Source organism: Oncorhynchus masou, chromosome 21, assembly GCF_036934945.1.
Source record: "Oncorhynchus masou masou isolate Uvic2021 chromosome 21, UVic_Omas_1.1, whole genome shotgun sequence".
NCBI classification, from domain to species: domain Eukaryota; kingdom Metazoa; phylum Chordata; class Actinopteri; order Salmoniformes; family Salmonidae; genus Oncorhynchus; species Oncorhynchus masou.
In genome coordinates, this window is record NC_088232.1 from 679,255 (window position 1) to 751,343 (window position 72,089).

A 72,089-nucleotide genomic window follows, 5' to 3' on the forward strand; every position below is an offset into this window, starting at 1 on the left:
GCTCCCCTCTAATTCTCTCTCTTTTTCTATCTTTCTCCTTCTCTCTCTCTTTCTCACTGAGGACCTAAGCCCAAGGAACATGCCTCAACATGCCTGCGGCTATGGAACCCTGACCTGTTCACCAGATGTGCTACCTTGTCCCGGACTTGCTGTTTTGGACTCTCTCTCTACCGCACCTGCTGTCTCTAACTCTGAATGATCGGCTATGAAAAGCTAACTGACATTTACTCCTGAGGTGCTGACCTGTTGCACCCTCTACAACCACTGTGATTATTATTATCTGACTCTGCTGGTCATCTATGAACATTTGAACATCTTGGCCGTGTTCTGTTATAATTTCCAACCGGCATAGCCAGAAAAGGACTGGCCACCCCTTAGAGCCTGGTTCCTCTCTAGGTTTCTTCCTTGGTTCAGACCTTTCTAGGGACTTTTTCCTAGCCACCGTGCTTCTACATCTGCATTGCTTGCTGTTCTGGGTTTTAGGCTGGGTTTCTGTACAGCACTTTGTGACATCGGCTGATGTAAAAAGGGCTTTATAAATACATTTGATTGATTGATAATCCCAAGCACTCACATAATTTTGTCTTTATCTTCCATGAATTGGATTTACAGAAGTCCCTAACAGATTACTGGTCATGCATATACATTGTCAAACATTTATCATGTACACTGAGTAGACCAAACATTAGGAACACCTCCCTAATATTGAGTTGGGACCCCCCTTTGCCCTCAGAACAGCCTCAATTCATCAGGGCATAGATTCTACAAGGTGTCGAAAGCGTTCCACAGGGATGCTGGCCCATGTTGACTCTAATGTATCCCACAGTTGTGTCAAGTTTGCTGGATGTCCTTTGGGTGGTGGACCATTCTTAATACACACAGGAAACTGTTGAGTGTGAAAACCCCAGCAGCGTTGCAGTTCTTGACACAAACCGTTGCGCCTGCCAGCTACTACCATACTCCGATTAAAGGCACTTACGTTTTTGGTCTTGCCCATTCAACCTCTGAATGGCACACATACACAATCCATGTCTCAAGGCTTAAAAATCCTTTTTTAACCTGTCTCCTCCCCTTCTTCTGGATTTAACAAGTGACATCAATAAAGGACATAGCTTTCACCTGGTCATGGAAAGAGCAGGTGCTCTTAATGTTTTGTATACTCAGTGTATGATTACTCACCTGTGTGCCCAGGGCAGAAAGTAACCACAAATCTGAATGACCCAAGTATGACTTTCTCCACTTTGTAATCAAATTAATGCACCGACAAAGTTATTATTAGGGAAAATTGACATTCAGAGTAATCTGGCAAAATAATATAAAGAAAAATCATTTAATTATATAATCTACATTCTTGTGGAAAAAAAGGTGCTATCTGGAACCTAAAAGGGTTCTCCGGCTGTCCCCATAGGATAACCCTTTAAAGAACCATTTTAGGTTCCATGTAGACCCTTTCCACAGAGGGTTCTAGATGACACCCAAAAGGTTTCTACCTGGATCCAAAAAGGCTTCTCCTATGGGGACAGCCGACTAACCCTTTGGAACCCTTTTTTGTGTGTAGGCTACCATATAGCTACCATATAGTGTAGACTATAGTGTAGGCTACCATATAGTGTAGGCTAACATAGTGTAGGTGTAGGCTACCATATAGTGTAGACTAACATATAGTGTAGGCTACCATATAGTGTAGGCTAACATATAACATATAGTGTAGGCTACCATATAGTGTAGGCTACCATATAGTGTAGGCTACCATATAGTGTAGGCTAACATATAGTGTAGGCTAACATATAGTGTAGGCTACCATATAGTGTAGGCTACCATATAGTGTATAACATATAGTGTAGGCTACCATATAGTGTAACATATAGTGTAGGCTACCATATAGTGTAGGCTAACATATAGTGTAGGCTACCATATAGTGTAGGCTAACATATAGTGTAGGCTACCATATAGTGTAGGCTAACATATAGTGTAGGCTAACATATAGTGTAGGCTACCATATAGTGTAGGCTAACATATAGTGTAGGCTAACATATAGTGTAGACTAACATATTGTGTAGGCTAACATATAGTGTAGGTGTAGGCTAACATATAGTGTAGGCTACTATAGTGTTGTCATATAGTGTAGGCTAACATATAGTGTAGGCTACCATATAGTGTAGGCTACATATAGTGTAGGCTATATAGTGTAGACTAAAATATAGTGTAGGTGTAGGCTAACATATAGTGTAGGCTATATAGTGTAGACTAACATATAGTGTAGGCTAACATATTGTGTAGGCTACCATATAGTGTAGGCTAACATATAGTGTAGGCTAACATATAGTGTAGGCTATATAGTGTAGGCTACATATAGTGTAGGCTACATATAGTGTAGGCTAACATATAGTGTAGGCTAACATATAGTGTAGGCTAACATATAGTGTAGGCTAACATATAGTATAAGCTACCATATAGTGTAGGCTAACATATAGTGTAGGCTACCATATAGTGTAGGCTAACATATAGTGTTGTCCAACATATAGTGTAGGCTAACATATAGTGTAGTACCATATAGTGTAGGCTAACATATAGTATAACATATAGTGTAGGCTAACTTATAGTGTTGTCTAACATATAGTGTAGGCTAACATATAGTGTAGGCTAACATATAGTATAAGCTACCATATAGTGTAGACTACATATAGTGTAGGCTAACATATAGTGTTGTCTAACATATAGTGTAGGCTAACATATAGTGTAGGCTAACATATAGTGTAGTGTAGACTATATAGTGTAGGCTAACATATAGTGTAGGCTAACATATAGACTAACATATAGTGTAGTATAGTGTAGGCTAACATATAGTGTATAGTATAAGCTACCATATAGTGTAGGCTAACATATAGTGTAGGCTAACATATAGTGTAGGCTACCATATAGTGTAGGCTAACATATAGTGTAGGCTAACTTATAGTGTAGACTAATATAGTGTAGGCATATAGTGTAGGCTAACATATAGTATAGGCTAACATATGTAGTAACATATAGTGTTGTCCAACATATAGTGTAGGCTAACATATAGTGTAGGCTAACATATAGTATAAGTGTAGGCTACCATATAGTGTAGACTAACATATAGTGTAGGCTAACATATAGTGGCTAACATATTGTGTAGGCTAACCAACATATAGTGTAGGCTAACATATAGTGTAGGCTAACATATAGTAGTACCATATAGTGTAGACTAACATATAGTGTAGGCATATAGTGTAGGCTAACATATAGTGTAGGCTAACATATAGTATATAGTGCTAACATATAGTGTAGGCTAACATATAGTGTTGTCATATAGTGTAGGCAACATATAGTGTAGTGCTAACATATATGTAGGCTAACATATAGTGTAGGCTACCATATAGTGTAGGCTAACATATAGTGTAGGCTAACATATAGTGTAGTAACATATAGTGTAGCTAACATATAGTGTAGGCTAACATATAGTGTAGGCTAACTATAGTGTTGTCCATATAGTGTAGGCTAACTTATACATATAGTGTAGGCTAACATATAGACTACCATATAGTGTAGGCTATAGGCTAACATATAGTGTAGGCTAACATAGTGTAGACTACCATATAGTGTAGGCTAACATATAGTATAGGCTACCATATAGTGTAGGCTAACATATAGTGTAGGCTAACATATAGTATAGGCTACCATATAGTGTAGGCTAACATATAGTGTAGGCTAACATATAGTATAGGCTACCCTATAAGGACATAAACGTTTGTTTTACTTTAGCGTTATATATGTCTGTAAATTCCTAACCATGTCCATGACACCACTTATTTCTGCGTACTGCTGTGTACTGTAGCACCACCACCTCATCGTGTAGGTTGTCTGGTCATATCTGTCACACTGTGTTCACGCCATGTTTAAAAACATTCTTTGCATTCTCAACAAGTCCGTAAAGTTTATAGCTCTTGAACATCTCAAAACCTCTACATCATGGTGTTGATGAATGGCCAGTTACAGCTGCACGGGACAGTTGTGGACAATGCATTCTGGCTGTTCGTGACAGAGCCTGCCTTAACATAGGCAGCCCAATTCTAATTTTTGTTTCACTGATTGGTCTTTTGACCAATCAGATTAGTTCTGAAAAAGATCTGTTGTGAAAAGATCTGATGTGATTTGTCAATGACCAATTAGTGGAAAATGATCAGAATTTGTCTGCCTGTGTAAACGCAGCCCTAATCACCCACAGTTTTGTACTCAAGTGAGCAAGCTTTGTCAGGACTGTTAATAAGTGTGAAATAGATGCTGAGGTGGAGGATCGGACAGTGAGGAGACAGACAGGATGTTCTGGTGCTCACCACTCAGAGGCTTTTATTTACAATATTAACAGGTGCAGGACAAATTGCCCAATATACGGTGTACAGAAAATAACAAACATGACGTTGACAAAGACTTGAAAGCAAATCAAAGATATTCTCAGTAAAAACTATTCAGGCAACAACTATTTGCCGATAACAAAACTCAGGTATGGCTCTACTCTAGCCAACCTGATACCTGCCCAGCCTGCTCTCTCCCAGGTATAACTCTACTCTAGCCAACCTGATACCTGCCCAGCCTGCTCTCTCCCAGGTATAACTCTCCTCTAGCCAACCTGATACCTGCCCAGCCTGCTCTCTCCCAGGTATAACTCTACTCTAGCCAACCTGATACCTGCCCAGCCTGCTCTCTCCCAGGTATAACTCTACTCTAGCCAACCTGATACCTGCCCAGCCTGCTCTCTCCCAGGTATAACTCTACTCTAGCCAACCTGATACCTGCCCAGCCTGCTCTCTCCCAGGTATAACTCTACTCTAGCCAACCTGATACCTGCCCAGCCTGCTCTCTCCCAGGTATAACTCTACTCTAGCCAACCTGATACCTGCCCAGCCTGCTCTCTCCCAGGTATAACTCTACTCTAGCCAACCTGATACCTGCCCAGCCTGCTCTCTCCCAGGTATAACTCTACTCTAGCCAACCTGATACCTGCCCAGCCTGCTCTCTCCCAGGTATAACTCTACTCTAGCCAACCTGATACCTGCCCAGCCTGCTCTCTCCCAGGTATAACTCTACTCTAGCCAACCTGATACCTGCCCAGCCTGCTCTCTCCCAGGTATAACTCTACTCTAGCCAACCTGATACCTGCCCAGCCTGCTCTCTCCCAGGTATAACTCTACTCTAGCCAACCTGATACCTGTCCAGCCTGCTCTCTCCCAAGCAAAGGCAAATTGAGCACCTAAGTACTCTTTCCAGGAACTCCTTTCCGCTAAGAATGTTACAACATGATAGCCCACAATACCTTTCTATCACAAATGCATCATTTCACATGGACATCCCAACATATCATAAACAATGGTTTTCCATAATTTCACACGGACACATTGGGGGTTCTACTAAGCTAACAAATGGAATTGTTTTAAGATGGTCATACCAAGGATCGTTTAGATATTTGATTTAGAACTTTAGGTCCCTTGTTGCTATAAAAAAACATTATTTGATAAAAATATTGAATTTAAGCTTTACTACTTCTTGGCGATACATTGCAGTGACAATTAATGAAGAGTCTTTCTCAGACCAATAATTTGTTTCAGTGTCATTGTCTAAAAGTCACAGACAATAAGGCAAATGGCAAATACTCAGCATCTTCATACTTCTGTCAGGATTTGGCCAGGGTTGTTCCGGGTTTTGGTCACTAGATGCCCCCATTGTGCTTTTTGACCTTATGTTTTTTCCCTTGTTCCCCATTATTATTTGCACCTGTGCCTCGTTTCCCCTGATTGTATTTAAACCCTTAGTTTCAGTTCTGTGCTCTGTGTTTGTATGTTAGCACCCAGCCTAGTGTTCTGTGTATTCTTGTCGATTCCGGTGGATGCTCTTGTGGAATTCTGTTTTTGTTTTTGAGTATCTCTTGAGGCTTTTTTGTGCTATTCCTACCACCTTTTGGATTTGCCATTTTTGTATTGAAGGACTTCTCCTTTTTACTTTATTAAATACACCGTCTTAAGTACTGCTGTGTCTGCCTCATCTTCTGGGTTCTGCTGACTATTCGTGGCTCAGTTGGTTAAGTGACTGTTTCTCACTCCGGAGACCCAGGTTCAAACCGGGTCCTGACAACTTCACACTACTTTCAGTCACCTCATACTTGGATCTTGTCATAGAAAATCCTACTTCAGTGAACCTATGGGCCCTGGCACTTCTAGTGGAAAACCTGGAACTGTAGGCTACACGAGGGTCAAACCCTGCATCTTGGGGGAAGAGGGAAGGGGACAGTACAGTTGCAGTGGGGTGGAATGTTTTCTTAGTTGTGGATGGAGTGTCCTATATAGCAGAGCTGGGGCTTCAGCTGCTGTCCAGGCAAAAGCCATGCACCCTGCCGGACGCTGTCTGCCACAGTTACAGTATATTACATAGGAATGTTACATTGCACTGTACTGTGTCGTTGAAGGACCAGACTAGCCCACTTGTCCATGCTGTCCCCATTCTGTCAGGTATAAAGTTACTGTAATGGCTTACACTCGTGGGAATTGGCCTATATGGATCGGGCGAAATGAAAATGTTTCTTACAGAAGAAATATGGAAAGTGTACGAATAACCACAGTAGCAAATCAAAATGAACAGTTTGGAGATTGAGAACATTATCAGACTAAAAGGCGAGGACAAAACCGTCAATCTGACACAAGACTGAATTCAAACATTACAGTGTTGATGTTATGTGCATTTTACATTTACTGCACCTTTCCCCGCATTTGTTGATAAGGAAATCTGAAAAAACTGTGGATACATTCAGTAACATGATAAGAATATTCCTGGGACATTTAGGGTAGGTACAACATAAGACAAAAAAAAGGAGGGAAAAAAGTGTTTGAGTGAGAGGACGAACTGGTTTCTTTCCCCAGGTGGCCACACCTCTCTCTCCAAAGTAATGTCGATGCCCTTTTAGGACTTTACCTATAAGGTGCTTTATTCAGCTCTCCTAGCTGCTGTTGAGGAACTAGAGCAAGCAGACTTGTTGAACATTGCCCTGTATTCCCAGCATCACACAATTACTGTTGTTTACACGTTTCAAAAAAGGTCCATTATGAATCAACATGTGGTCAGACAAGCATCATTTGAAAGTGTCCACTACTGCCAACATGGCTAGCTAAGTTACAAAATGCAGTGTCTGTCTTTTCTGTTGCTGAGTGCTCCAACTCCTTTTCTATCTTGGATGAGTCCTCTCGGAAGTTTTTCTTGGTAAGCCATGCGTACGATCTTACAGTGGAAACCAGGAAATTCAGAGAAGCAGATTGTCATTTTGGTGTGCATAGAATAGTCACGAGTGCATTCGGATGCTTGTTCCAAGCCAAATTTCTTCACAATATGACAAACAGGCTCATATATATTTTTTGATTATTATACAAAATGATCAACATCTTACAACTACATCAAACATGTCTAACAAAAACAAAACACAGGTATAAACAAGAAAATACTAAATACATACAAAAAATATATTCAAAAATAAAATATTAAAGTACAATCGTATTCACTGAAAAAAATGGCATTATAATGATTCAGTAAGATGTTATTCTTTCTTATTCACTATGAATAATGTCTGAACAAGATGATTAAATTCAATCAAAAATATTTGTCATTTTTGTTTGTGTATAAAGTATTTGGCAACAAGAATATCATTGCAATAGTAACATATTATATCCTTCTTGTTAAAAACATGGGTGTTCAAAACAGTAAATAAGTATTCAGCAAGGTTTTCCCAAAAATATCACAGATTGAGTAAGTGAGTAAGATTTTCACCTTTTTCGCAGAAAACGCAGATAGCATCAATAGATGTAGAAACGAGCTCATTCTGTTCAGAACAACCCAGGGTATGACACCATGTCATCTTGTAACTGTACATCAAGCTTAGTGATCATAAACGTTGACACTGTATAAGACATGAGTTTTATGACATTGAAGTGTGAAGTACACATTTGGACTAACTGGTGTTTGGCTTGTATGACATCAAGGCGGTATATTTATTATAATCCTAATCACCTCGTCTTTCAAAATACACAGAGTCCTCTTTATTTACAGCATTTCCCTCACTCAGACAACAAAAAGATGTTGCACAATTTTGTTGTTGTTGCGTGCGGTGTTCAAATTCAGAACCGCTGTTAGTCAAAACCAATACTGAACTGTGAAGTGGAGACCTTGATCTCTGACGTCATGTACATCATGTTACTGTACAGCGACTGCGTCCAATTTAAATGCTTATCAGTGTCCAAATCTGCTATTTTGAACCAGTAACTTGGACACTCCTTCAAATTAGTGGATATGGCTATTTCAGACATCCGTTGCTGACAGGTGTATAAAATCGAGCACACAGTCATGCTATATGCATAAACAAACACTGGCAGTAAAACGGTCTTACTGAAGAGCTCAATGACTTTCAATGTGACACCATCATAGGATGCCACCTTTCCAGTCAGTTCGTCAAATTTCAGCCCTGCTAGAGATGCCCCTGTCAACGGTAAGTGCTGTTATTGTGAAGTGGAAACCTCTAGGAGCAACAACGACTCAACCGCGAAGTGGTAGGCCACACAACCTCACAGAACGGGACTGCCGAGTGCAGAAGTGTGTAAAAATCATCTGTCCTCGGTTGCAACACTCACTACCGAGTTCCAAACTCACTCTGGAAGCATCGTCAGCACAAAAACTGTTTGTCTGGAGCTTCATGAAATGGATTTCCATAGGAGAGCATCCGCACACAACCCTAAGATCACCATGTGCAATGCCAAACATTGGCTGGAGTGATGTAAAGCTTGTTGCCATTAGACTCTGGAGCAGTGGAAACGCTTTCTCTAGTGATGAATCACGCTTCACCATCTGGCAGTCCGACGGATGAATCGGGGTTTGGCGGATGCCAGGAGAATGCTATCTGCCCCAATGCATAGTGCCAACTGTAAAGTTTGGTGGATGAGGAATAATGGTACTGGGCTGTTTTTCATGGTTTGGGCTAGACCCCTTAGTTCCAGTGAAGGGAAATCTTAACGCTACAGAATACAATGACATTCTAGACCATTTTGTGCTTCCAACTTTGTGGCAACAGTTTGGAGAAACTCCTTTCCTGTTTCAGCATGACAATGCCCACTTTCGCAAACAGAGGTCCATACAGAAATGGTTAGTCGAGATTGGTGTGAAAGAACTTGACTGGCCTGTACAGAGCCCTGACCTCAATCCCATCAACCACCTTTGGAACGCCGACTGTGAGCCAGGCCTAATCGCCCAACATCAACGGCCGACCTCACTAATGCTTGTGGCTGAATGGAAGCAAGTCCCCGCAGTAATGTTCCAACATCTAGTGGAAAGCCTTCCAAGAAGAGTGGAGGCTGTTATAGCAGCAAAGGAGGGACCAACTCCATATTAATGCCCATGATTTTGGAATGAGATGTTTGAACGAGCAGGTGTCCACATACTCTTGGTCATGTAGTGTATGTTTAGAAGGTCCAATATACCAGATCCTGAACAGGGAGAAGTTCTAGTGGCCACCTTCTTGCCCTGATCACCTCTGATAAGCCCCCCTCCACATCCTCAGAATAGCACCCAGAATGAGGGTCCACCATAACCCCTTTCTCTTTGCTTTCACCCTTTGAGGCAAGCATCCGAATCATCTGGCCCTCCTGTAAAAATAAACAGCGTATAAATAGGGGATACCAAGAAGGATCCGAATACATTTGGATCCAGTTCAGTTCAGGGAGAGGATGGGAGGAGGAGGGTAGTATTCTGCCTCCTTTAGCTGGTTGGCGCGAGGCCCCAATGACTGTGGTCAGGTTTGAAGGGTATGAGCCTGCATTCCAGTGCCTCTCCTGCCGTCACAAACTCACCACAAGGCCCGATGCAGCATTTCAGCTCTTAATGGTGGATTAAGATGTAAAAAAACACCCGATTGGTCCGCTGGCTGTAGGGATTGGTGTTATCACCTGGCGTTGTCACTAGGCAGAACAGGACAGAAGCCCTGGAGACAAGCTTCATATAGCACCTGGAACAGGCCCAAACACTAGGCACTAGATGGGTGGTACAATAACTACATTTACATAAGACTTTAAAAAGTATGTATGATCACGATAGTCATAAGTAAGTGTAAATGCACAAGACTGTGCATTGTCAGGGAATAACTACACCTCCAGCAGTGTGAGATGGCACATGGCCCGAAGGAGTTCACCCTGGAGGAGTTTAGATGGAGTGCTAGATAGTCTACGAACACAATGTCCTGGTCGATCCATGTTCCACGGCTATATTCAAGGTCTAATTAGCGGTGATGATGAGCTAGCTATTGAACGCCAGTCCAGCTAAAAGAGCCCTGCTAGAGACTTGAGGGAGTGCTGCACTGCGGTCCCAGGAATGTGTGGCACAGTGTCAGGGAATTCCTGTCTTTTAACGCTGTCACTTTGAAGCGAACGCATTCGCACCTGTAGCCAATGTTTACGCTTACCATAACATGACCGGCTGGACCGGAGGCGGGATGCTGGACAGTTGGCCGGTCAGCAAGAAGAATGACATGTTTGAGACTAGGGACACCTTGTTACAATGACAGCTATTTTAAAAAGGTTCCTTGAAATGTTTTTTTCCCTCTTGAAAAATCTGAGAGAAGGGAGTGCTGTCTCCACACTTTTAGAAAAACCACAACTAGATGCTGCAGATGTGTTTTGATAGATTTATTAAAATGTACAAACAAGAGAAACAGGTGTTCTAGATAGAGCATTATTTATGGAAACGTCTTCTGGACTACTTCTGCTTTTTACATTTTATTTGTGTCAAGATTTCAGACTTGATGCATGAAAAAAGGAAGTATAAATTCACACACTACATTGGGATGTTTGTGAATGAGTGTGTAGAAAGAGGATATGCTGTCCTGTAAAGGAAACAGTTTGGAGGTCTGTCCTGTATCCCATCTCTCCCAGCTGTTTCTTTCCTATCCGTCATAGCTAGGCTATATCACAGTATCACTTTCATTTCCCCTGGATCACGAACCAACACTGCTATCTTCTTGGCTTGGACTGTATCTAGCCCTGGCCTCCCTTTCCTCTCCTTTTAGTTGTTGTGTTTTACTACGTGTAAATTATAGCATATCTGCTGCTATTAGCATCATCCAGAGCAATCCACCCATAAGCCTTTTCGGATGTCGTCTTGGATGGAGATGCAGTGGATTGGCTTGATAGCCTGGTTTCTAATTCATGAGGGTATTAACAGGTGGCCTCGCAATAGCAGGGTCCAGTTCACTGTATGTTGTGGACCAGGGCTGCATTTAGCAGGGCTCAACATTGTGAAACATTCAGAAATGTATTTTGCAGAATAGACATGCCTCTGTGAGATGCGGAATCAGGAATCACGTCAGCTCTAATCAGGACATTTCTATCTGACGGGTTTCCACAACGTTTGGCTCCTGAACGAGGCCCAGATGACACGAGGGGAATTTGAAGAACATGAATAAAACACAAGCTTCACACTGAGTAGGATTTAGATCGCCCAATAACAGACATATTGTGACACATTCACTACATTTATCTAGCTACTTACATCAAAAACAGCCAAAAAGGATGTAATCAAATCCATGCCAATAAAATGTACAGAACATGACGATGGAAGTATTGCCGTTTTTTTCAAAAAGACAAATTAATTGACAATATAGCTTGAGGGGGAATGTGAAAAATCTGCATAAAGATTTGAAACTGATCTCCCCAAAAATGTATCTTGGAAACAGAGATGTTAACAATTTTAAGTTCATACATGACCTCATATTTCATATGACTTCATAAGAGTTTATGTAAATAAATAAGTCAGCTTTCTAGAATGCCCTTCAAGCCAATCAGAAATCAGTATTCAACAATGCCATGGTATAAATCCTAAGTAAATCAGAATAACAACATGAACACATTCTGACACTGCTACTCTTCCCTAAAGACATAATTCCTATCTATACTATATACACACACACAAGAGACATGGACCCTGTGACGCAGGGCATATGTTTAGAATTTAAATGAATGAATCAAAATTAGGCGTATTAACTTCAAAGGCTACGATAACAGAAATACAGTATAATAAAAGTAACAGAATATAAACATAGCATTTGTAAAATTTAACTTAGCATTTCCATTCCTGAGATATAAAAGACAACAATAGTTAAATTGTTTATAGACAGAGAAAACATCAACTTAATCAACTAGCCTATATAATATGAATTGAAAGAAATACTTTGTTTTCAGGCGTTTCCGATGAATTGACCTTTTACTTCACGTTTTTTCTTCAGTCTAAAGAACACAAAGAAAACAATGTGGAATTCAGCATGAAGTCAGTGGGTCACATACGATTCAAATGATTCATTTTGTTGTGCAGAACAGTTATTCATCTGAAAAGCACTAAGCTTCAACCTTTGCTAATCCTGCTTTGTAATCGATGGAGCGTCACGATGGGGAGATCCAACTGAGCCACCTTTCAGGGCTTTTTAACTTTCTCCTCAGTTTTCTCCATCTATATTTCTACCTGGCTGAATTTTCCTGGATAGTTGTGGCCTTAGTCATTCTGTGACACCACTATCCTGGCTCTCGTCAACTGTAACCCCCTGCCGTGCCTTCTGCTTTGACCATGTTTACGTGGCCTTTGACCTTTGACACCTGTGCTGAAACATCTGTTTGCGGGACAGGATTCCGGACATGGGAAGAAAAAAATAACCTCTATTGAATTGATTTATGATGACCCTTTTATGGAGTCTTCAACCGGTGTATGCCCCCTAGGTGTGAAGACCGTGGAGTTGAGGTGGTACAACTCCTTAAAAAGCCATTGATGACTTAGACTAGATTAACTTTTAGATTGACAAATAGCTGAGTGTACAGATTTCATACATAAAACTCCTACATACCCAAATAAGATTTGAAGGTAGCTCACAGGTGTTCATTGGATATGGATGGTGTGCAGTCTATAGCACATGACCAAATCAATGAAAACCGACCATGCTGTAGGAGTGTCTCATCCTCACAGCTCTTATATCCTGCCGTTGCACTTTCAAATGTGATCCCCCGGTAATCTCAAATGCATGCAATAAAAAGGAGACCAGGTAACAGAGAACAGCTTTATGTGATTAATAAGAGGCTGATTGCATATTGCAGAGCTTATGTGATTACTAAGGGTCTGATTGCATATTGCAGGACAGGTGAGCTCTCGCACAGCTCTGTAAAGTGGCTGGGCTAAACTGAGCTAAAGTTGAGCCATATAGGAACAGATAGGGATCTGTGTGGAGAGAACCCCCAGTTAGGCAGTTACTATAGTGAAGGAGAAACCTAGTCACTGAAAGGCTTGACATTCCACTGGGGATTTAGTGACTCTGGGGGAAATGCTACTAAGGCTGACCTGAGTCCAGCGAGAGACTACCACCTCCTCAATCTGGTCTCTGAACTAGAGCTCAAATGCTGGCTTACAAAAGTAGTGATTACAATTGATTAGATTGCTCACATTGTCGTAAGGCCTATGAGTCATGTCTTTGAACTGCAGCGGAGGTAAGATTCCACCTATCATTTTGTTAAGGGATAGTAATAGACCAAAACCTCAACCGGTTTTCAGTCTCATTACCTACAACCTGCATAAACCTGTTTACTACCTTAAACTTTACCCCCCTCTAAAAACAACAGGTGGAAACTAAGTGAAATCCGAAATCCTTTCTGTCCTAAACTGACCTGTTTTATCATTGCTTTATGACATCACAGAGGGAAAGTTTCAAACATTACAATTTATCACTGCTCTTTCCCTCTCCCCTGGGCTTTTACAGCGTGCAGTAAAGCAGATCTGGCCTTTTGGAAACGTCCACTCGTCATCACAACGGTCTCCTCTAAACTACCTGTTCCACGCAGTCAATATTCCTACACTGCATGGTAGAATACAATAGAACTGTAATTGTCCATTTCGTCAGAAGACGTTTCCATAAAGATGTTTTTGGAAACACTTTGAATGAAAGAGCAATGCATGTGTCTAAGCTAATTACCTACCTATTAGTATGGGCATGTAAAAACAGCAAAACCTGTTTGATCTGACAGATTAACAACTGAAAGGTTAAGTGCTGAAAGGTTTAATAGCTAATTTGTAAGTCGCTCTGGATAAGAGCGTCTGCTAAATGACTTAAATGTAATGTAATGTATGTAATCGTAATATCTTTTAGGTCAAAGCAATGCAGCGATTCACTACATATTTAGTATGCAGTTGTTAATATCAATGGGAAAGCTTGCTGAGGAAGAACACGACCGCAAGTTCATTTAAAGGTACAGTGTTTCTTCTAATAGGTTTATGTGCAATATAAACATAGTGCATTACATTAACAACAACAAAAGCCAAATTCATCATAGTCATGAATATGCACAGCCCTGCGTCAACTTTCATTACTATTTCTCAACTAGTAACATTTCACTATCAAACATTCTCCAATTTTAAAACCATAAACACACATCAAAATGTAGCAATAATGGCCGCAGTGTAACATACCTAAAGCGTTCATTTAAAGTAAACTGTTCTTACACCTGGAGAGTGGGGAGAAAGGTCCCCCAACTGCGATGACAAACACACTGAAAGACACAGGCATATTAAGCCGTGGTGTGACTCGTCAGTTTGGGCCTGAGGAAGGAATGTTGGAGGTTGGAGCTGATGCTTGAGGCGATACCAGCAGGTGAATGTCCATCTTTCACCAAGTCTCTGATCACAGTAGGCCCAGAGGCCTGGAGAGTAGGTTCGACCCAGGAGGAGTGGACAGGAATGCTAAAACAACCAATTTTGTTGGATGGGGACACCGGCAGAAAATACAACAAGCAGAGGATGGTGACAGGTCTATCCCTTACATACTATTGAAGTCACAGATAGTATTGCATTATGGGGATGGACATTAAGCTGTGATGGCTGCTGCTCCTTCCAAACAGTGTGCCTCCAGGACAAAATCTGACCACATGGGGACTGTCAATGAGATCAGAACGATGACTGGTTTGGTACTATGACGTCAGTCCATCCAGAGATAGTAAGATAGTTGGAAATACCATATTCTCTCTTGACTGATGTAGAGATTTGGTTATGGCTCATGAGAATAGAAATACCATGTCAGGAACTAAGACTAAATCCATCCACAGTACTTATTGCTTTGTACATAGAAAGGTGACAGTATTTGTGAATGAGTGTGGAGAAGACATCACCAGAGCCCAGTTATCTATCTGGATTTCGCCTATCGGATAGGATTAACTGCATAGAAATAGAATGAATAGAACAGAGTAATTATTGACTTGAATTGGGAACACCCGTTCTATTAATTTAAATCGTATCCGATTGCCAAAATCCGGGTAGATAACTTTTCAAAAACTGAGCCCAGGGGCTCTAGAGGAGCTGAAAGGATCGGCCACTTCCCTAATCCGGCATTTGGCAGGCGGACTCAATTCCCCGGAGATTATCTGGATAATCCTGCCCCAGGGGAATTCTGTTCAGTAAACAAAGCCTAACATTAGTTCTGCAGACTACTAGAGACGTTCGACTAACTGCACCTCCCAACTCAACCACAAATGATTTTCTGAACTCTTAGTAGGTACTCAAAGCACTGACTGTTTGTAAAACAACTGGAAGTGACAGATGGTGTTGGTCAGAGGAACTGTAAGGGTTTTGTTCAATGACTGGATTATTGTCCTTCATTGTTCGTCTAGGATACCGGATTTCAACTACAGAGTATAGGTACAGATGTAGGATCTTAATTTGATCACCCTGTTGCAGGAGAACTTTCCTGCAATGCAGGACATTTAAAACTTGTGGACTATTTGAGGTTCAAAAAGGCTAAGTAATTCCACAATGAAATTTCAGACTTGATTTTCCCTTACGAAATATGTAATTACCCCTACAAAAATGTAGATGAATTATAATCCACATTTCCTGTTGCAAACTGTCTCAAATTAATTTCCTACCTTTGCAATAGACTGCCCTTTGGCCTGGTCTCCTTTGTAAAGCTCAATGGAACATCCAGATGCAATAATAGAATAGAATAGAGTAGTAGCCTCTATCTCTAGGAATAGTGTCTGGGCAAGGTGGGCATCACATCATAGCATGCTACCAGATCACACACACAATGCGATGAAGATAGGTGCTATTCGGGAAAAACCTGTGTCGAACAATGGGACACTATTTAGAGAGCTATGGAACCTGGGTGACCTCGGACAAGCTATGCTACCAAGGTGTAAATACCATTTCCATGTAGCATATCAAACTTATAGCCATATCATTTTATTGCCATTGCCATTCTATCGTCTGCTTTCCTTTGTTGACAGACCGGTATTATTATTATTATTATTATTTAGCTCCTAAAGCGAAGTCAATAATGGTGTGTGTCTCACAGCACTTGGCAACCAGCGGTCTGCTAGCATGGTGGGAATACAAGAGAGAGAAGGGAAAATGTGACAGCTCCGGTGGAACTCTTGGGAAGAGTCTAAAATATAAACACTCAAAAAAGGTCAGAGATCACCGTTCTCTGACATCCATCAATAATGGGTTAGGTAGAGGGTATGGGGAACAGTGAAATTGTAAAAGTGAGCGTGTGTGTGTGTGTGTGTGTGTGTGTGTGTGTGTGTGTGTGTGTGTGTGTGTGTGTGTGTGTGTGTGTGTGTGTGTGTGTGTGTGTGTGTGTGTGTGTGTGTGTGTGTGTGTGTGTGTGTGTGTGTGTGTGTGTGTGTGTGTGGCATCTGTATGTTTATAGGTGCAATATGCAGAAATCGCTCTGCCATTTCCTGGTTGCTAAAATTCTAATAGTTTGCCTAATTTTAGTTTATGTGACCAAACAGGAAATGTATAGTGTAGAGAAACAATGTACCATCTAAACCACTGTGAAATATCTTATGAAAATACCCAAAAAGATGTTGCTGTTTGAAGCTGGTGTATGAAACAGAAAGTAAAATTCGCAACTACGAAAGGTAAGAACGGGAGTATAGAAATAATGCACCTAGAACATATCTACCACTTTTTAGAGTTGAGAATGACACATTTCTATGTGAATTTTGTTGGGTCCCCCAAACAGTTACATATTGCAGCTTTAAGTGTGTGCAGGTCTAGATGTTCCTTGAGGACAATTCCCTCTAGCTCAACCTCTGCATGGGCATGTCTCAGTGACCACTAAAGAATGTGGGTGTGTCTCCTAGGACACAGGGAGGACATCACTCTCCTCCTTGTGGTCAGCGTATACCCTTTAATTAGGTTCTGCAGACCTCTGACCTTTTCACTTAGCTCCCACCGCAAAGGGTCACTGAAGGTTAAGGAACCCAAGCAGGAAGTTGGACCGACCCCACCTAGCGGTTTTGTGATGTGGAGACAAGTTCAGGAAGTGAACACGTGAGATGTGTGTGGTATTATACAAACTAGATCTGACTGATCTCTGGACCAGATAGCAGTGGTAAACGCACTGCCGATATGACTAATGGGTTGGGGCATGGTTTCAGGTCACATAAAGGAGAGACACTTCCTTTCATAAAGAGAGGCACAGTATAGTGTGTAAAAATATCACGGACCAGGGCTAGCAATAGATACTCAAATCAATGTCTCAATTATACTCCCTTGTATTCTATAGAAAGCTAATGAACAAGGCTAATCAGCTTACTACGCAACAAGAGTTTGATAGCAACGGAAGGCTATATTTTAGGCGACTATATGAGTGTGGTGTAAGTACATGATAAAACAGCTAAGCTATAATTCAAACACAGCGAGAGAGAGAGAGAGAGAGAGAGAGAGAGAGAGAGAGAGAGAGAGAGAGAGAGACAGTGGTTGGAGAAGGAGGTTGGAGTTATAGGTTATAGATAGCTCTCAAGCATCTGTTTGACTTAACCCCATTTGTCAAGGTTAACATTGGTGGAGATCCATAATAGTCAATGAGCCAAACGGTATCTAAACTAGCTAAGGGTTTATCTGAATTTTGTCTTTGATTGACTTGTATACTTAGGGTTGTTACAGCAAACAACTGCCACTAAATCAACTGGCTGAACTAGCAAATGTCTTTTTCACTCAGTTATTGTATTTTTCACAAGATGAATTTGACACCCAGGATGCTCTGACCTCTGCCACAGAAAAGGATAGTGTTTCAATAGCGAGCAGCTAGCTAGCTACATTAGCTACATTCCACCCACACCAGAAGCTGTGTACGGTACTGTGAGGCAGGGCTGCATCCTAACGTTTAAATATAGTAATGGTTAAATATACTAATGGTTTCACTGAGTGTTGGTAAAAAAAAACATTTAAAAAAGATTTAAAATAAATTTAAAAAACAGGAAAAGGGCAAAGGGCTACGACCAGGTCATGACAGATGCAAAGCTAACAGGAAGCCTTGGGTTAGCCAAATGTTTATAATAGATTAATTAGCACCTGTAAGTGGCCCCCTGGTAAATTTACCCTCTTGCATTCTAAACACATTTAGATCGTCCGAAACATGCCTGACCACTAAAGCCAAAGGAAACGACAGCTGGGTTGCAGTTGTAGGAAGTGTTTCTGTTTTTCAGCCGACCAACCAAAAGTGAATATACTCCCACGTGGAATATTTATTTATTTATTTAACCTTTATTAAACTAGGCAAGTCAGTTAAGAACAAAATCTTATTTACAATGATGGCCCACCAGAAGGCAAAAGTCCTCCTGTGGGGACAAGGGCTGGGATAAAAAATATTTTAAAAATATAGGACAAAACACACATCACGACAAGAGAGAAAACACAGCCCTACATAAAGAGAAACCTAAGACAACAACACAGCATGGTAGCAACTCAACATGGAAGCAGCACAAAACATGGTACAAACATTAGTGGCACAGACAACAGCACAAAGGCTAAGAAGGTAGAGACAACAATACATCACACAAAGCAGCCACAACTGTCAGTAAGAGTGTCAAAGATTGAATAAACAGTGCATTCGAAAAGCATTCAGACCCCTTAACTTGTTCCACATTTGTTACGTTACAGCCTTATCCTAAAATGGATTGCATTTTTTCCCCTCATCAATCTACACACAATACCCCATAAAGCGAAAACAGGTTTTAGAAATGTATTAGGAAAATAATTTATTTACATAAGTATTCAGACCCTTTTCTATGAGACTCAAAACTTTGCTCAGGTGCATCCTGTTTCCATTGATTATCCTTGAGATATTTCTACAACTTCATTTGAGTCTACCTATAGTAAACTCAATTGATAGGACATGATTTGGACACCTGTCTATATAAGGTCCCACTAGCTGACAGTGCACGTCAGAGCAAAAGCCATGAGGTAGAAGGAATTGTCCGTAGAGCTCTGAGACAGGATTGTGTCGAGGCAGAGATCTGGGGAAAGGTACCACCAAGACTCTTCCTAGAGCTGGCCACCTGGCCAAACAGAGCAACCGGGGGAGAAGGGCCTTGTTTAGGGAGGTGGCCAATAACCCTATGGTAACTCTGAACTCCAGAGTTCCTCTATGGAGATGGGAGTAACTTCCAGATGGGCAACCATCTCTGCAGCACTTCCCCAATCAGGCCTTTATGGTAGAGTGGCCAGAAGGAAGCTACTCCTCTGTAAAAGGCACATACATGACAGCCCACTTGGAGTTTGCCAAAAGGCACCTAAAGGACTCTCAGACCATGAGAAACAAGATTCGATGAAGATTTGATGAAACCAAGATTGACCTCTTTGGCCTGAATGCCAAGCGTCACGTCTAGAAGAAACCTGGCACCATCCCTACGGTGAAGCATGGTGGTGGCAGCATCATGCTGTAGAGATGTTTATCAGCAGCATGACTGTGAGACTAGTCAGGATCGAGGGAAAGATGAACGAAGCAAATAACAGAGAGATCCTTCATGAAAACCTGCACCAGAGCACTCCGGACCGCAGACTGGGGCGAAGGTTCACCGTCCAACAAGACAACAACCCTTGGCACACTGCCAAGACAACGCAAGAATGGCTTCAGGACATGTCTCTGAAGATCGTTGAGTGGCCCAGCCAAAGCCCAAACTTCAAACGGATCAAACATCTCTGGAGAGACTGAAAATAGCTGTGCAGCAATGCTCCCCATTCAACCTGACAGAGCTTGAGAGGATCTGCAGAGAAGAATGGGAGAAACTCCCCAAATACAGATGTGCGACGCTTGTTGCGTCATACCCAAGAAGACATGAGGCTGTAATCGCTGCCAAAGATGCTTCAACAAAGTACAGAGTAAAGGGTCTGCATACTTATGTAAAATATGATATTTCAGTTATTTGAATTTTTTTGCAAACATTTCTTAAAACCTATTTTAGCTTTGTCATTATGGGATATTGTGTGTAGATTGATGGTGAGACATTGCTCGTGTTTCTTGGCCCAAGCAAATCTCTTCTTCTTCTTGGTGTCCTTTAGAAGTGGTTTCTTTGCAAAAATTCGACCACGAAGGCCTGACTCAAGGAGCCTCCTCTCAACAGTTGATGTTGAGATGTGTCTTTTACTTGAACTCTGTGGAGCATTTATTTGGGCTGCAATTTCTGAGGCTGGTAACTAATGAACTTATCCTCTGCAGCAGAGGTTCTCTGGATCTTCTTTTCCTGTGGCGGTCCTCATGAGAGCCAGTTTCATCATAGCGCTTGATGGTTTTTGTGACTGAAATGTTCTGGGTTGACTGACCTTCATGTCTTAAAGTAATGGACTGTCGTTTCTCTTTGCTTATTTGAGCGGTTCTTGCCATAATATGGACTTGTGTTTTTTAACCAAATAGGTCTACATCTGTATACCACCCCATACCTTGTCACAACACAACTGATTGGCTCAAACGCATTAAGAAGAAATTCCACAAATTAACAAGGCACACCTGTTAATTGAAATGCATTCCAGGTGACTACCTCATGAAGCTGGTTGAGAGAATGCCAAGAGTGTGCAAAGCTGTCATCAAGGCAAAGGGTGGCTACTTTGAAGAATCTCAAATGTAAAATACATTTGGATTTGTTTAACACTTTTTTGATTACTACATGATTCCATATGTATTATTTAATAGTTTTGATGTCTTCACTATTATTCTACAATGTATAAAATAGTAAAAATAAAGAAAAATCCTTGAATGAGTAGGTGTGTCTGGTCCTGTATATGTCAATAGATCCACTGCTAGACCTATCCCGCTACAATCCGTCCTGGATCAGCACTACAAATAGAGGCAAACAAACAAGGTGTGAGGATTTACAGAGAAATCAACCATCTGTGATGGTTGCAGCACAGCAACATCAAACAGTGGAGGCTGCTGAGGGGAGGACGGCTCAAAAATAATGGCTGTAATGGAGACAATGGTATGGTATCAAACACGTGGTTTCCATGTGGTTTATACCATTCCAATGACTCCATTCCAGCCATTACTATGAGCCTCCAGTGACTTCAATGTAGGAGGGGACCCAGGCCAGTTTGTGTGTGTGTGTGTGTGTGTGTGTGTGTGTGTGTGTGTGTGTGTGTGTGTGTGTGTGTGTGTGTGTGTGTGTGTGTGTGTGTGTGTGTGTGTACGTGTGTGTACGTGTGTGTACGTGTGTGTATGTGTATGTGTATGTGTGTGTGTGAGAGAGAGAGAGAGAGAGAGAGAGAGAGAGAGAGAGAGTGTTTGCGGAACCCAGCCAGAATAGGGCGTGTCTGAAGGCCTTTAACTCTTTATCTGAGCATCAAAAGGAACCTTTACTCTGCATCTCTCAACACACTGGCTGAGTAGAAACCCGGAGACAGGGAGGCAATTCAAGACCTTCTGTGTAGCGCTGGTTTAAATAAGTAGGGCACAAGGGATTAAAGAAGGGGTTTACGAAATGTTGAGGGTAATGGCTTTACAAAATGAGATGTGGGGTGTCATTTGACAGTGTTGTGTGATAAACAATGACTATGAAGATGCTCATTACGTGGTCTTTCAGTCAGTAATGGAATTTAGGGATTACAAGTTGACATCAGGTCAGGAACTCATGTCAAACCAGATGCATGCTTTTCATGATCTAAGAAATGTGTTTTGAACAACAGTGGCTAACAGTAACATCCAGAGGCTGTATATAACAGTATCACATTAAAAAAACTAGACGCCAGAGACGCCATTAAGTACCATCAACACGTTAAGTACCATCAACACTGAAACCTGACTCCCTGCTCTCCACCTTCAAACATCGGTCTTAGGCAGCAGTCAGCCACCAACACAAACGTGTGTTTTAATCTGATTCAAACCCAATAAGTGTTTCATCTCATGGCTATATACTGTATTAACTAGGTAATTGTCAGAGTAGAGGACTACTTGTGCTATGTGAGCCACACAATACGACCTAATATTAATCTAATATAACATTATAGATATCAGTCTGTAGATACATGCAGCTGTTGTCATATTACACAACCTGAGCTGGTCTATTGTTGAATGATTCTCAGTGTGGAGCCCTGCACAATGTCTAACTCAGTTGGTGAGCCAGGGCAGAGAGTACACTGCTTATGTAATGGTTTGGGGAATCAAGCTTGTCTGATGAGTAACTGCCTGAGGCCTGAAGACTTGTGTTAGCTCCCCAAACGAATGCTTAGGCTTTTAGCTTAGTGGGCTAACATTGTTGTGTTGCGCAGGACACAAGAGGCAGATTTGGGATCAGCTGACACCAGCTGTTTCTGTCCTGTGTGTGTGTGTGTGTGTGTGTGTGTGTGTGTGTGTGTGTGTGTGTGTGTGTGTGTGTGTGTGTGTGTGTGTGTGTGTGTGTGTGTGTGTGTGTGTAAGGGGCCTTTCCAGCCTGCCTTGCCACTAGTCCCTCCCTGTGATAAAACATCAAGCCAGTCAGGTGACATGACAGAGCCCTGTCATCTCCATCACCACATCAAAACCCACACATGCAGGAAACACCACCCAGCAGCACCCAGCCACTGTTATTACTGAGCCCATGCCCCCTCTCACACTGCCATAGAGCCATTGGGACGTCCAAAACGGTGGTCTCAAACCCCAAAATGGAGGTCTGGTTTCTTTTTTATTTCTGGGGACAGCATTGCCACTACATAAACTAGAAAAATATTTATTTTGGAGACGATGAATGACAAATATATCTAAGCAAAGTTAGTAGATCTGTTCATAAACACATGAGATATAATCTGACCCTTGACCTCTGAGTCTCTACACAGCCTTGCCCTGTCTTTGAACCTGTGTGTCCAATCACATCGAACGAAATCCCCTCTCGAACAATAAAATAGCCCACACTAATTACTAGCTAGGCTTGTCTACATTTTCTCGTCTCTCTCTCTGGACCGACGGTCTATTCCAGTCAAATTTATGATAACCCCTGTGAGCTGACGGCATGAAAGCAAACCCGATTGGAAAATAACACAGCCGGCCTAACCAGCTAATTATGCTGTTTCATGAGCTGTCAGGTCATGTCTATTATCTCCCCTGGATGGGGGAGACAAGAGACCTTTCAAGTGCAGGCTTTCCAGCTTACTCATCACTACCTAAAACAAGTGGAAGGAAGAAAGGACTGGTTGTTTCTTGCTTTTCTCTTTCTTTCCTTTTTATGTCTCCTTTAAGGTCGATTCAGTCTGTTTTCTTTGCATGTAAAGCACAAAATAGACAACTTTTGTTATTGTTTATGAGCAAGGCCCAGCTTGCCTTCCAAGAAGGGCATTTTCTCCTCATGCTAAATGTGAAATCCACAACTGAAGCAGCTGTATCATCCATTGTCTTTTCCACTGTATTGAGAATATAGAGTTAATAATAACTACAATTCAACAGTGAGAATAATAGGCTGCACTCTTAGAAAAAAAGGTGCTATCTAGAACCTAAAAGGGTTCTTCGGCTGTCCCCATATAGGACAGGGGTGTCAAACTCATTCCATGGAGGGCCTAGTGTCTGCTGGTTTTTCCTTTCAATTAAGACCTAGACAACCAGGTTGACATTAATTCATCAATTCAGTACAAAGGAGGAGCGAAAATCCTCGGCCCTCCGTGGAATGAGTTTGACACGTGCCATAGGAGAACCCTTTGAAGAACCCTTTCGTGTTCCATGTAGAATGTTTCCACAAAGGGTTTTTACATAGAACTCAAAAGGGTTCTCCTATGGGGACAGCCAAATAACACATTTGGAACCCTTTATCCTATGAGTGTAACTACCAAGCCTATCAGTGGGCATACTTGCTTTCCATTGCCGTAATATAAATAATGCCACTGTAGTTGCCGTGATCCAATACCAGTCCCCCAGTGTGAAACTCTAAACCATATCAATAACCTGCTGCTAGAAGGTATCCCTGGTAGACTCAGCTCTCACTGTTTGTGTAAGTCAAACGAAAGTTCTGGAAGGCAATGGTATAGGAGCAATTATGAACCAGAATCTCCAGGAACTAAAATGTTAAACGGTGTGTATATGTGATAATATACGACTGTGACATAGGAAACTAGCATAAAACATGTTATTTTAACAGCTGTATTTTGCTACATTACACACGTAGGATTATTAACGTCGTCATATATTATCTATGGTTAGTTATTCTCCATCTACATGGTCAACTCTGTCTCCAACGATTCTGTTAAATACATATGTAAATAAATCACATGAAATGGATCCTAGGACAGTGAGGTGCATGGGGCCTTGTGTACTGTAAAATACTCTGAACCAAGGTAGTAATTTCTTCAGAGAGTGGCTCTGTCTGGACCAATTATCCAATCCTCTAATGAACTAATTATGGCAGTCTGAAGGCAATGATTGTAATTATATACACAGCCACAGCATAGCCACCTTACTTGAAGCGAGCAAGACTTTCTCTCACGTTTTCCCCTACCTTAAAGACGGAGATTGGAGACATGTCAGTCATCTTTAAGAATGACTATGGTTACACTGTGCATATTAGTGTTCATGCATAGTGTACACATGCATACCTGCATACCTCATTCTAAATCTCCTGCTCAAACCATCCTGGAGGGGGGAGAGCGAGAGAAAGAAAAAAGAAAGAAAGAGGGAGGGAGGGAGAAAAAGGGGGAACCCTGACTATTCTTCCCACCGGGATGGAGCAACGGGGGGGGGGCTGCCTTACAAATCTCCATACTTCTTATCCAGCCTTTCCTAAATACCCAAAAAGGACAGGTTTGTCAGTGGTGCTCGGCAGTAGCCTTCTCTTCTAATTGCACTCTCCTACATGACCTAATTCATTCTGCTGTAAATGTAGTTTTATGAGACCAAATTCATTCTGCTGTAAATGTAGTTTTATGAGACCTAATTCATTCTGCTGTAAATGTAGTTATGAGACCTAATTTATTCTGCTGTAAATGTAGTTATGAGACCTAATTCATTCTGCTGTAAATGTAGTTTTATGAGACCTAATTCATTCTGCTGTAAATGTAGTTTTATGAGACCTAATTCATTCTGCTGTAAATGTAGTTTTATGAGACCTAATTCATTCTGCTGTAAATGTAGTTATGAGACCTAATTCATTCTGCTGTAAATGTAGTTATGAGACCTAATTCATTCTGCTGTAAATGTAGTTTTATGAGACCTAATTCATCCGGCTGTAAATGTAGTTTTATGAGACCTAATTCATTCTGCTGTAAATGTAGTTATGAGACCTAATTCATTCTGCTGTAAATGTAGTTTTATGAGACCTCTAGACATCTTTCTAAATTATGTGATTCTACTATATTATATGAGGAAATGTCAATACTACACGTCATCTTAAGGGTCACCCAAAAAAGCAGGCCAAGCAAAACGACTGACTGAGCGATAGAGAAAGAGGGGAGGAAGAGAGAGGTGAGAAAAAGTGAAGGACTGACAACCCCTGATGGACGTGAGATAACAGGGATTTCTGGGGGTCTGCGTTTTTGTGAAATGGGACGCAACCTGTGACTGTTAACACGTTGCGTCTCGGCGGCGGGTTTAAGATCTGGGCCTGTCATCGGTCGTTAAGAGTGGGATGGATTCCTCAGGTCTTCAGGGTCCAGGCCCTGGGCTGCAGCACTGAAGTGGCGGCAGGCTTCAGAGAGATGAGAGACACAGGTGCAGGGGGCTGTAGTTATAACTTCCTGTCTGACTGACTGACTGACTGACTGGCTAACTGACTGTCTGAGACGACCCAAGCTGCTGGAGTCTGTCTGACAAATCTAGCTGGAGTGCCTGATCGAAATGAGATAAGAGGCAGAGTTATGAGCAGAACAACTGTATGAGAGAGTATGAGTGGAAATCGGAAATGCATTGTTTAGCGGCAAGTGGGCAAGGAGATCTTGAAGAGGGTTGGGAGCTGTTTGGTAGATTGTGAAAGATATTTGATGTGCAAGTTGTGGTCATTTCCTTCTAACTGTATGACTTGGTCTTGTAGAGGCTAAGTTAAATAAGTTATAAAATACGCCTTCATGTGTCCCTCTCACTCAACCTGGAGCCTATATAAATCCTCCCTACACAAGAAATTCAACTTTGATATATGCTGCAATATCTTATGACCGTCAATGGAGAGTTCAGTCCAGATGCATCAACAACCACAAACATCCCTTCAAGGAATATATATATATATATCAATGTGGATTAGCCTCGTCAAGAAGACTTAGGAAGATGGGAACCCATAATCTAATGCAGACTGATAGATAACCAGTGGTACCGGTAGATTGGTGGTTATGACGTCCTATTTATACTGCAATGTTAATTCAGGGAGACCGGTTCAGTAACATATCTGGCACTTCCAGCAGAAGTCGTTTGCGGCCTGCTGACCTGGCTGGTGGGGGGGGGGCTGATCCGTTTACTAACACCTGAGCTGGGGAAGTAGTTCAGCAGCTGCAGGGGGGAGGTTGGGGGTCCGATGGGGGCTTACCGTGGTTGTGAAGGGGCTGCAGATAAAGGAGGATCTCTTTTAGGCCGGGTTGTCCAGAGGAACCTCAGAGAAGCTGCTGGTCATGGTCCGTCCTGAGAAAGTGCGTGAGAGAGAGAGAGAAAGTGTGAGAGAGAGAAAAAGTGTGTGTGAGACTAACAAAATAATGAGGAGACAGGGCATAGATGAAGTGATGCCCGTGGGGAGTTTTAACCCTCGATCTATGGCTACATTTCACCTGCTAATGGTTACTGAAGGATTGAGTAATGGCAGCAGACCTACAGTCAGGATCCCTGCCAAAGTAGAACATTCAATACTGATGCGATGGTAGAACATGTGTTCTGAATCATATACTGTAGAACCATCTGACAGTAGTGGGACTAAACAATTGAATCCTACAGCCATCCTTACGAGTGACCCTACAGCCACGGTTTACAAATGTTCCGTGCATTTTTGGACCGCTGAATGGCTGAAAGGACAACTGGCGTTCTCTCTCTTGGTTTGAGCTCTGCGACATGTCTTAGTAAAGGGGAAGGGTCAAACACACACATCTGCTGCTGTTAACCACTGCCTTTCACTTGCCGTGGCTTGACCATATAGTGATGCTTTCCATCGGTTTTGACCAGACATTCAAAACGGACTCAGGCACCACCGCTATTAGAGCCAAACTGAATGTTGCTTTAGAAAACGACAGCTTGAACTAACTGTCGTGTTGAGTTGTTGGTTCAGTCTTCACCACCCAATTATAGAAGAATCCTTCACACTGAGATATGGACATAGTCTGGGAGTTGTGGTGCTATCACCATGCTGTGTTAATTACATTCTCCCCAGGAGAGGAATGTTCAAGGCATAGTAGAACACTTCTGTTCAACATTGTATCCCTGAGTCAATTACAGAGAAAGAGGAAGTGGATAAACCAATCTGTCTCGTTGTGTTTTCAAATGACGCAAAGAAGCGAAAAGAGAGATGTGATTTGTTTTTGGACACTTTTTTTCAACGGCGAGGAACAATATTCAATTAACGGCATCAATAGACATAGATACCACGTCGTTAGAAGAAGATGTATACAAATGTTCAACGGAAATGTGTCTTCTTTACCCCAAGCCGTCAGAAAGACACACATACACACAGTGGTTGTAGCAGATATTGAACTATACCAACCTCTTGGAGTTGTTGAAGCGATCCTGGCGGTGATGCTGGTGTTGTTGTTGTTGCTCTCGTTGGCCTCCACTGACTCCACTGAGGTCTTATTGGAGACAGTGTTCTCGTCATCAGTCTCCCCCACTGGGGCCTCAGGGGCCACATCTCCAGGGGCCCCATCATCAGGTTTGTCCACAGGGCTGGCAGGCGGTGGGTAGTCAGAGATTTTCTCACTATCTGCTGCAAAGTGAGTACCAAGTTTAATCATGTCAGTGTCTTAACATATTATAGTCAAATTATACACACAATATCTCTGAAGAGCTTGCCACAGCACATTTCAACACACCCATTAATGCATATACCTGTATTTAACACATGTTCACCCAAATTCCGGCTAAGAAAGGCATATTTACCTTGCACTGCAAGACGGTGCTTTGTCATTACCCCTAAGCATTACTATAATGATAGCATTTCCTATCTGAGTCTCCTGGCCGGCAGTGTTTCTCTTTCTGTTCCTACAAGAATGTTTCTGCTCACTTTGACTGTTGGGGGATTTTTCCTCTACTGAACCAGCTGATCCAGGCCCAGGCCTCTGGTTGGTCGCCTAATGAGGTCCTGATCACTGACTAGGCCTTGCTGGGAGAGCAGCAAGACAGTTGGTTAAGAGCTGTGGGAAAGTATGGCCGCCTCGTCATTATCTTACCCAAGGTGATGGGGGGGGACTGAGGGGGATGGTGGAGACAAGGTTGCTACGAGGCTGGGGGGGGGGGGTAACACCACTGCTGTTCTGGACATATCTGCAGCATTATTCAGATCTGTAAACCGCTATTTGTTAAGCACCATTGCTACCTCTTGTGAGGACAGACGCTTGGAGACCAGAAGCAAGTACAGGAAGTGAATATTTAATAGATAACAGACATTAAACAAAACACGGACAGCGTCTGGACAAGGGAAACAAAACACTATTGCTGACACAGGGATCAAACGGCGGCTATGGAACCCTGACCTGTTCACCGGACGTTCTACCTGTCCCAGACCTGTTGTTTTCAACTCTTTAGCGACAGCAAGATACTCTGAATGATCGGCTATGAAAAGCCAACTGACATTTACTCCTGAGGTGCTGACCTGTTGCACCCTCTACAACCACTGTGATTATTATTATTTGACCCTGCTGGTCATCGATGAACATTTGAACATTTTGGCCATGTTCTGTTATAATCTCCACCCGGCACAGCCAGAAGAGGACTGGTCACCCCTCATGGTCTGGTTCCTCTCTAGGTTTCTTCCTAGGTTCTGGCCTTTCTAGGGAGTTTTTCCTAACCACCGTGCTTCTACACCTGCATTGCTTGCTGTTTGGGGTTTTAGGCTGGGTTTCTGTACAGCACTTTGTGACATCAGCTGATGTAAGAAGGGCTTTATAAATACATTTGATTGAAATTTGATTGAATAGATAGATATAGAGGAGGCAATCAATAAATTGATGGAGTCCAGGTGAGTCCAATGAAGCGCTGATGTCCGTAACTATGGTGACAGGTGTGCGTAATGATGGGTAGCTTGGCACCCTCGAGCGCCAGAGAGGGGGAGGGGGAGCGGGCGTGACACCTCTGGCTACTGTGTGTGTACATGTTTTCCTACTTTATCAGGACCACAATGTCCTTTTCATGTCCTGAATTTGTTAAAATCCTATTTTTGGCTTAAGGGTTAGGTTTCGGGATTGGGGTTAAGGTTAGGTTTAGGAAAATAGGATTTTGAACGGGAATACATTTTTAACCCCCAAAATGTCCTGAAAAGGAACTCAGTGGCTGGTTGCTAAAATGAATCCCCGTCAATAGGTTAGTTTCTTCCAGGCCCCCGACTCACTCAAAACCAACACGCTAATTTACTGTCCAAGGGAATGTGGGAATGGAGAGTGAGATCTAGCCTTGATGAGAGCTAAATCAGTCTCTGGGTCCAGACTCCATAATTGAGAAAATAAAGTGTCAAGGTCGGTCGCCGGAGCAGTTGGTAGAGATTAAGGTCGTTTCAAGTCATCCCTCACAGCTGGAGCCAAAGCTAGGAATGAGAGAGTGACAGGCAAAGATACAAGTTGAGAGTGGCGGACTAATTAGAGGCCAAGGCATTGCTTTGCATGCTCGCAAGGATTAATGATAATGTTAGGGGTTTTCATAGTTTGTAAAATATGGTTACAAATATATACAGTACCAGTCAAAGGTTTGGACACACCTACTCAATCAAGTATTTTTCTTTATTTTTTTACTATTTTCTACATTGTAGAATAATAGTGGAGACATTGAAACTATGAAATAACACATATGGAATCATGTAGTATCCCCAAAAAATTGTTATATGTATTTTGATTTGTTTATTATTTATATATTTGAGATTCTTCAAAGTAGCCCTTTGCCTTGATGACAGCTTTGCACACTCTTGGCATTCTCTCAACCAGCTTCATGGGGTAGTCACCTGGAATGCATTTCAATTAACAGGTGTACCTTCTTAAAAGTTTATTTGTGGAATTTCTTTCCTTCTTAATGCATTTGAGCCAATCAGTTGTGTTGTGACAAGGTAAGGGTGGTATACAGAAAATAGCCCTATTTGGTTAAAGACCAAATCCATGTTATGACAAGAACAGCTCAAACAAGCAAAGAGAAACGACAGTCCATCATTACTTTAAGACATTAAGGTCAGTCAATGCGGAAAATGTCAAGAAGTTTGAACGTTTCTTCAAGTGCAGTCGCAAAAACCATCAAGCGCTACGATGAAACGGGTTCTCATGAGGACCGCCACAGGAAAGGAAGACCCAGAGTTACCTCTGCTGTTGAGGGTAAGTTCATTAGAGTTACCAGCCTCAGAAATTTCATCCCAAATAAATGCCTCAGAGTTCAAGTAACAGACACATCTCAAAATCAAGTGTTCAGAGGAGAAAAAAACACTACTAAAAGGACATCAATAAGAAGAAGAGACTTGCATGGGCCAAGAAACACAAGCAATGCGCATTACACCAGTGGAAATCTGTCCTTTGGTCTGATGAATCCACGTGCAATTTTTGGTTCTAACTGCTGTGTCTTTGTGAGACGCAGAGTAGGTGAACGGATGATCTCTACATGTGTAGTTCCCACCATGAAGCATGGAAGAGGAGGTGTGATGGTGTGGGGGTGCTTTGCTGGTGACACTGCCAGTAATTTATGTAGAAGTCATGGCACACTTGACCAACAAGGCTACCACAGCGTTCTGCAGCTATATGCCAATCCCATCTGGTTTGTGCTTAGTGGGACTATCATTTGTTTTTCAACAGGACAATGACCCAACACACCTCCAGGCTGTGTAAGGGCTATTTGACCAAGAAGGAGAATGATGGAGTGCTGCATCAGATGACCTGGCCTCACCCCAATTGAGATGGTTTGGGATGAGTTGGACCGCCAGGTTCAAGGAAAAGCAGCCAACAAGTGCTGAACATATGTGGGAACTCCTTCAAGACTGTTGGAAAAGCATTCCAGGTAAAGCTGGTTGAGAGAATGCCAAGAGTGTGCAAAGCTGTCATCAAGGCAAAGGGTGGCTACTTTGAAGAATCTAAAATATATTTTGATTTGTTTAACACTTGTTTGGTTACTACATGATTCTCTGTGTGTTATTTCATCGTGCTGATGTCTCACTATTATTCAACAATGAAGAAAATAATAAAAAGAAAAGAAAAACCCTTGAATTAGTAGGTGTTCTAAAACCTTTGACCAGTAGAGTGTGTGTGTGTGTGTGTGTGTGTGTGTGTGTGTGTGTGTGTGTGTGTGTGTGTGTGTGTGTGTGTGTGTGTGTGTGTGTGTGTGTGTGTGTGTGTGTGTGTGTGTGTGTGTGTGTGTGTGTGTACTTCCACAAGCAGAGAACTCTTGAAAACGAGAATAGCAAAGTTTCCCCTTTTTCTGAGGTTCAAGAGGTTCTTACAACATCATACCGAATATGTAGTAACACAATCTAACCCTTACATCATGGCACCGAAAAACAATCCTACAAAGTGGAAGTCGACCAAATCGATCAGCTGACGGACATGTAGGACATTTTGGTCAAGCCAAACCATGAAAAGGAACACAAATACATAAAGGACTGACAACAACCAAAACATTTCCAAAGGGCTTTCTCTCCACACCTCTAGTAAAGGAGACGGACTGCAGTGCAAGGATCTTGGCACCCGTAAAGACCACAGAGAGGTTAAGAAATAGAGACCATGTCTAATTGTGTATCTGTGTGTCTTTGTGTTTGAGTGCGTTTGCTGTGTGCGTGTGTAATTAATTCTAAAAGGAGTTCCACTGTTCTTATTACTCTGCTTCATACACATCAGATCCTTTCCATTGCGTCCATCTCAAACCCAGTCCTTGTGACAGTTGTCTATCTTTTTTTAACAGACTGACTTTACAGGCATGGGGCAGCAGTATGCTTTTACAACAGTGGAATTCACACCTCTCCAAATCATGGTTTCATTTGTTTGACTTGTATCTCTTTTAGAAAGAGCACAGACAAAAAGTCAAGTTGAAAGGTTACGGCCGGGAGAACTGCAAAAGAAGCAGACGTCTGTCGCTACTGAGCTGCATCAAAACAGTAGCAACACATGATGCCAGTGCAACGTCTTGAGTTGATGATTTTTTTAAAAGGAGAGGAAAAAATGACTTGAGAGGTAGTTACTTTTAAAAGAGCCAATCAAAACTGACCCATTCCCCAAAGTGTGACCCAGGGCGAAGAGAGAAAGACAGGCTCAGACATGTCCACAACAGTCACAAAGCCTGGGAAGACCTGTGAGAGAAATAAGAATTCAACCACTTTCACCCTAAATGAAAAGTTACGTCAAAAAGAAGGGCTATCACAGATTGAGAATAAATTAAAACAGCTAATGCTGCATGGTGTTCTCTTCTCTTACTATAACGGTTGATGTTTCCATTATTTCACTGTGTGTGTTTTATTACACAGGTGTCTGATGCCTGACATCCAGGATTCTTTAGCAGGGTTCTACAGTGCGACCATTTTTCTCGCATATGTGGCAAAATATTTTGCTGTGCGACCTGGAATTGTTATTTAGGAACACCAGTGCACATATATAAAAAAAAGTATGATTCAAGCTTTAATACTTCTCATTGTGCTCCTAAAACCTGGCACTATTTTGAAATGTCCACTGAGAACAATAGACCACAGTATAAAAGGTCATGTCTTATAACACAAGAACACATTAAAGGTAGCCTATACGATAGAAGTTGTAGTTACACATCCATCAGAGACCAATGAACAACTCGCTCTGTGCTTTGACTCTCCTGTTCATTCTCTAGGCTTTTGTTTCCATCCAGTGGCGGACGTTGGTACGGCACCTCACCACAAAGACGACGTTACACAGAGTAGGTTGGGTGCTGTCATTCAATGGAGCAAGACGGGACAGTCCATTTTCTAGTGTCTCTTGTAATACATTCAACAGATTGAGAGCACTGAAAAGCTAATCATTTGACGTTTTGTAAAAGTCCCAAATGTGTAAACCCTTCCTATCTGGCAGGCAAGCTCAGTCAAATGCTTAACGCTTAACGTTTTGGCAAGAAAACTAATACTGTTTGAACCCAGGTCTGCTGCATAGAGGTCAGTCTCCCCCTTATCTGGAGGTTATCACACTGACATCAGACTGAAGTCACACACAGACATACACGTGTCCTACAGTCTATTCTCGCATGTCAACCTCTATGAGTCATGCGGCTCTGGTTATTCAAAGTATAATCTGACAGCAGACAGAGTTAGCCTGGGGCGTGAGAAAACGTTTTACAAATCAAACGTGTTGTGGATGGTGACCATGGTGTCACAAAGGACTGGGCAATGAGAGCTGACCCACTAGGCAGTTCAACGTCTAGTTTTGATTTACATTACATTTGGTTGAGTTGTTAATTAACGTGAATTCAAGGTGACAAAAAAATGGCACAATCTCATTGGGATTTAGGTTCAAAAGTAAGGAGAAAAAACGATGAAAATCCCTGACGTTGAAGACTTCTTTCAAATCCAATCAGTTTTCCAAGTTGATTCAACCAGTTTTTGCCCAGTGGGGAAGTTCTTATCTATCTAAACAATGCATAGTCATGACCGAAATGATTGGCACTGTTATGTTCTGTTAATTACTGATGTCCCCTTTAAGGATGGAGCACCCTTGGTCATGCACAGTGTTGTTCTATGTTGTTCTGGTACTAACTCGTTTGAGTAAATGTGAAGCTCCAGTTCAATTGCTTGTATTCAGAGTCTTTCTTATTATATAAATAAGTACTAAGTGTTAAGCCACTACAGGCACCCTTGATAAAGATGAGAAAAAATACTGTATAAATAACACAAATACTGAGATATATTGTATGCTCAACATTTTGGGGGAAATGATATTATATTAATACAATTGCTCACAGAAAAAATATTTAGTTTACCAAGAAAAAAAAGAAAAAAAGATGGGTATCAAAATGATTGAAAGTCCAGAGATGGGATGGCTACCACAAATGTTTCATTTTGTGGCCAATTAACCATTTCTTTGTGGATTTTGATGTGTTCTTGGGGTCATTTTCTTGCTGGAAGATCCACTTGTGGCCAAGTTTTAGCCTCCTGGCAGAAGCAACCAGGTTTTTGGATGTACTGTATCTTTGGGCTCCTGAGTGGCGCAGCGGTCTAAGACACTGCATCTCAGTGCTAGAGGCGTCACTACAGACACCCTGGTTCGAATCCAGGCTGTATCACAAACAGTCGTGATTGGGAGTCTCATAGGGCGGACAGGGTAGGCCGTCATTGTAAATAAGAATTTATTCTTAACTGACTTGCCTAGTTAAATAAAGGCAATATAAAAATACAAAATTAATTTTAAAAACTTGGTAAAGTTCATGATGCCGTTGACCTTAGTTAGCAAGGGCCCAGGACCAACAGCCACCACAACATCAAAGATCCACCACCATATCTGTTCCAGTGGTTTTAAACTTTGTAAATGTTGCCCAGTAGTTTCCTTTTCCCCATTGTGATGGATGACAAATGGATTTTTACATGCGTGTTACCTAATTTTTACCCCAGTGAAACAGGAAGTCATGAAAGGCCACAATACAGTTCTTTAAATTATGCATTTTGTGTCACCATGAATAAGTGGCCAGGGACACTTCAGGGGGAGATGTGATATGCAAAAAAACAAACAAAGTTCCATTACACATGTGTGTAACAGGAGAAATATCTTCAAACCGTGACTGCTGACATGCAATACATTTTGGGACTGTATCAACAGTGGACTAATGAAACAAAACACTGAAATAGATTTTGAGTAGAGTTCCCCTATAGGCTGAGATGAATGCAAAAAAAAAAGTATACTATGTTAATGCTGATTCAATTTTGTTTGATTTTATTTATAAGAATCGTTAGGAGTGCTCATCATTTTGATATCTTTTTTAGATTTTGTTTTATTACTTGTTAAATATCATTTTACATTTTACCATTACTTGTTTTCTCTGAGCAGTTGTATTAGTAATATAATGTTCCCATACATTGGCCAGGTCGCAGTTGTAAATGAGAACTTGTTTTCAACTGGCCTACCTGGTTAAATAAAACATAAAAATAAACCTCAGTATTTGCATTATTTATTTTACACACTCTTTTTTGATCATCTTTATCAAGGGAGCCAATCATTTCGGTCGTGACTGTAAACGTAAGCTCTTAGGGACTCTAAACCTCACACAGTGCTCGTATCATTGTTTTGAATCAAACTTGAATAAAAACAAGTGATATGAGCAACAGCCGGCGAGAGCAGTGTGTGGGTTTCTCTTTTCTTTGAAGTTCTCACTATTCCCACACACCTGCCACACAAGACATCATGAAGTTTTAAAATGAAGTTGAAAAATGTATTATTTCAGCTGTGACTCTGGCCATTTTAAAACGTAGATAACGATGAATATATCATAGCTATGAGCACACATTGACTTCCTTCCCTCTTCTCTTTAACGGCTGTTGCAAAAGAGGAAATCCACTCTGAACACAAAAGCCATTCCAGTAACCAAACAATACATCACACCTGACAGATCACTGTGCAATAACTCAACAACTCATAAAAACGACAAATATAGAATTCTCAATAGAGAATTGTTCCTCTTTTGGGGGCACATTGTCATAGACCCAGCAAAGTGACCCTACGAGAGGACAGCACATGCACTGGTCCATTGCTTCATCAAGCTCACCTCTTTCTCCCTCACTTCCCTTAACCAGGACCTCGGTGCTGTTGAGATCCACGGTGGTAAAGGTGTTCATCCCTGGAGAGGTGATCAAAGACAACATGCAATTTGTTCTTAACTGACTTGCCTAGTTAAATAAAGGTTAAATAAATAATGGTTACTACCAGTCTAACACGTTATTGACCACAAGTTAAGGTACATTAGCTAGATGCTCATTATTATTTTTTGGGGTAGTTCAGTTTCTCTTTCTCTCTGCATTGTTAGGAATGGCCCATAAGTAAGCATTTCACTGTTAGCATGGGATGAATCAAATCTAAATCAAGATTTACAGAAGTGTTTTGGTGATGTCTTGTGTACAGGCTTCTACAAAGTCTAAGTTTCCCTATTAATGTGTAGTAAATGATCATTAATGAGAAGAGTGTAAATGAATGTCGTGTATTCTCATCCATACAGATGTATAATAATGCATGTTTTGTTCTATACATATTCTATGTAATTCTATGTTGTCACCCTTCTGTGTGGAGGAGTTGTCAAACACGACGTTGGGATCCGCAGCACTCAGAGGCAGATCCTCATGCCTGTCTCGGAGATCTACAGAGTACCTCTGGAAACACAACAGGGTACAACACACACACACACCTCAACGGGCGAGAAAACAGACAGGCATCTACAGACATCATTGAATGCTAGCGTTTTGGTGTTTGTACAAAGTCAAGTTGAAGATTTGTTATAGAATGTTAGAATGGATTAAATCAGAGAATTTAACTGGACAAACAGCATATACCTTACTCACCCTTGATGTCTTCTTAGTAAAGAAGCATGTTGCTCCAAGCACACAGGCAGTGATGATGATCACAATAAAGATGATCAATCCTATCAAGAAACAGAAAACAATTAATTGTTGAGCAACAAGATAAAAGGCCATGCAAGTCATTCTGGACCTAAATGTTGATGTCATTTATAATGTGGGTTAGTCTGACAAATGATAACCAATTCAGATTTGGTGTCAGAACACACACCGTTGTGAAAGTTTGAGACATTTTTTAAATTGCAATCATGTTACCAATGTGGGGCGATTTTCTCGCAGAGGGTTTTGGTTGAGCAGTTCCCGCCAAACCTTTTGAATAAAGAGAAGATACAAGTTGTGTGCTGATGGATTCACTTCACAGTGGATTCACTTCACTCTGGTGACATCAACTCACCTCTATTCTTGGTGGTGCTAGAAGCAGAAGTGCTAGCAGTGGTGCTGCTGGCCTCTGCTGGGGGCTTTGATGTAGAGACGTCCATTGGTGAGGGCCAGGATGTCGGTCCTGGAGAGGCATCTTGAGAAAAATGACTGTTACTTTACCTCCACCAAAGCAGGTAGGAAATTAGCATCGATCAGAGATGGAGCCAAGACTTAGACCCCTTGAGACCGAGACTGTATCGACTGGTCTTGAGGGGTCTCAAGACCCAAGACAACGAGGTCAAGACTCCAACTCCAGTATCGACCACTGACCATAAACTGACCATACAGTGAAAGCAGCAACTCCAACCTACCTGAACTGGTCTTCAGTGGTGTGGTTACTGTGTGGTTAGGCCTCCCGGTGGAATTGGTTATAGGGACATTAGCAAAAATGAGATCAGTAAGGTTTGGGGTTATGGCGGATAATGTTAAATTATTGTTGTCTACAACCGTGGTATATCCTAGAGTGGCTGTGTTGTTGGCTGGGTTGGAGGCTGAGGTGGGCTGGTTTACAGTGGTATTGACTGGCTGTGTCTGGGCTGTGGTGGTAGAAGCCAGGACGAGACCTGGAAAAAGACATGGGTATGGTTTAGAATCAGTGTTGGGGAGTAGTGAACTACATGTAGTTCAACTGGTCCTATTAATGACATTATTCATGAAATTTAGCTGTAGCTTGGTGGTACTGTAGTTGAACTAAATTCACATCTTGGTAGTGTTTCCAGTAGTTTATTACTTTGTTGCCATGTTGTGGTGTAGCTAACTACTGGAACTACACACTACTTGTTTTTTTGCAATAAGAACATAAAGTATGGGTGAAGTAGGAAATAATCTCCTTTCTTTTTTTTTGGTATCAGAGTTTGATATGATATTTCAGATTTAGAAATTATCATTTTCACAAAGTAGCTTCAATGTAGTGAACTTCTTTAAAAAAAAAAGTTACAACTAAGTTGTTGTCACATTATGCATATTGAGCAACAACTGTCCCGTAGACGGGACACCGATCCACAAGAGGTTTTTAAGTAAACTGTAGTTCCCTTAAGGTAGGGCTCTACAGCACCACCTTCTACGCGCATACGCGCCTAATTATTTTGCTGTGAGACCTGTAAAAGAAAAATCAAGGATGTAATATCTCAAATATCTTTCATTGTGCTCCTAAATGTATTTGTGTGCGCCTGCATTTTTCAACTTAGGTGCACACATGCTCCTCGTAGAGCCATGTGAGGGTAGCTTTAGTGTAGCTCATCTTCTTCCAAAGTAAAGTAATTGGGAGTTTGGTAGACTATCATTTCAGAGTAGCTTCCCCAACACTGTTTAGAATATAGAGAGAAGAAACCATTGCATAGATAGAGCATTGATTACATCAGCAGCTTTTTCGGGCAGATAAACTGAATTGACAAAACCAGTTAAGAAAACAATCTCGTATTTGTATAATAAGCTGTACAAAATAATCAAAGACTTGATCTTAACTATACAAAAACAAGCAAAGTACATCAAAGTAATGTTATACTAGATAACATTCAAGTAACCTTAAGAGTGTTTGGCCAGCCCCCAAAAATAAAATCTATTTTTGTTATTACTTTAAAGATTTAAAAAAAAGAGAGCTTCTGGACAGTAAATGAAAGGTCGCTGGTTCGAATCTCCGAGCCGACTAGGTTGACGTGCTCTTGCACAAGGGCACATCAACACGTCTCCTGTAAGTCGCCCTGGATAAGAGCATCTGCTAAATGACTAAAATGTAAACATACTGTAAATGTCATAAAAACAGCAAAAGGCAGAGAGGCAGCTTACCCAAAAGGACAGTCAGACAGGGAAAAGTCAACTGTATTTTGTCCATTTTGAGTAACCCTTGTGTATAGTTTTCTTTCCTTGTTACTCTAGTAGCCTGCTGTAGACTGTGTCACTAACAGAGTGAGGAAATGCAGTGCAGTCTAGTGCATCCCTCTCAGGATGCTGGGCCATGAAGCCACAGAGAACATTCACTGCCACAGGATGTATCATAGAGAAATAGCGTTACTCCAAAAAGTACTGGGGGAAATGACAAACTTTTATACAAAACTACCCCCCCCCTTCGGGTTCAGAATTCAGACATTCTCTCAAAAGCAGAGGAGTAATGCTTTTCTATGCTCTATGATTCTGCCCATCCCCAAACCCAGACAATTATTGTTTGATTCCATCATTAAAAGTGGATGCTGAATTTGATTCCTGATGCTTGTGTGCGTTAAGGTGCATGTGTGTAATACAGTACCCTTACAACACCCTTATCTTACCTCATCTTATGACTGCATTGGGTCATGTCTGTCTTTATCAGGTTGCCACAGATACTAGTTGTTGATCTGAGTCATCATGCTGCATTTATGTCTTCCTTGTAACCTCTCAGTTCTTTCCTTTGAAGGCAACAGACAGCAGGCACATACAGCGACGATGGGGCTCATGCAATCTTTTTAAGGACAAATAACTAAATATCTACTTACAATAGCAGTAGTCAGTAGACTCACAGAAACAAAAGGTGCTGTCTGGAACCTAAAAGGGTTCTTTAGCTGTCCCCATAGGATAACCCATGAATTAACCCTTTGTTGTTCCAGGTAGAACCCATTTGGTTCCAGGTAGAACCCTTTCCACGGAGGGTTCTACCTGGAACCAAAAAGGGTTATCCTATGGGGACAGCAGATGAACCCTTTTTTCTAAGAGTGTAGTGCTAGTGGATTTAAAGGCCTCTCGCACACGCCTCATCCTCTCCCGTTGCCTAATAAATCACACTTTGATACCAGTTGTTGGTATGCAGTCAAAGAAAACACTGCAGAATCCTGGACATGTTGCTTACAAGCTAGAATGTTGAATACAATTTGAACTTACACTATAGGTTGTCTAACTGTGCGGTTGGTCCTTCAACTACTCGAAATTTGAGACAAAATATCCACAGGATATAATCGTTAACCCGACTTTTTAAAGCACCAGTACTGACATTTCTATCACCTAGCACATGAGCAAAACCGCATGCAGGGCGTGAATGTCAGATACAATCATATCAAATATTATTTGTCCCATGCACTGATGCACAAATAATATTTTGATTTGCACCCCCCACAACCACAGGGCTCTCCAGAGGGTGGTGCGGTCTACCCAACACTAGGGGCAAACTACCTGCCCTCCAGGACACATACAGCACCCGATGTCACAGGAAGGCCAAAAAGATCATCAAGGACAACAACCACCCGAGCCACTGCCTGTTCACCCCGCTATCATCCAGAAGGCGAGGTCAGTACAGGTGCATCAAAGCTGGGGCCGAGAGACTGAAAAACAGCTTCTATCTCAAGGCCATCAGACTGGCCACCACATGTATATACTGTATTCTATACTTCTTAGTCTATGCCGCTCTGACATTGCTCGTCCAAATATTTATATATTCTTAATTCCATTCCTTTACTTTAGATTTGTGTGTATTGTTGTGAAATTGTTAGATATTACTTGTTAGATATTACTGCACTGTTGGAGCTAGAAACACAAGCATTTCGCTACACCCGCAATAACATCTGCTAAACATGTTTATGTAATTTGATTTGATTGGAGATCAGAATGCCAGTTGTATTTTTATCCACAAGAGGTCAGCATTGTATCATAGGCAAATAAATCCATAACCACAGCTCTCTCCTCTAAATCCAAAACGCTTTGTCAATGGAGCTTTTGAGAGTGTCTTGGCAACATCTGACCCAACAGTGAGACAGACGCTGCTGGTACCTTTGGGTGGAAAGTTGGACTCTGACTCAGTCCTCAAGAAACATTCCATGTCAAATGATTTACACTTTCCCCATTAAAACAAGCCAACGTTCTGAGAAACCCTTTTAATCTCAAATAATGTGCTAGTAATTCATGAAGCTAAACGTACAGTCAGTACATGCCAGTGTTGATGTCTACGGAGCCAAAGTAGACAGAGTTGAGGCCTAAAGTAAAATAATATCTAAACCAATTGGTTCATAAGATCTCAACATTGGACGGGAGTGCGAGTGTGGTGCTATGTGGTTAGGTCGAGGTGAGGTCTTGGGTTGTGGGTTGTTCCTGGGGTTTAGACTTGAGTGGAAGTTGAGGTTCTGTTTGGCCTGGTTGCTATAACATGGAGCAATACTAGTTAACCTTTTAGGGCTCATTAAGCTTAGTTTTCATGTTCTTTTGTCATGCACAAATATTTTAAAGATAAACAAAAATGTATGTTTTGATAGGCTTTGATATGATATGGCTTTGATTTGATAGGCCAACTACAGCGACACAGGGCAGAATAAAAAAATTGCAAAACGTGTCTGGAAGTAATAGGTTGCTGGGCCTGTGTATAGAAACGCTATGATGGGTGGAGGAATACAGTGTGTATTGCGAAGGTGTGTGTGTGTGTGTGTGTGTGTGTGTGTGTGTGTGTGTGTGTGTGTGTGTGTGTGTGTGTGTGTGTGTGTGTGTGTGTGTGTGTGTGTGTGTGTGTGTGTGTGTGTGTGTGTGTGTGTGTGTGGCAGATTGACATTTATTGGGATGAACACAGAACTTAGCGATATTCGCTAGATAGGCCAGCTGCAAAGTCAAAATTGGCTATATTGTAAACATTTATGAAAACAAAAATATGCCTTTTGGTCTTCATTTAAGGTTAAGGTTAGGCATTAAGGTTAGCAGTGTGGTTAAGGTTAGGGTTAGGTTAGGTTAGGTTTAAAATCAGATGTTATGACTTTGTGGCTGCCCCAGCTAGTGACCACTCTACAGAGCTGCCTCCAGAACAACAGTCATGAGTATTCAGACCCCTTGACTTTTTCCACCTTACAGCCTTATTCTAAAATGGATTAAATAGATTTTCCCCCTCATCAATCTACACACAATACCCCATAATGACAAAGCAAAAACAGGTTTTTAGAAATGTTAGCAAATGTATTAAGAATTTTAAAAATGGAAATTTCACATTCACATAAGTATTCAGACCCTTTACTCAGTACTTTGTTGAAGCGCCTTTGGCAGCGATTACAGCCTCAAATCTTTTTGAGTATGATGTTACAAGCTCGGCACACCTGTATTTGGGGAGTTTCTCTCATTCTTCTCTGCAGATCCTCTCAAGCTCTGCCAGGTTGGATGGGGAGCGTAGCAGCACAGCTATTTTCAGGTCTCTTCCTAGAGATGTTTGATTGGGTTGAAGTCCAGGCTCTGGCTGGGCCACTCAAAGACATTCAGGGACTTGTCCCGAAGCCACCCTTGTGTTGTCTTGGCTGTGTGTTGTCTTGGCTGTGTGCTTAGGGTCATTGTCCTGTTGGAAGGTGAACCTTTACCCAGTCTGAGATCCTGAGAGTTCTGGAGCAGGTTTTCTTCAAGGATCTCTCTGTACTTTCCTCCGTTCATCTTTCCCTCAATCCTGACTAGTCTCCCAGTCCATTCCGCTGAAAAACATCCCCACAGCATGATACTGCCACCACCATGCTTTACCATAGGGATGATGCCAGGATTCCTTCAGAAGTGACGCTTGGCATTCAGGCAAAAGAGTTCAATCTTGATTTCATCAGACCAGAGCATCTTGTTTCTCATGGTCTGAGAGTCCTTTAGGTGCCTTTTGGCAAACTCAAAGAGAATGTCATGTGCATTTTACTGAGGAGTAAAAGTCCTTCTGGCCACTCTACAATCCTGCCTTGGAGCTCTATGGACAATTCCTTCGACCTCATGGTTTGGTTTTTGCTCTGACATGCACTGTCAACTGTGGGATCTTATATGGACAGGTGTGTGCCTTTCCAAATCATGTCCAATCAATTGAATTTACCACAGGGGGACTCCAATCAAGTCGTAGAAACATCTCAAGAATGATCAATGGAAACAGGATGCACCTGAGCTCAATTTCGAGTCTCATAGCACAGGGTCTGAATACTTATGTAAATAAGGTATTTCTGTTTGTTTTTTTACTTGTAATACATTTGGAAAAATTCAAAAAAACTAATTTTGTTTTGTCATTATAGGGTATTGTGTGTAGATTGATGAGGAAAATGTTTTATTCAATCAATTTTAGAATCAGGCTGTAACGTAACAAAATGTGGAAAAGGGGAAGGGGTCTGAATACTTTCCGAATGCACTGTAGTCTCCCTGTCTGTGTCGGCCCCTGGGCCCTGGCCCTGTAAGAGCAGGGCAGAGTGCCGGGCTGGCTGGCCGGTGACAGGCCCTTGGCTCCCAGCCTCTCTCATACAGGGATCCCTTGGGGCAGCCTGCTCAGCGAGCCACCAGCCCTTTCATACATTCCCCCACACCGCCCCCAGCTCCAGGCCTTTACCCACCCGCTGCCAACCAACGCAGAGCCTTACAACCGTGTGTGCCACCCAGCTCTCCCCAGGCAGACACAGACACCTGAGCTGGCACAGCAGAGAAGGAGAGGAGGGATGGATGGAGGGATGGAGGGATGGAGGGAGGGAGAGCCCAGCCAGACTTCTAGCCAGTCGGCCAGCAAGCGATCCCTGCACCCCGCTGCAGCTGTTCCGTCCCGCTCCACAACGCTCCCACTGTTCCACTTCCAATACAGAACTAATTAAAACTGCGCCCATCTCCGTCCCTGCCAGAACGCCCCCTCCTCCACACACACACACACACACACACACACACACACACACACACACACACACACACACACACACACACACACACACACACGCACGCACACACACACACACTCCTCCCCCAACTCCTCCCCCATCCTAAACCCACCCCAACAGCTGCCTCCACTGCACAGTTGAATTGAGTTATTGACCAGCCTTTTTGTAAACTAAATTTACTGCTTTCGCGCTTTCCTCCATTGATTAAATCATCATGTAATTGATTCCTTCTCTGTGGGCTTCTCTCTTCTCTGCTCCCCCTCCCTACCTCATGTTCCCTCTATGCCTTTACAGAGCCGCTTGAGAAATTAAGCACAGGGCAGTGGTGCACCCTGCTGCCAGCAAGGCATATAAATACCAATTGCACCATAATAGTAGGTGATCTTGGCCTAATTAAAACATCTCAGTTATAATCTCAGAGGTCAGGAAATACCATATAAGGTCAGGCCACCAACTGACACGGTATTATCAGGTGTTCATTACACATCCCTGGTGTTATTGTTTTCCCACGTTGCCAACCTCCAGTTTTGGTGCTCGGAAACCTTCCTCTTACCACAAAATTACACAATAGTGATAGCTTCCTTCTGTAATTTCAAGGCAAATTTGTTGTTCCAGAGGACCAGAAATAGGTTCTAGCTTCTCTCTCTCGCATCAATCCACCCCGTAATTGCCATGCAAAAAAATGATGAAGAGTGTTGGCTTCCAAGAGCAGCAACCCTCCTAGTCTCGGCCACTTCCTTTACCTTGTCCTCACCAAGCATTCCGATATAGATTAGCTGGAAATCTTTCCTGCTCTGCCAGGATAATCCCTTGACCGTGTCATAGGAATGATTTAGGCACACTGGATTCCGGCCAGAGCAGGACATGGCCAGACCTTAGTTTTCATTGCACCCCCCATGATTTGGGTGTTCCGATTATTTTACATTGTTAAGGGAGGGGGGTCTTTTGTCGTTGAAGAGGGGGGAAAGAAAGTGGGCAATATATACTACTTATACTGTGGAAACAGAGTTCAAAGTCATCATGTGGACGTGAGGAGATGAATTAGAGTCACTGTTAAAGGGCAGAGTCGGAGCCCTTGGAGGAGAGTGTGTGTGTGTGTGTGTGTGTGGTTTGAAACCAGGGGGTCCTGGGAGTGAAGTTATTAAGAGGTTTGAAGTCTGAGGGGTATTTCCACATGTTTCAGCCACACCGACCGACGTTACATCACAAAGCTGGGTTACATTCATCAGTCAGGATTGTTAGTAATATGAATGAGGATTTCAGCAAAAGAGCGCTGCACGCTTTAGTGTGGGAGATGAAATATCTGTACATGGACGTGTTCTATTGGACACAGTGTTACATACACTCTTAGACAGTAGGGTTCCAAAAGGGTTCTTCAGCTGCCCCATAGGAGAAGCCTTTTTGGTGCCAGGTAGAAATACCCTTTTGGATTCCAGGTACAACCCTCTGTGGAAAGACTTTTATATAGAACACAAAAGGGTTCTTCTACATTGAACCAAAAAGGGTTCTTCAAAAGGTTCTCCAATGGGGACGGCCGAAAACCCTTTTAGGTGTATAGACAGTGTGTATAGACAGTGATACATAACATGGAAAATCCAAAATAGCATGATGTCCACAGTCGTTTCTGACAGCCCTCTGTCAGGTTCTATATACTGATCTGAGACTCTACATGGCATTCGGAAAGTATTCTGACCCCTTGACTTTTCCCACATTTTGTTAAATTAGACTTATTTTAAAATGCATTAAATACATTTTTTTCCTCATCAATCTACAAACAATAGCCCATAATGACAAACCGAAAACAGACTCTTTGCAATGAGACTCCAAATTGTTTCCATTGATCATCCTTGAGATGTTCCTACCACCTGATTGCAGTCCACCTGTGGTAAATTCAATTGATTGCACATGATTTGGAAAGGCACACACCTGTCTATATAAGGTCCCACAGTTGACAGTGCATGTCAGAGCAAAAACCAAGCCATGAGGTTGAAGGAATTGTCCGTAGAGATCCGAGACAGGATTTTGTCGAGGCACAGATCTGGGTAAGGGTACCAAAACATTTCTGCAGTATTGAAGGTCCCCAAGAACACAGTGACATCCATCATTCTTAAATGGAAGATGTTTGGAACCACCAAGACTCTTCCTAGACCTTGGCGCCCAGCCAAACTGAGCAATCGGAGGAGAAGGGCCTTGGTCAGGGAGATGACCAAGAACCCGATGGTCACTCTGACAGAGCTCTAGAGTTCCTCTGTGGAGATGGTTGTTCTTCTGGAAGGTTCTCCCATCTCTGCAGCACTACCAATCGGGCCTTTATGGTAGTGGCAAGAAGGAAGCCACTCCTCAGTAAGGCACATGACAGCCCACTTGGAGTTAAACAGCCCACTAAAGGACTCTCAGACGATGAGAAACAAGATTATCTTTTGCCTGAATGCTAAGCGTCACGTCTGGAGGAAACCTGGCACCATCCCTACAGTGAAGCATGGTGGTGGCAGCATCATGCTGTGGGGATGTTTTTCAGCGGCAGGGACTGGGAGACTCGTCAGGATCGAAGTAAAAATGAACAGAGCAAAGTACAGAGAGATCCTTGATGAAAACCTGCTCCAGAGCACACAGGACCTCAGACTGGGGCAAAGGTTCACCTTTCAACAGGACAACGACCCTAAGCTCACAGCCAAGACAACGCAGGAGTGGCTTTGGGACAAGTCTCTGAATGTCCTTGAGTGGCCCAGCCAGAGCCAGAACTTGAACCCGATCGAACATCAAAATCAAAATAGATGTGCAGCGATGCTCCCCATCCAACCTGACAGAGCTTGAGAGGATCTGCAGGGAAGAATGGGAGAAACTCCTCATATACAGGTGTGCCAAGCTTGTAGCGTCATACTCAAGACTCGAGGCCGTAATCGCTGCCAAAAGTGCTTCAACAAAATACTGAGGAAAGGGTCTGAATACTTATGTAAATGTGATATTTCAGTTTGTTTATTGTTAATACATTTGCAAATATGTCTAAAAAACTGTTTCTGCTTTGTCATTATGGAGTATTGTGTGTAGATTGATGAAGGTTAAAACACATGTTAATCCATTTTAGAATAAGGCTGTAATGTTTGATTTTGATTTTTCACCTTTATTTAACCAGGTAGGCGAGTTTAGAACTAGTTCAACTGTGACCTGGCCAAGATAAAGCAAAGCAGTTTGACACATACAACAACACAGAGTTACACATGGAATAAACAAACATACAATCAATAATACAGTAGGAAAATATATATACAGCATGTAAATAGGCCATGGTGGCAAAGTAATTACAATATAGCATTTAAACACTGGAATGGTAGGATGTGCAGAGGATAAATGTGTAAGTTGAGATACTGGGGTGCAAAGGAGCAAGATAAATAAATAAAATAAAGTATGGGGATGAGGTAGATTGGATGGGCTATTTACAGATGAGCTATGTACAGGTGCAGTGATCTGTGATCTGCTCTGACAGCTGGTGCTTAAAGCTAGTGAGAGAGGTAAGAGTCTCCAGTTTCAGAGATTTTTGCAGTTCGTTCCAGTCATTGGCAGCAGAGAAATGGAAGGGGAGGCGGCCAAAGGAAGAATTGGCTTTGGGGGTGACCATTGAGATATACCTGCTGGTGCGCGTGCTATGAGTGGGTGCTGCTATGGTGACCAGTGAGCTAAGATAAGATGGGGCTTTACCTAGCAGAGACTTGTAGATGACCTGGAGCCAGTGGGTTTGGCAACGAGTATGAAGCGAGGGCCAGCCAACGAGAGCCTACCGGTCGTAGTGGTGGGTAGTATATGGGGCTTTGGTGACAAAACGGATGACACTGTGATAGACTGCATCAAATTTGTTGAGTAGAGTGTTGGAGGCTATTTTGTAAATGACATCGCTGAAGTTGTGGATCGGTAGGATGGTCAGTTTTACGAGGGTATGTTTGGCAGCATGAGTGAAGGATGCATTGTTGCCAAATAGGAAGCCGATTCTAGATTTAATTTTGGATTGGAGATGCTTAATGTGAGTCTGGAAGGATAGTTTACAGTCTAACCACACACCTAGGTATTTGTAGTTGTCCACATATTCTAAGTCAGAACCGTCCGGGGAGGCAGGTGCGGGCAGCGATCGGTTGAAGAGCATGCATTTACCTTAACTTGCATTTAAGAGCAGTTGGAAGCCATGGAATGAGAGTTTTATGGCATTGAAACTTGTCTGGAGGTTAGTTAACACAGTGTCCAACGAAGGGCCAGAGGTATACAAAATGATGTCGTCTGCGTAGAGGTGGATCAAAGAATCACCAGCAGCGAGAGTGACATCATTGATGTATACAGAGAAGAGAGTCGGCCCGAGAATTGAACACTGTGGCACCCCCATAGAGACTGCCAGAGGTCCGACCAACAGGCCCTCCGATTTGACACACTGAACTCGATCTGAGAAGTAATTGGTGAACCAAGAGAAGCAATCATTTGAGAAACCAAGGCTGTTGAGTCTGCCAATAAGATTGTTGTGATTGACAGAGTCGAAAGCCTTGGCCAGGTCAATGAATACGGCTGCACAGTAATGTCTCTTATCGATGGCGGTTATGATATCGTTTAGGATCTTGAGCGTGGCTGAGGTGCACCCATGACCAGCTCTGAAACCAGATTGCATAGCGGAGAAGGTACGGTGAGATTCGAAATGGTCGGTAATCTGTTTGTTAACTAACGTAACAAAATGTTGACAAAGTCAAGGGGTCTGAATACTTTCCGAACCTGTGAAATAGTGTCATCACACTAGACTGTGTAATAGCACGATATATCACACCTGCTCTACCGCAGATCGCGTGTGTGTGTGTGTGTGTGTGTGTGTGTGTGTGTGTGTGTGTGTGTGTGTGTGTGTGTGTGTGTGTAGTGAGCTAAAATCAGGAGCAAATGGTTCTCCAAGATTTCTCATTTTATGACATGGTCTCAAGCTGTGCCGGAGCTCCCTGGAGTGAGCCAGGTCAGCATGTATCATTTTAATTATTCATTCATGGAAACACACTGTGACTGTGTTGTATAACTCAGAGTGACTGTCTGGGTGTCGAAGCAGTGGAAGTCCCAGGCTAAGTCTGCAAATGGCACCACGTTGCGTATCTAGTGCACTACTTTTGATAGGGCTTTGGTCAAAAGTTGTACACTATATGGAGAATAGGGTGCCATTTGAGACGCGAACCAAGTCCTATGCCGGGTACATAATACAGCATTAGACATGGAAAATCCCTTCCGGATGGGCCAGGCCGAGGGGGGTAAAGATGGCTTATTTCGCCTACAGTGAATAGGACAGTATGGGTAAGACAGGGGCTTTAGTGGTTTTGCAGTTCAGTGCCTGTGTTTGAAAGCTCTTTCAGCAACGTGGGTGGCAAGGTTTCTTCTTACTACCATCTCTCCCCAGTATTGTAGTTGGCTCTTTGCACTTGTCAGAGCCATTGCTCACTTTCTCGGAAAATGTTCATATTGTTTTATAATGAAAGCCGAGAGGGACGTTGTCGAATTCCCCCTCACACACAGCACAGCCCGCAGGACCGGAGAGCTTGTTGTCATCGCAGATGTCCAAATTCAATTAGCATATGTATTGTTTTCCTATTTCTTCCCCCGAGGAGGACATTCTCTCTACGCAGACGGTCCCAGTGTTCCCGTAGCTACGCCTCCATGTGAAAACACAGTGTGTCACGTAAACACAGGACGGAGAACAACAAGCACAAGCAAAGAGAAACTTTCCACTCCTGATCCTCCACTCTCCCCCCCCCCCCTTCCTCTCCACCCACTCCTTGTTGTCCTTTATTTGTAGTCTAACACTTGGCATTAAATCTTATTATTTTTTGGTAAATAAACCTGTTTCTAGTAGGAATTACACACAACTTAGTGTGAGGTCCTTTTCATAAAGGGGGTCTGGAACCTTTCATCTAAAAGGTTTTCTATTTGTGCTGCTTTGAAAGAGAGAAATCAGGTTTTCTCGCGCTTTTGGGGGAGAGTTTGGGATTCTGTCTGGGCATTGTGGTGAGAGTTATTCGAAGAGGCTGCATTTCTTCCTGATTTCCCTCCTTTGTTCTCAACTATGCTGTAAGTAGTTCCAGGTCCCCCCCCCCCACACACACACACATACCCTCATCTCTGTGTGCATCTGTGTGCATGTGAGGGCAACGCGACATGACACCTGCTGTTGGGATGAATGGGGTCAGCGGCAGGGCCCATCTAGCAGCTGCCTCTTCCCACTGCAGCCACACACTCACAGTGCCAGATAGAGCCCTGCTAGTACAGCCACAACCAGAACCACTGGGACTGGGGCCCATATGGTGCACAACACAGCGCCCCCTACCACCACCCACTGTCACTGCAACCTCAGGGAGAGCAGACAGTGCAGGAATGGGACATATCATTATGCTGTCACTACAGAAAGGCTTGGGGATTAGAGAGGTGCTGAGAAACAAGACATCTGTTTTTTTGGTCTGACCTGTCTGTGCTCACTTGGTGTGTGTGTGTGTGTGTGTGTGTGTGTGTGTGTGTGTGTGTGTGTGTGTGTGTGTGTGTGTGTGTGTGTGTGTGTGTGTGTGTGTGTGTGTGTGTGTGTGTGTGTGTGTGTGTGTGTGTGTGTGTGTGTGTAGAGCAGTGGTGGAAAAAGTACTAAATTGTCATACTTGAGTAAAAGTAAATATTACTTAATAGAAAATGACTCAAGTAAAAGTGAAAGTCACACAGTAAAATACTATTTGAGTAAAAGTCTTAAAGCATTTGGTTTTAAAAGTACTTAAGTATCAAAAGTCAATGTAGATGGCAAAAAATACTTAAATATCAAAAGTAAAAGTACAAATAATTTTAAATTCCTTAATGACTTATTAAGCAAACCAGACGGCACAATTTTCTTGTTTTTTTATTTACGTACAGCCGTGGTCACACTCATCTATAAATAAAGCATTCTTGTTTAGTGAGTCTGCCAGATCAGAGGCAGTAGGGATGACCAGGATGTTCTCTTGATAAGTGTGTGAATTGGACCATTTTCTGTCCTGCGAAGGATTCAAAATGTAACAAGTACTTTTGGGTGTCAGAGAAAATGTATAGAGTAAAAAGTACATCATTCTCGATAGGAATGTATTGAAGTAAAAGTTGTCAAAAATATAAATATTAAAGTAAAGTACAGATACCATAGTACTTTAAAGTATTTTTTCTGAAGTACTTTACACCTCTGATGTAGAGTGTGTGGCAGCTTGTTTTCCCTGATTTCCTGCCATGACAGGTCATGAAATGGGCATGACCATGTTAGTACTGTAAGTCAGAAACATTATTGTGGCAATTTTCTCTGCGGAATCCAAAATCATGAAACGTCTACAATTCCGATTGACTTCCATTCCCATGTGAAGGGCAAGTGAAGTCACAATACATTACAGAGTCCACACAACAATAATAATAACAACAAACTTTATTGGTTGGTCCCCATTCAACAATTATACCATTGTTCCAGACATTTTACATCATCAAACAGACGATCTCTCAAAGTCAGGGAGATGCTGCTATCTATGATCCCGTCTATGGAGAAGTCAGGGAGATGCTGTGATCTACGATCCCATCTATGGAGAAGTCAGGGAGATGCTGCTATCTATGATCCCATCTATGGAGAAGTCAGGGAGATGCTGCTATCTATGATCCCATCTATGGAGAAGTCAGGGAGATGCTGCTATGTATGATCCCATCCATGGAGAAGTCAGGGTGATACTGCTATCTATTTTTTCATTTTCTATTTACCTTTATTTAACTAGGCAAGTCAGTTAAGAACATGTTCTTATTTTCAATGACAGCCTAGGAACAGTGGGTTAACTGCCTTGTTCAGGGGCAGAACAACAGATTTTTACCTTGTCGGTTCAGGGATTCGATCTTCTAACCTTTCGTTAACTAATCCAACACTCTAACCACTAGGCTACCTGCCGCCCCAACTATGATCCATATATGGAAAAGTCAGGGTGAAACTGCTGTCTATGGAGAAGTCAGGGTGATACTACTATCTATGATCCCATCTATGGAGAAGTCAGGGTGATACTGCTGTCTGTGATCGATCTATGGAGAAGTCAGGGTGATACTGCTGTCTATGATCCATCTATGGAGAAGTCAGGGTGATACTGCTATCTATGATCCATCTATGGAGAAGTCAGGGTGATACTACTGTCTATGATCCCATCTATGGAGAAGTCAGGGTGATACTGCTGTCTGTGATCGATCTATGGAGAAGTCAGGGTGAAACTGATGTCTATGATCCATCTATGGAGAAGTCAGGGTGATACTGCTATCTATGATCCATCTATGGAGAAGTCAGGGAGATGCTGCTATCTATGGAGAAGTCAGGGTGATACTGCTATCTATGATCCATCTATGGAGAAGTCAGGGTGATACTGCTATCTATGGAGACGTCAGGGTGATACTGCTATCTATGGAGAAGTCAGGGTGATACTGCTATCTATGGAGAAGTCAGGGTGAAACTACTATCTATGGAGAAGTCAGGGTGATACTACTATCTATGATCCATCTATGGAGAAGTCAGGGTGATACTACTATCTATGATACCATCTATGGAGAAGTCAGGGAGATACTACTATCTATGGAGAAGTCAGGGTGATACTACTATCTATGATCAGTCTATGGAGAAGTCAGGGTGATACTGCTATCTATGGAGAAGTCAGGGTGATACTGCTTTCTATGGAGAAGTCAGGGTGAAACTACTATCTATGGAGAAGTCAGGGTGATACTACTATCTATGATCCATCTATGGAGAAGTCAGGGTGATACTACTATCTATGATCCCATCTATGGAGAAGTCAGGGAGATACTAACATCTATGATCCATCTATGGAGAAGTCAGGGATATGCTGCTACCTATGGAGAAGTCAGGGTGATGCTGCTATCTATGGATAAGTCAGGGAGATGCTGCTATCTATGATCCATCTATGGAGAAGTCAGGGTGATACTGCTATCTATGATCCCATCTATGGAGAAGTCATGGTGATACTGCTATCTATGATCCATCTATGGAGAAGTCAGGGTGATACTGCTATCTATGATCCCATCTATGGAGAAGTCAGGGTGATACTACTATCTATGATCCCATCTATGGAGAAGTCATGGTGATACTGCTATCTATGGAGAAGTCATGGTGATACTGCTATCTATGGAGAAGTCATGGTGATACTGCTATCTATGGAGAGGTCATGGTGATACTACTATCTATGATCCATCAATGGAGAAGTCAGGGTGATACTACTATCTATGATCCATCCATGGAGAGGTCAGGGTGATACTACTATCTATGTAGAAGTCAGGGTGATACTACTATCTATGATCCATCTATGGAGATGTCAGGGTGATACTACTATCTATGATCCATCTATGGAGAAGTCAGGGTGATACTACTATCTATGATCCATCTATGGAGAAGTCAGGGTGATACTACTATCTATGATCCATCTATGGAGAAGTCAGGGAGATACTACTATCTATGGAGAAGTCAGGGTGATACTACTATCTATGATCCATCTATGGAGAAGTCAGGGTGATACTACTATCTATGATCCCATCTATGGAGAAGTCAGGGTGACACTACTATCTATGATCCCATCTATGGAGAAGTCAGGGTGATACTGCTATATATGATCCATCTATGGAGAAGTCAGGGAGATGCTGCTATCTATGGAGAAGTCAGGGTGATACTGCTATCTATGATCCATCTATGGAGAAGTCAGGGTGATACTGCTATCTATGATCCATCTATGGAGAAGTCAGGGTGATACTGCTATCTATGATCCATCTATGGAGAAGTCAGGGTGATACTACTATCTATGATCCCATCTATGGAGAAGTCAGGGAGATACTAACATCTATGATCCATCTATGGAGAAGTCAGGGATATGCTGCTACCTATGGAGAAGTCAGGGTGATACTGCTATCTATGGATAAGTCAGGGAGATGCTGCTATCTATGATCCATCTATGGAGAAGTCAGGGTGATACTGCTATCTATGATCCCATCTATGGAGAAGTCATGGTGATACTGCTATCTATGATCCATCTATGGAGAAGTCAGGGTGATACTGCTATCTATGATCCCATCTATGGAGAAGTCAGGGTGATACTACTATCTATGATCCCATCTATGGAGAAGTCATGGTGATACTGCTATCTATGGAGAAGTCATGGTGATACTGCTATCTATGGAGAAGTCATGGTGATACTGCTATCTATGGAGAGGTCATGGTGATACTACTATCTATGATCCATCAATGGAGAAGTCAGGGTGATACTACTATCTATGATCCATCCATGGAGAGGTCAGGGTGATACTACTATATATGTAGAAGTCAGGGTGATACTACTATCTATGATCCATCTATGGAGATGTCAGGGTGATACTACTATCTATGATCCATCTATGGAGAAGTCAGGGTGATACTACTATCTATGATCCATCTATGGAGAAGTCAGGGTGATACTACTATCTATGATCCATCTATGGAGAAGTCAGGGAGATACTACTATCTATGGAGAAGTCAGGGTGATACTACTATCTATGATCCATCTATGGAGAAGTCAGGGTGATACTACTATCTATGATCCCATCTATGGAGAAGTCAGGGTGACACTACTATCTATGATCCCATCTATGGAGAAGTCAGGGTGATACTGCTATATATGATCCATCTATGGAGAAGTCAGGGAGATGCTGCTATCTATGGAGAAGTCAGGGTGATACTGCTATCTATGATCCATCTATGGAGAAGTCAGGGTGATACTGCTATCTATGATCCATCTATGGAGAAGTCAGGGTGATACTGCTATCTATGATCCATCTATGGAGAAGTCATGGTGATACTACTCTCTATGATCCCATCTCTGGAGAAGTCAGGGTGATACTGCTATCTATGGAGAAGTCAGGGTGATACTGCTATCTATGATCCATCTATGGAGAAGTCAGGGTGATACTGCTATCTATGATCCCATCTATGGAGAAGTCAGGGTGATACTACTATCTATGATCCCATCTATGGAGAAGTCATGGTGATACTGCTATCTATGGAGAAGTCATGGTGATACTGCTATCTATGGAGAAGTCATGGTGATACTGCTATCTATGGAGAAGTCAGGGTGATACTGCTATCTATGATTCATCTATGGAGAAGTCAGGGTGATACTGCTGTCTATGATCCATCTAAGGAGAGGTCAGGGTGATACTGCTAACTATGGAGAAGTCAGGGTGATACTGCTATCTATGGAGAAGTCCGGGTGATACTGCTATCTATGGAGAAGACAGGGTAATACTACTATCTATGATCCATCTATGGAGAAGTCAGGGTGATACTGCTATCTATGGAGAAGTCAGGGTGATACTGCTATCTATGATCCATCCATGGAGAAGTCATGGTGATACTGCTATCTATGATCCATCTATGGAGAAGTCAGGGTGATACTGCTATCTATGATCCCATCTATGGAGAAGTCAGGGTGATACTACTGTCTATGATCCCATCTATGGAGAAGTCAGGGTGATACTGCTGTCTGTGATCGATCTATGGAGAAGTCAGGGTGAAACTGATGTCTATGATCCATCTATGGAGAAGTCAGGGTGATACTGCTATCTATGATCCATCTATGGAGAAGTCAGGGAGATGCTGCTATCTATGGAGAAGTCAGGGTGATACTGCTATCTATGATCCATCTATGGAGAAGTCAGGGTGATACTGCTATCTATGGAGACGTCAGGGTGATACTGCTATCTATGGAGAAGTCAGGGTGATACTGCTATCTATGGAGAAGTCAGGGTGAAACTACTATCTATGGAGAAGTCAGGGTGATACTACTATCTATGATCCATCTATGGAGAAGTCAGGGTGATACTACTATCTATGATACCATCTATGGAGAAGTCAGGGAGATACTACTATCTATGGAGAAGTCAGGGTGATACTACTATCTATGATCAGTCTATGGAGAAGTCAGGGTGATACTGCTATCTATGGAGAAGTCAGGGTGATACTGCTTTCTATGGAGAAGTCAGGGTGAAACTACTATCTATGGAGAAGTCAGGGTGATACTACTATCTATGATCCATCTATGGAGAAGTCAGGGTGATACTACTATCTATGATCCCATCTATGGAGAAGTCAGGGAGATACTAACATCTATGATCCATCTATGGAGAAGTCAGGGATATGCTGCTACCTATGGAGAAGTCAGGGTGATGCTGCTATCTATGGATAAGTCAGGGAGATGCTGCTATCTATGATCCATCTATGGAGAAGTCAGGGTGATACTGCTATCTATGATCCCATCTATGGAGAAGTCATGGTGATACTGCTATCTATGATCCATCTATGGAGAAGTCAGGGTGATACTGCTATCTATGATCCCATCTATGGAGAAGTCAGGGTGATACTACTATCTATGATCCCATCTATGGAGAAGTCATGGTGATACTGCTATCTATGGAGAAGTCATGGTGATACTGCTATCTATGGAGAAGTCATGGTGATACTGCTATCTATGGAGAGGTCATGGTGATACTACTATCTATGATCCATCAATGGAGAAGTCAGGGTGATACTACTATCTATGATCCATCCATGGAGAGGTCAGGGTGATACTACTATCTATGTAGAAGTCAGGGTGATACTACTATCTATGATCCATCTATGGAGATGTCAGGGTGATACTACTATCTATGATCCATCTATGGAGAAGTCAGGGTGATACTACTATCTATGATCCATCTATGGAGAAGTCAGGGTGATACTACTATCTATGATCCATCTATGGAGAAGTCAGGGAGATACTACTATCTATGGAGAAGTCAGGGTGATACTACTATCTATGATCCATCTATGGAGAAGTCAGGGTGATACTACTATCTATGATCCCATCTATGGAGAAGTCAGGGTGACACTACTATCTATGATCCCATCTATGGAGAAGTCAGGGTGATACTGCTATATATGATCCATCTATGGAGAAGTCAGGGAGATGCTGCTATCTATGGAGAAGTCAGGGTGATACTGCTATCTATGATCCATCTATGGAGAAGTCAGGGTGATACTGCTATCTATGATCCATCTATGGAGAAGTCAGGGTGATACTGCTATCTATGATCCATCTATGGAGAAGTCAGGGTGATACTACTATCTATGATCCCATCTATGGAGAAGTCAGGGAGATACTAACATCTATGATCCATCTATGGAGAAGTCAGGGATATGCTGCTACCTATGGAGAAGTCAGGGTGATACTGCTATCTATGGATAAGTCAGGGAGATGCTGCTATCTATGATCCATCTATGGAGAAGTCAGGGTGATACTGCTATCTATGATCCCATCTATGGAGAAGTCATGGTGATACTGCTATCTATGATCCATCTATGGAGAAGTCAGGGTGATACTGCTATCTATGATCCCATCTATGGAGAAGTCAGGGTGATACTACTATCTATGATCCCATCTATGGAGAAGTCATGGTGATACTGCTATCTATGGAGAAGTCATGGTGATACTGCTATCTATGGAGAAGTCATGGTGATACTGCTATCTATGGAGAGGTCATGGTGATACTACTATCTATGATCCATCAATGGAGAAGTCAGGGTGATACTACTATCTATGATCCATCCATGGAGAGGTCAGGGTGATACTACTATATATGTAGAAGTCAGGGTGATACTACTATCTATGATCCATCTATGGAGATGTCAGGGTGATACTACTATCTATGATCCATCTATGGAGAAGTCAGGGTGATACTACTATCTATGATCCATCTATGGAGAAGTCAGGGTGATACTACTATCTATGATCCATCTATGGAGAAGTCAGGGAGATACTACTATCTATGGAGAAGTCAGGGTGATACTACTATCTATGATCCATCTATGGAGAAGTCAGGGTGATACTACTATCTATGATCCCATCTATGGAGAAGTCAGGGTGACACTACTATCTATGATCCCATCTATGGAGAAGTCAGGGTGATACTGCTATATATGATCCATCTATGGAGAAGTCAGGGAGATGCTGCTATCTATGGAGAAGTCAGGGTGATACTGCTATCTATGATCCATCTATGGAGAAGTCAGGGTGATACTGCTATCTATGATCCATCTATGGAGAAGTCAGGGTGATACTGCTATCTATGATCCATCTATGGAGAAGTCATGGTGATACTACTCTCTATGATCCCATCTCTGGAGAAGTCAGGGTGATACTGCTATCTATGGAGAAGTCAGGGTGATACTGCTATCTATGATCCATCTATGGAGAAGTCAGGGTGATACTGCTATCTATGATCCCATCTATGGAGAAGTCAGGGTGATACTACTATCTATGATCCCATCTATGGAGAAGTCATGGTGATACTGCTATCTATGGAGAAGTCATGGTGATACTGCTATCTATGGAGAAGTCATGGTGATACTGCTATCTATGGAGAAGTCAGGGTGATACTGCTATCTATGATTCATCTATGGAGAAGTCAGGGTGATACTGCTGTCTATGATCCATCTAAGGAGAGGTCAGGGTGATACTGCTAACTATGGAGAAGTCAGGGTGATACTGCTATCTATGGAGAAGTCCGGGTGATACTGCTATCTATGGAGAAGACAGGGTAATACTACTATCTATGATCCATCTATGGAGAAGTCAGGGTGATACTGCTATCTATGGAGAAGTCAGGGTGATACTGCTATCTATGATCCATCCATGGAGAAGTCAGGGTGATACTGCTGTCTATGATCCATCTATGGAGAAGTCAGGGTGATACTGCTATCTATGATCCATCTATAGAGAAGTCAGGGTGATACTGCTATCTATGGAGAAGTCAGGGTGATACTGCTATCTATGATCCATCTATGGAGAAGTCAGGGTGATACTGCTATCTATGGAGAAGTCAGGGTGATACTGCTATCTATGATCCATCCATGGAGAAGTCAGGGTGATACTGCTGTCTATGATCCATCTATGGAGAAGTCAGGGTGATACTACTATCTATGATCCATCTTAGGAGAGGTCAGGGTGATACTGCTATCTATGGAGAAGTCAGGGTGATACTGCTATCTATGGAGAAGTCTGGATTATACTGCTATCTATGGAGAAGTCAGGGTGATACTGCTATCTATGGAGAATTCAGGGTGATACTGCTATCTATGATCCATCTATGGAGAAGTCAGGGTGATATTACTATCTATGATCCATCTATGGAGAAGTCAGGGAGATACTGCTATCTATGGAGAAGTCAGGGTGATACTGCTATCTATGGAGAAGTCAGGGTGATACTGCTATCTATGATCCATCTATGGAGAAGACAGGGTAATACTACTATCTATGATCCATCTATGGAGAAGTCAGGGTGATACTGCTATCTATGGAGAAGTCAGGGTGATACTGCTATCTATGGAGAAGTCTGGATTATACTGCTATCTATGGAGAAGTCAGGGTGATACTGCTATCTATGGAGAATTCAGGGTGATACTGCTATCTATGATCCATCTATGGAGAAGTCATGGTGATACTGCTATCTATGGAGAAGTCATGGTGATACTGCTATCTATGGAGAAGTCAGGGTGATACTGCTATCTATGATTCATCTATGGAGAAGTCAGGGTGATACTGCTGTCTATGATCCATCTAAGGAGAGGTCAGGGTGATACTGCTAACTATGGAGAAGACAGGGTAATACTACTATCTATGATCCATCTATGGAGAAGTCAGGGTGATACTGCTATCTATGGAGAAGTCAGGGTGATACTGCTATCTATGATCCATCCATGGAGAAGTCAGGGTGATACTGCTGTCTATGATCCATCTATGGAGAAGTCAGGGTGATACTGCTATCTATGATCCATCTATGGAGAAGTCAGGGTGATACTGCTTTCTATGATCCATCTATGGAGAAGTCAAGGTGATACTGCTATCTATGATCCATCTATGGAGAAGTCAGGGTGATACTACTGTCTATGATCCCATCTATGGAGAAGTCAGGGTGATACTGCTGTCTGTGATCGATCTATGGAGAAGTCAGGGTGAAACTGATGTCTATGATCCATCTATGGAGAAGTCAGGGTGATACTGCTATCTATGATCCATCTATGGAGAAGTCAGGGAGATGCTGCTATCTATGGAGAAGTCAGGGTGATACTGCTATCTATGATCCATCTATGGAGAAGTCAGGGTGATACTGCTATCTATGGAGACGTCAGGGTGATACTGCTATCTATGGAGAAGTCAGGGTGATACTGCTATCTATGGAGAAGTCAGGGTGAAACTACTATCTATGGAGAAGTCAGGGTGATACTACTATCTATGATCCATCTATGGAGAAGTCAGGGTGATACTACTATCTATGATACCATCTATGGAGAAGTCAGGGAGATACTACTATCTATGGAGAAGTCAGGGTGATACTGCTATCTATGGAGAAGTCAGGGTGATACTACTATCTATGATCAGTCTATGGAGAAGTCAGAGTGATACTGCTATCTATGGAGAAGTCAGGGTGATACTGCTTTCTATGGAGCAGTCAGGGTGAAACTACTATCTATGGAGAAGTCAGGGTGATACTACTATCTATGATCCATCTATGGAGAAGTCAGGGTGATACTACTATCTATGATCCCATCTATGGAGAAGTCAGGGAGATACTAACATCTATGATCCATCTATGGAGAAGTCAGGGATATGCTGCTACCTATGGAGAAGTCAGGGTGATACTGCTATCTATGGATAAGTCAGGGAGATGCTGCTATCTATGATCCATCTATGGAGAAGTCAGGGTGATACTGCTATCTATGATCCCATCTATGGAGAAGTCATGGTGATACTGCTATCTATGATCCATCTATGGAGAAGTCAGGGTGATACTGCTATCTATGATCCCATCTATGGAGAAGTCAGGGTGATACTACTATCTATGATCCCATCTATGGAGAAGTCATGGTGATACTGCTATCTATGGAGAAGTCATGGTGATACTGCTATCTATGGAGAAGTCATGGTGATACTGCTATCTATGGAGAGGTCATGGTGATACTACTATCTATGATCCATCAATGGAGAAGTCAGGGTGATACTACTATCTATGATCCATCCATGGAGAGGTCAGGGTGATACTACTATCTATGTAGAAGTCAGGGTGATACTACTATCTATGATCCATCTATGGAGATGTCAGGGTGATACTACTATCTATGATCCATCTATGGAGAAGTCAGGGTGATACTACTATCTATGATCCATCTATGGAGAAGTCAGGGAGATACTACTATCTATGGAGAAGTCAGGGTGATACTACTATCTATGATCCATCTATGGAGAAGTCAGGGTGATACTACTATCTATGATCCCATCTATGGAGAAGTCAGGGTGACACTACTATCTATGATCCCATCTATGGAGAAGTCAGGGTGATACTGCTATATATGATCCATCTATGGAGAAGTCAGGGAGATGCTGCTATCTATGGAGAAGTCAGGGTGATACTGCTATCTATGATCCATCTATGGAGAAGTCAGGGTGATACTGCTATCTATGATCCATCTATGGAGAAGTCAGGGTGATACTGCTATCTATGATCCATCTATGGAGAAGTCATGGTGATACTACTCTCTATGATCCCATCTCTGGAGAAGTCAGGGTGATACTGCTATCTATGGAGAAGTCAGGGTGATACTGCTATCTATGATCCATCTATGGAGAAGTCAGGGTGATACTGCTATCTATGATCCCATCTATGGAGAAGTCAGGGTGATACTACTATCTATGATCCCATCTATGGAGAAGTCATGGTGATACTGCTATCTATGGAGAAGTCATGGTGATACTGCTATCTATGGAGAAGTCATGGTGATACTGCTATCTATGGAGAAGTCAGGGTGATACTGCTATCTATGATTCATCTATGGAGAAGTCTTGGGTGATACTGCTGTCTATGATCCATCTAAGGAGAGGTCAGGGTGATACTGCTAATTATGGAGAAGTCAGGGTGATACTGCTATCTATGGAGAAGTCCGGGTGATACTGCTATCTATGGAGAAGACAGGGTAATACTACTATCTATGATCCATCTATGGAGAAGTCAGGGTGATACTGCTATCTATGGAGAAGTCAGGATGATACTGCTATCTATGATCCATCCATGGAGAAGTCAGGGTGATACTGCTGTCTATGATCCATCTATGGAGAAGTCAGGGTGATACTGCTATCTATGATCCATCTATAGAGAAGTCAGGGTGATACTGCTATCTATGGAGAAGTCAGGGTGATACTGCTATCTATGATCCATCTATGGAGAAGTCAGGGTGATACTGCTATCTATGGAGAAGTCAGGGTGATACTGCTATCTATGATCCATCCATGGAGAAGTCAGGGTGATACTGCTGTCTATGATCCATCTATGGAGAAGTCAGGGTGATACTCCTATCTATGATCCATCTTAGGAGAGGTCAGGGTGATACTGCTATCTATGGAGAAGTCATGGTGATACTGCTATCTATGGAGAAGTCTGGATTATACTGCTATCTATGGAGAAGTCAGGGTGATACTGCTATCTATGGAGAATTCAGGGTGATACTGCTATCTATGATCCATCTATGGAGAAGTCAGGGTGATATTACTATCTATGATCCATCTATGGAGAAGTCAGGGAGATACTGCTATCTATGGAGAAGTCAGGGTGATACTGCTATCTATGGAGAAGTCAGGGTGATACTGCTATCTATGATCCATCTATGGAGAAGACAGGGTAATACTACTATCTATGATCCATCTATGGAGAAGTCAGGGTGATACTGCTATCTATGGAGAAGTCAGGGTGATACTGCTATCTATGGAGAAGTCATGGTGATACTGCTGTCTATGATCCATCTATGGAGAAGTCAGGGTGATACTGCTATCTATGATCCATCTTAGGAGAGGTCAGGGTGATACTGCTATCTATGGAGAAGTCAGGGTGATACTGCTATCTATGGAGAAGTCTGGATTATACTGCTATCTATGGAGAAGTCAGGGTGATACTGCTATCTATGGAGAATTCAGGGTGATACTGCTATCTATGATCCATCTATGGAGAAGTCATGGTGATACTGCTATCTATGGAGAAGTCATGGTGATACTGCTATCTATGGAGAAGTCAGGGTGATACTGCTATCTATGATTCATCTATGGAGAGGTCAGGGTGATACTGCTAACTATGGAGAAGACAGGGTAATACTACTATCTATGATCCATCTATGGAGAAGTCAGGGTGATACTGCTGTCTATGATCCATCTAAGGAGAGGTCAGGGTGATACTGCTAACTATGGAGAAGACAGGGTAATACTACTATCTATGATCCATCTATGGAGAAGTCAGGGTGATACTGCTATCTATGGAGAAGTCAGGGTGATACTGCTATCTATGATCCATCCATGGAGAAGTCAGGGTGATACTGCTGTCTATGATCCATCTATGGAGAAGTCAGGGTGATACTGCTATCTATGATCCATCTATGGAGAAGTCAGGGTGATACTGCTATCTATGGAGAAGTCAGGGTGATACTGCTATCTATGATCCATCTATGGAGAAGTCAGGGTGATACTGCTATCTATGGAGAAGTCAGGGTGATACTGCTATCTATGATCCATCCATGGAGAAGTCAGGGTGATACTGCTGTCTATGATCCATCTATGGAGAAGTCAGGGTGATACTACTATCTATGATCCATCTTAGGAGAGGTCAGGGTGATACTGCTATCTATGGAGAAGTCAGGGTGATACTGCTATCTATGGAGAAGTCTGGATTATACTGGTATCTATGGAGAAGTCAGGGTGATACTGCTATCTATGGAGAATTCAGGGTGATACTGCTATCTATGGAGAAGACAGGGTAATACTACTATCTATGATCCATCTATGGAGAAGTCAGGGTGATACTGCTATCTATGGAGAAGTCAGGGTGATACTGCTGTCTATGATCCATCTATGGAGAAGTCAGGGTGATACTGCTATCTATGATCCATCTTAGGAGAGGTCAGGGTGATACTGCTATCTATGGAGAAGTCAGGGTGATACTGCTATCTATGGAGAAGTCTGGATTATACTGCTATCTATGGAGAAGTCAGGGTGATACTGCTATCTATGGAGAATTCAGGGTGATACTGCTATCTATGATCCATCTATGGAGAAGTCATGGTGATACTGCTATCTATGGAGAAGTCATGGTGATACTGCTATCTATGGAGAAGTCAGGGTGATACTGCTATCTATGATTCATCTATGGAGAAGTCAGGGTGATACTGCTGTCTATGATCCATCTAAGGAGAGGTTAGGGTGATACTGCTAACTATGGAGAAGTCAGGGTGATACTGCTATCTATGGAGAAGTCCGGGTGATACTGCTATCTATGGAGAAGACAGGGTAATACTACTATCTATGATCCATCTATGGAGAAGTCAGGGTGATACTGCTATCTATGGAGAAGTCAGGGTGATACTGCTATCTATGATCCATCCATGGAGAAGTCAGGGTGATACTGCTGTCTATGATCCATCAATGGAGAAGTCAGGGTGATACTGCTATCTATGATCCATCTATGGAGAAGTCAGGGTGATACTGCTATCTATGGAGAAGTCAGGGTGATACTGATATCTATGGAGAAGTCAGGGTGATACTGCAGTCTATGATCCATCAATGGAGAAGTCAGGGTGATACTACTATCTATGATCCATCTTAGGAGAGGTCAGGGTGATACTGCTATCTATGGAGAAGTCAGGGTGATACTGCTATCTATGGAGATGTCTGGATTATACTGCTATCTATGGAGAAGTCAGGGTGATACTGCAATCTATGGAGAATTCAGGGTGATACTGCTATCTATGATCCATCTATGGAGAAGTCAGGGTGATATTACTATCTATGATCCATCTATGGAGAAGTCAGGGAGATACTGCTATCTATGGAGAAGTCAGGGTGATACTGCTATCTATGGAGAAGTCAGGGTGATACTGCTATCTATGATCCATCTATGGAGAAGACAGGGTAATACTACTATCTATGATCCATCTATGGAGAAGTCAGGGTGATACTGCTATCTATGGAGAAGTCAGGGTGATACTGCTATCTATGATCCATCTATGGAGAAGTCAGGGTGATACTGCTATCTATGGAGAAGTCAGGGTGATACTGCTATCTATGATCCATCCATGGAGAAGTCATGGTGATACTGCTGTCTATGATCCATCTATGGAGAAGTCAGGGTGATACTACTATCTATGATCCATCTTAGGAGAGGTCAGGGTGATACTGCTATCTATGGAGAAGTCAGGGTGATACTGCTATCTATGGAGAAGTCTGGATTATACTGGTATCTATGGAGAAGTCAGGGTGATACTGCTATCTATGGAGAATTCAGGGTGATACTGCTATCTATGGAGAAGACAGGGTAATACTACTATCTATGATCCATCTATGGAGAAGTCAGGGTGATACTGCTATCTATGGAGAAGTCAGGGTGATACTGCTGTCTATGATCCATCTATGGAGAAGTCAGGGTGATACTGCTATCTATGATCCATCTTAGGAGAGGTCAGGGTTATACTGCTATCTATGGAGAAGTCAGGGTGATACTGCTATCTATGGAGAAGTCTGGATTATACTGCTATCTATGGAGAAGTCAGGGTGATACTGCTATCTATGGATAAGTCAGGGAGATGCTGCTATCTATGATCCATCTATGGAAAAGTCAGGGTGATACTGCTATCTATGGAAAAGTCTGGGTGATACTGCTATCTATGGAGAAGTCTGGGTGATACTGCTATCTACGGAGAAGTCAGGGTGATACTGCTATCTATGGAGAAGTCAGGGTGATACTGCTATCTATGGAGAAGTCAGGGTGATACTGCTATCTATGGAGAAGTCAGGGTGATACTGCTATCTATGATCCATCTATGGAGAAGTCAGGGTGATACTACTATCTATGATCAATCTATGGATAAGTCAGGGAGATACTGCTATATATGGAGAAGTCAGGGTGATACTGCTATCTATGATCCATCTATGGAGAAGTAAGGGTGATACTGCTGTCTGTGATCCATCTATGGAGAAGTCAGGGTGATACTGCTATCTATGATCCATCTAAGGAGAAGTCAGGGTGATATTGCTATCTATGGAGAAGTCAGGGTGATTCAGCTATCAATGGAGAAGTCAGGGTGATACTGCTATCTATGGAGAAGTCAGGGTGATACTGCTATCTATGGAGAAGTCAGGGTGATGCTGCTATCTATGGAGAAGTCAGGGTGATACTGCTGTCTATGATCCATCTATGGAGAAGTCAGAGTGATACTGCTATCTATGATCCATCTATGGAGATGTCAGGGTGATACTGCTGTCTATGATCCTTCTATGGAGAAGTCAGGGTGATACGGCTATCTATGATCCATCTATGGAGAAGTCAGGGTGATACTACTATCTATGATCCATCTATGGAGAAGTCAGGGTGATACTGCTATCTATGGAGGAGTCAGGGTGATACTGCTATCTATGATCCATCTATGGAGACTTCAGGGTGATACTACTATCTATGATCCATCTATGGAGAAGTCAGGGTGATACTGCTATCTATGGAGAAGTAAGGGTGATACTGCTATCTATGATCCATCTATGGAGACATCAGGGTTATACTACTATCTATGATCCATCTATGGAGAAGTCAGGGCGATACTGCTATCTTTGATCCATCTATGGAGAAGTCAGGGTGATACTACTATCTATGATCCATCTATGGAGAGGTCAGGGAGATACTGCTATCTATGGAGAAGTCAGGGTGATACTGCTATCTATGATTCATCTATGGAGAAGTCAGGGTGATACTGCTATCTATGGAGAAGTCAGGGTGATACTGCTATCTATGATCCATCTATGGAGAAGTCAGGGATATGCTGCTACCTATGGAGAAGTCAGGGTGATACTGCTATCTATGGATAAGTCAGGGAGATGCTGCTATCTATGATCCATCTATGGAGAAGTCAGGGTGATACTGCTATCTATGATCCCATCTATGGAGAAGTCATGGTGATACTGCTATCTATGATCCATCTATGGAGAAGTCAGGGTGATACTGCTATCTATGATCCCATCTATGGAGAAGTCAGGGTGATACTACTATCTATGATCCCATCTATGGAGAAGTCATGGTGATACTGCTATCTATGGAGAAGTCATGGTGATACTGCTATCTATGGAGAAGTCATGGTGATACTGCTATCTATGGAGAGGTCATGGTGATACTACTATCTATGATCCATCAATGGAGAAGTCAGGGTGATACTACTATCTATGATCCATCCATGGAGAGGTCAGGGTGATACTACTATCTATGTAGAAGTCAGGGTGATACTACTATCTATGATCCATCTATGGAGATGTCAGGGTGATACTACTATCTATGATCCATCTATGAAGAAGTCAGGGTGATACTACTATCTATGATCCATCTATGGAGAAGTCAGGGTGATACTACTATCTATGATCCATCTATGGAGAAGTCAGGGAGATACTACTATCTATGGAGAAGTCAGGGTGATACTACTATCTATGATCCATCTATGGAGAAGTCAGGGTGATACTACTATCTATGATCCCATCTATGGAGAAGTCAGGGTGACACTACTATCTATGATCCCATCTATGGAGAAGTCAGGGTGATACTGCTATATATGATCCATCTATGGAGAAGTCAGGGAGATGCTGCTATCTATGGAGAAGTCAGGGTGATACTGCTATCTATGATCCATCTATGGAGAAGTCAGGGTGATACTGCTATCTATGATCCATCTATGGAGAAGTCAGGGTGATACTGCTATCTATGATCCATCTATGGAGAAGTCATGGTGATACTACTCTCTATGATCCCATCTCTGGAGAAGTCAGGGTGATACTGCTATCTATGGAGAAGTCAGGGTGATACTGCTATCTATGATCCATCTATGGAGAAGTCAGGGTGATACTGCTATCTATGATCCCATCTATGGAGAAGTCAGGGTGATACTACTATCTATGATCCCATCTATGGAGAAGTCATGGTGATACTGCTATCTATGGAGAAGTCATGGTGATACTGCTATCTATGGAGAAGTCATGGTGATACTGCTATCTATGGAGAAGTCAGGGTGATACTGCTATCTATGATTCATCTATGGAGAAGTCAGGGTGATACTGCTGTCTATGATCCATCTAAGGAGAGGTCAGGGTGATACTGCTAACTATGGAGAAGTCAGGGTGATACTGCTATCTATGGAGAAGTCCGGGTGATACTGCTATCTATGGAGAAGACAGGGTAATACTACTATCTATGATCCATCTATGGAGAAGTCAGGGTGATACTGCTATCTATGGAGAAGTCAGGGTGATACTGCTATCTATGATCCATCCATGGAGAAGTCAGGGTGATACTGCTGTCTATGATCCATCTATGGAGAAGTCAGGGTGATACTGCTATCTATGATCCATCTATAGAGAAGTCAGGGTGATACTGCTATCTATGGAGAAGTCAGGGTGATACTGCTATCTATGATCCATCTATGGAGAAGTCAGGGTGATACTGCTATCTATGGAGAAGTCAGGGTGATACTGCTATCTATGATCCATCCATGGAGAAGTCAGGGTGATACTGCTGTCTATGATCCATCTATGGAGAAGTCAGGGTGATACTACTATCTATGATCCATCTTAGGAGAGGTCAGGGTGATACTGCTAACTATGGAGAAGTCAGGGTGATACTGCTATCTATGGAGAAGTCTGGATTATACTGCTATCTATGGAGAAGTCAGGGTGATACTGCTATCTATGGAGAATTCAGGGTGATACTGCTATCTATGATCCATCTATGGAGAAGTCAGGGTGATATTACTATCTATGATCCATCTATGGAGAAGTCAGGGAGATACTGCTATCTATGGAGAAGTCAGGGTGATACTGCTATCTATGGAGAAGTCAGGGTGATACTGCTATCTATGATCCATCTATGGAGAAGACAGGGTAATACTACTATCTATGATCCATCTATGGAGAAGTCAGGGTGATACTGCTATCTATGGAGAAGTCAGGGTGATACTGCTATCTATGGAGAAGTCTGGATTATACTGCTATCTATGGAGAAGTCAGGGTGATACTGCTATCTATGGAGAATTCAGGGTGATACTGCTATCTATGATCCATCTATGGAGAAGTCATGGTGATACTGCTATCTATGGAGAAGTCATGGTGATACTGCTATCTATGGAGAAGTCAGGGTGATACTGCTATCTATGATTCATCTATGGAGAAGTCAGGGTGATACTGCTGTCTATGATCCATCTAAGGAGAGGTCAGGGTGATACTGCTAACTATGGAGAAGACAGGGTAATACTACTATCTATGATCCATCTATGGAGAAGTCAGGGTGATACTGCTATCTATGGAGAAGTCAGGGTGATACTGCTATCTATGATCCATCCATGGAGAAGTCAGGGTGATACTGCTGTCTATGATCCATCTATGGAGAAGTCAGGGTGATACTGCTATCTATGATCCATCTATGGAGAAGTCAGGGTGATACTGCTTTCTATGATCCATCTATGGAGAAGTCAAGGTGATACTGCTATCTATGATCCATCTATGGAGAAGTCAGGGTGATACTACTGTCTATGATCCCATCTATGGAGAAGTCAGGGTGATACTGCTGTCTGTGATCGATCTATGGAGAAGTCAGGGTGAAACTGATGTCTATGATCCATCTATGGAGAAGTCAGGGTGATACTGCTATCTATGATCCATCTATGGAGAAGTCAGGGAGATGCTGCTATCTATGGAGAAGTCAGGGTGATACTGCTATCTATGATCCATCTATGGAGAAGTCAGGGTGATACTGCTATCTATGGAGACGTCAGGGTGATACTGCTATCTATGGAGAAGTCAGGGTGATACTGCTATCTATGGAGAAGTCAGGGTGAAACTACTATCTATGGAGAAGTCAGGGTGATACTACTATCTATGATCCATCTATGGAGAAGTCAGGGTGATACTACTATCTATGATACCATCTATGGAGAAGTCAGGGAGATACTACTATCTATGGAGAAGTCAGGGTGATACTGCTATCTATGGAGAAGTCAGGGTGATACTACTATCTATGATCAGTCTATGGAGAAGTCAGAGTGATACTGCTATCTATGGAGAAGTCAGGGTGATACTGCTTTCTATGGAGCAGTCAGGGTGAAACTACTATCTATGGAGAAGTCAGGGTGATACTACTATCTATGATCCATCTATGGAGAAGTCAGGGTGATACTACTATCTATGATCCCATCTATGGAGAAGTCAGGGAGATACTAACATCTATGATCCATCTATGGAGAAGTCAGGGATATGCTGCTACCTATGGAGAAGTCAGGGTGATACTGCTATCTATGGATAAGTCAGGGAGATGCTGCTATCTATGATCCATCTATGGAGAAGTCAGGGTGATACTGCTATCTATGATCCCATCTATGGAGAAGTCATGGTGATACTGCTATCTATGATCCATCTATGGAGAAGTCAGGGTGATACTGCTATCTATGATCCCATCTATGGAGAAGTCAGGGTGATACTACTATCTATGATCCCATCTATGGAGAAGTCATGGTGATACTGCTATCTATGGAGAAGTCATGGTGATACTGCTATCTATGGAGAAGTCATGGTGATACTGCTATCTATGGAGAGGTCATGGTGATACTACTATCTATGATCCATCAATGGAGAAGTCAGGGTGATACTACTATCTATGATCCATCCATGGAGAGGTCAGGGTGATACTACTATCTATGTAGAAGTCAGGGTGATACTACTATCTATGATCCATCTATGGAGATGTCAGGGTGATACTACTATCTATGATCCATCTATGGAGAAGTCAGGGTGATACTACTATCTATGATCCATCTATGGAGAAGTCAGGGTGATACTACTATCTATGATCCATCTATGGAGAAGTCAGGGAGATACTACTATCTATGGAGAAGTCAGGGTGATACTACTATCTATGATCCATCTATGGAGAAGTCAGGGTGATACTACTATCTATGATCCCATCTATGGAGAAGTCAGGGTGACACTACTATCTATGATCCCATCTATGGAGAAGTCAGGGTGATACTGCTATATATGATCCATCTATGGAGAAGTCAGGGAGATGCTGCTATCTATGGAGAAGTTAGGGTGATACTGCTATCTATGATCCATCTATGGAGAAGTCAGGGTGATACTGCTATCTATGATCCATCTATGGAGAAGTCAGGGTGATACTGCTATCTATGATCCATCTATGGAGAAGTCATGGTGATACTACTCTCTATGATCCCATCTCTGGAGAAGTCAGGGTGATACTGCTATCTATGGAGAAGTCAGGGTGATACTGCTATCTATGATCCATCTATGGAGAAGTCAGGGTGATACTGCTATCTATGATCCCATCTATGGAGAAGTCAGGGTGATACTACTATCTATGATCCCATCTATGGAGAAGTCATGGTGATACTGCTATCTATGGAGAAGTCATGGTGATACTGCTATCTATGGAGAAGTCATGGTGATACTGCTATCTATGGAGAAGTCAGGGTGATACTGCTATCTATGATTCATCTATGGAGAAGTCAGGGTGATACTGCTGTCTCTGATCCATCTAAGGAGAGGTCAGGGTGATACTGCTAATTATGGAGAAGTCAGGGTGATACTGCTATCTATGGAGAAGTCCGGGTGATACTGCTATCTATGGAGAAGACAGGGTAATACTACTATCTATGATCCATCTATGGAGAAGTCAGGGTGATACTGCTATCTATGGAGAAGTCAGGATGATACTGCTATCTATGATCCATCCATGGAGAAGTCAGGGTGATACTGCTGTCTATGATCCATCTATGGAGAAGTCAGGGTGATACTGCTATCTATGATCCATCTATAGAGAAGTCAGGGTGATACTGCTATCTATGGAGAAGTCAGGGTGATACTGCTATCTATGATCCATCTATGGAGAAGTCAGGGTGATACTGCTATCTATGGAGAAGTCAGGGTGATACTGCTATCTATGATCCATCCATGGAGAA

General features: G+C 42.3%; 1 protein-coding gene across 1 annotated transcript; it reads right to left on the reverse strand.

The window, feature by feature from the left end:
* Positions 1-10,712: 10,712 nt before the first annotated feature.
* LOC135507565 (mucin-5AC-like) lies at positions 10,713-39,363 on the reverse strand. The gene is made up of 10 exons (XM_064927083.1): positions 39,162-39,363; positions 37,688-37,939; positions 37,351-37,470; positions 37,212-37,265; positions 36,942-37,021; positions 36,659-36,752; positions 36,155-36,226; positions 27,975-28,193; positions 26,817-26,908; positions 10,713-12,323 (listed from the first exon to the last, which is right to left on the reverse strand). The coding sequence occupies exons 1-9, from the start codon at positions 39,205-39,207 to the stop codon at positions 26,856-26,858; spliced, it is 990 nt and encodes a 329-aa protein (XP_064783155.1). The 5' UTR covers positions 39,208-39,363; the 3' UTR covers positions 10,713-12,323; positions 26,817-26,855.
* Positions 39,364-72,089: the final 32,726 nt, after the last annotated feature.

Bases quoted from the DNA above. Each gene is read 5' to 3' on its own strand.
- LOC135507565 (XM_064927083.1), bottom strand. From the start codon at position 39,207: ATGGACAAAATACAGTTGACTTTTCCCTGTCTGACTGTCCTTTTGG. The intron at 36,227-36,658 runs GTGACAACATAG...TCACCTCTCCAG, and splicing joins CAACTCCTCCACACAGAAGG to GGATGAACACCTTTACCACC. The intron at 28,194-36,154 runs GTGAGCTTGATG...CTCACTTTGCAG, and splicing joins GGGAAGTGAGGGAGAAAGAG to CAGATAGTGAGAAAATCTCT.